Raw genomic sequence first — 54,247 nt, 5'->3', positions numbered from 1 at the left:
TATGGAGGGGGGAGGGGGTGGTGGTGGTGGAGATGGAGGGGGGAGGGGGAGGGGGGAGGGGGGGGAATGGTGGTGGAGATCGAGGGGAGGGGGAAGGGGGGGGGGGATGGTGGTGGAGATGGAGGGGGGAAGGGGGGTGGTGGAGATGAAGGGGGGAGGGGAAGGGAGGGGGGGGGGAATGGTGGTGGAGATGGAGGGGGGAGGGGGAGGGGGAGGTGGAGATGGAGGGGGGAGGGGGAAGGGGGGGGCCGGGGGGATGGTGGTGGAGATAGAGGGGGGAAGGGGGAAGAGGGTGGTGGAGATGGAGGGGGGAGGGGGGTGGTGGAAATGGAGGGGGGAGGGGGAGGGGGTGGTGAAAATGGAAGGGGAAAAAAAAAAAGAGAGAAGAAATAAAAACTTGACAGATGAAAATCGAAAGGGAGAGAGAGGTGGTCACCTGAACGCTCTCCAAGTCTTTCTTGATGTAACAGGATTGTTGAGGAACAATGGACGGTGGGTGGATGGCTGGGTTATCGCTGCGAGATGGGCTCGAAGTTACGTACAATGTGAAGATAGGAGTAAGGTGGTGGTCGATGGAGAGGGAGGAGTGTCTTGCGTAGGGCTCGGAATGAAGAAGAGAATGGAGGCAAAAAGTGAAAGATGAAGAATGAGGGGGTGGAGTTGGTTTTTATAGGATTTGAGTTTAGGTTTAGGGTTTAGGTTTAGGGTTTAACCCTAAACTCTTCCCGAGCCATAACTTTTAGTGGATAGCTTGGTTTGCTTTTCTGAAAAAAGGTAAAATGATTGAAATCGCAAGCTCTACAGATTTGTGTCCACTACCTAGCCTGATTGTTTATCAAGTGGCTTCTATTTAAGAAATAAAGAAAATTTCTTAAGGTAGTAACCCAAGGTTGATTATTGGGGTTGATATGTTTGGCTAGAAATGGAAAAAAAAATTTACTCTCTTTGCCCTTGAGTGTTATTTTCGTGAAATGCAAAGTTCAACTTTGTTTTCTACACATACCTGCGTATGTTTACTCTTACTTGAGATGCTAGTCTCCCCGATAGCGGTGCCAAATGTTGAGTGGTAAGTATACTCGCCTGTCACGTGGGTGACTCTGGTTTGTTCCTCGGCAACGGCACCAAATGTTGAGTGGTAAGTATACCTACCTATCACGCGGGTGACCCGGGTTCATCGATTCCCAACAGCGATGCCAAATGTTGGTTCTTTCGTACTGCTTTCGTAGGAAGAGCTGGGTTCTCTCAGTATGTAGGGTTCAGAGGCTTTTTGTCACCTACAGATATATTGGGGTTGTCGTTATAGTATACATGTAGCTTAGGACCTCGAGTCATGTTCCGGTAAGAGACATAGGCTTAAGTGTGATAAGCAAACAAAGTGCATGCATGTGTAAAAGGAACGTGTATCATCATGATTGAGGTAATGAAGGCTTTCGCCTTCATTGGGGGTTGTAGGGTTTAGGAGGAGTTTAAGGGTTAAAAGGAGGCTCTAGGGTTAGAAGGAGGTTCCAAGGGTTCAGAAGGAGGTTCCAGGGTTAGAAGGAGGTTCCAGGGTTTAGAAGGAGTTCCAGGGTTTAGAAGGAGTTGCAGGGTTTATAAGGAGGTTCTAGGGTTAGAATGAGGATCTAAGGTTCAGGGTAGAGTACATGGTGGAGAACTCGTCTCCCTCATAGATCATGGAGTTTTAAGGGTTGAGGAACAAAGGGTTTAGGGGGAGCATAGGAGTGGGAGAGGAAGAAGGTGTAAGAGCATGGGGGAAAGAAGAGAGAGGAGGGAGGAGGAGGAGGGAGGAGGACGAGAGAGGAGGAGGGGGAGGAGGGAGGGAGGAGGAGGAGGGAGGAGGACGAGAGAGGAGGAGGAGGAGGAGGGAGGAGAAGGAGGAGGAGGGAGGAGGAGGAGGAAGGAGCAGGAGGGAGGAGGAGAGGGAGAGGGTGGGTTGCAAGGTTGGAGGAGAGGGGAGGAGGAGTTGCAAGGTTAGGACATGCTTTTGGACGTGGAGTGCAAGGAAGCATGGACACTTGAGACAAATGCTTGGAATACCAAAGTAGACTCAACATAATGCCCCAAAGAGTGTGGGCTTCACTCCATTATGGGGTATTTATACAAGTTGGAGAGCTTCTCTCTCTACATGTAGGAATTGTAACACAAAGTTGTAACACATTCTCTTTCTACATGTAGAAGTTGTAACACAAAGTTGTAACATGTTCGCTTTCTACATGTAGAAGTTGTAACACAAAGTTGTAACACATTCTCTTTCTACATGTAGAAGTAGTATGTAGAAGTTGTAACACAAAGTTGTATCACAAAGTTGTAACACAAAGTTGTATCACAAAGTTGTAACACAAAGTTGTAACACATTCTCTTTCTACATGTAGAAGTCGTATGTAGAAGTTGTAACACAAAGTTGTATCACAAAGTTGTAACACATTCTCTTTCTACATAAGTTCATGTTGGCACAGAGTCAACATACTCCCGGATCCATTTTATTACCCGTCCTTGGGTTATGGCTGATTGCGAGCACGTACCTGGGTTGCCATGCTTTTAGTCCAGTGGCTGTGAAACTTGTGTCATGCCAGTGGATCCTGCTGTAAAGCCTTAGCACCATACAATTTTTGCGCAGTTTCCAGGTAGCCTGTATCCACCATTTGCTCCAACAGAGATATGTGGCATACCTCTAAGAAGATCACTCTTTGATAGAGTCGGCTTGTAATCTGAGCATCAACCCTTTCATTGGGATTAAAGTTGAGTGGAGGCAAATGGGAATCAAGGTTACATGGGACCTCCAGAATGAATTCCAATGTTTTACAGAATATAGCACTTTGGCGAAGGAAGCGATCAATGTTTCCGCGCATTATTTGTTCATGCTGCTGAAGTGCTCGGACCATTGTGCCTTGGATATTCCATTCTACGCCAGAGTACGGTTCGATCATTGGCCAATTAATGACTCGATCTTCAACCAAAGTGTGTATGTTGGCTTCACATTTTTTATGCCGTGGAACTGCATAGAACTTGGGATGGGTTCTGAGATGTGGAGGTGCCCGTAAGTACTCCTTTAAGAAGATTACATCAAAGAGCTTGGGACGGCACCAATTAGGTTGTGGATCCAACTTGCTAATCCAACCTTCACTAATTTTACGCTGACGAAGGTTCGTAGGAAAGTTCCATCCACCTCGAGTTTTCATATCAAGATATTTGCTCCAAAATTCCTTGATGGGGTTACTGGGAAGTGGTATCTCATCAAAATCATACCCATCATTGGAACTTGGCATGGGCGTACGAATTGGATTATCCGAATCCTGATATTCAAAATCAAATACTGTGTCATTTTTTGCTGATGGAAGCACCAGAAGTGTCGGAGGTGATGACGGGGCAAGGAGAGAATCGGGGGACATTGGGGAGAAATATGGCAGAGTGATAGTGGTGGAAGGGGGAGCAGAGGGGAGGGGGGGAAGAACTGGGCAAATGGTTTGAGTAGCTTGGTAATCCTCAAGGGTAGGATTAGCAAGGGAGGGGAAAAAGCTAGGTGTGAGGGGCTTGTAAGTTTGTGAGTGTTGGCTTAGTTGAAAATGGTGAGAGGCATGAGCAAAGAGATGATGGAGGGAATAGATGTTAGGATGGAGCTCGGGGAAGGTTAAGAGGGTGGTAGCAGCAAGGGTAAGTGAGGTTATGATGTTGGTTGAAAGAGTAGTTAGATATGGGAAGTTGGATGTGAGATAGGCCTTGTCATCTTCCGACACTTCTTTTTGCTGGTGCGATGGGATAATCAATTGCATGGGTGGGATGTCAGTTATGTCGTGCTATGCAAATAATAGCGATGGCCTTTGTAGCAATGGCAACAAACCTGCAATAACCCTGAGGGGAGGACTACCCATGAGGCAGACATATGCAATGAAAGCATCCGTCCTGAGTGTTATAAACCCGGCATGTGTAGACAGGTAGAAGATATTTTTCTCATCTTTAGACAAGTCTTGGCAAATTATGCGCAGGGTTTTAGTCCCGATGGAACGTTCCCAGGTGATTGTTGGATGAGCAAATATGATCCTGATTTGGAGTTGCTTCCATTGGATAAGCACGCATGCGTTGAGGTGATCTTCCACTTGTAGAGCAGCCACAAGCTCTTGGTACACCACTGTTGTGCATTGTAGTGGGGCATCATTGGTGTTGTTCTCCAATGCCTCATTGTTGTGCACTAGCAATTGGAGTTCAAGCTTGGAGATGATTATTTTTTGGGAGTGCATCTCATTCATTTTTTCTTTGTATTGATGGTAGATGGTTGTGTATGCCTCCTTAAGCTTTCTCATTTGCAAGGTGACCTTTGTCGGTTGAGGAATGTCTTAAGTGGTATGGGACCATTGGTCCAAGACTTGTGCTTGTGAAGTGCTAGCCTCTTGAACACTAGCAAGTTGGTCTTTTAAGATTCTGCATTCCCTTGTAAGCTCATCAATGCTGAAGGCAGGTACTGCCAAAGATTGTTTCATGTCTACAAGCTTGTCTTTATAATCCTGGAGCTCTTCTTCTTTGTGAATTAGAGTGAGTCGAGCTTGTGCCACTACCTTCGTCTGTTGTGCATGTGCAAATGTCAAGGAGTTATGGTAGGTCTGTAGGATTGTCATTGCTTCTACTGCTACAGTCAGCTATGTTTGACTTTGGTGGAGGTTGGAGGTCACATCCCTTACTGCCTTCTCTTGAGCTTGGAGAGCTTGGTTCATGCACACTTCTTCTACCTCCTCATCTATCTGTGCCCGAAGTGGCTTGACCTCTATGGCGATTTCCTAGAATTGGTCTTCGATTTGTGATGTAGTCTGCCTTTCCAATTCTCTTGCATATTCTTCCTTGGCCAAGCTAGTGAATAGTTCTGACATTTGGATCATTTGGCTAGCTTGATGTTGGAGAATAATAGATGGTGATGAGGTCTGGTGATATTGTTGATACAAGTGGTGCCCATGTAGCCATCCCGATGATTCTATAGTACTTGGGGGAGGTTGTTCCAATGGCATTTCAGACCCTTGTGTACAATAGTCATACTGTTGATCTAGCACTAGCTCCCCTTGTGGCTCATCGACTGGCATGGCGTCGATGGGCGAGTGCTGATGTACTCTCAGGCTCTGGTGCCGATCTTTCCTCAAGTTCGGGTGCCGATCTTGTCTCGAGCTTTGGTTAGTGCTGTTGGTGGAGACTTATTGGTTGCAGTTGTGCACCGAGCTGTAGCATCTCATGGGGCAATTCCGCAATCCCGACCTCCAAAATAGGTACTTCTGCTAAGGCATCTCCACTTATCAATGTGATAGTTAGAGAAGTTGGTGACGGCTCCCATACTGGTGAGAAGGGTATGTCTAACTCCTCAATTGGTTTTGGTGACTGGGGCAGAGACATTTCTGTTTCTTGTAGTTCTTTTTTGATGATTATAGCCAATAAGTGTGGAATTTTACATTTTTGGCCTAAAGAACCATCGAGTTTCTTGGTAAAGAAGATGACAAAGTGTTGGACCCAGTCTTGTTTTAGCTTCCTACTTAGCAAAACAAATGTGTGGAGTATAAGGGAGCGATCTTTGTCATACTTAATTCCCAAGATTGTGGATAGGAATTGTGCTGCTTCCTTGAGGCGATGGTCAAGGATTGTGCGAAGCAATATGCCATCTCTATGGATCAGTGTGCCCTTGGTGAGGAGAGACTGTACTTTGATAAACTTTTCATCAGTAGACCGTTTAGGGTATTTGCCACCTTGTTTTGGCAGTGAGAAAGCCCTTTGAATGACTATACTGTTGAGAATAATGTTGAGTGGGCTCTGCTGTACAATGATTGTACCGTACTTGCCATCCTTTGCATTGCTAGAGTAGTAAGAATGGAGAAAGTCCTTGATGTAGGTGGTCAAGGAAGGACTGTCCTCCAAGGATTTGAGGCTCTCATGCAAACTGCCTAGACCCCATTGCTCTAAGTAAGATGTTGCTTCCTGGGAAAGAGCGTAAGTCGATGTGGATGGCCAGACAAGTTCCAGTGATTGGGCCTTGTCAATGGCTATGTAGGCCGGTTGTGACTGGGGTGGCATTTGTTCTGCTTGGTCAAGCACTGAATCTTCTTTGGAGCTATCGCTTTGGACCACGAATGCCTGTGGTCTCTGTGGTTGAGAGGATGTAGATGGATGCGAACTCTGAAGGGGGTCCTGTGGTTAAGGCGGTGGGCTCTTTCTATGCATCCTCTTTAGTGGCGGCATCTTTTTTGAACTTGCATCCATGTGCATGTAGTGTACCATTGATCATTAGATTGATTGGCATGCCGGTATGACCTTTCTGTGTGTGTGTGTGAGAGAGAGATCTTTTTTTATACATGCTTTGAGAGTGTGGAATGAAAGTGTGTGGTACAATTATTCATGCAATCATCTATGTGTGTAAGCAAAAGCGTGTGAGTGCATGTGACCTAGTAGCTAGGTAGGGAATCATCTTTCCTACTGCTTTCGTAGAAAGAGCTGGGTTTTCTCAGTATGTAGGGTTCCAAGGCTTTTTGTTACCTATAGATATAGTGGGGTTGTCGGTTGTAGTATATGTGTAGCAGCTTAGGACCTCGAGTCGTGTTCCAGTGAGAGACGTAGGCTTAAGTGTTGTAAGCAAACAAAGTGCATGCATGTGTAAAAGGAACGTGTATCATCATGATTGAGGTAATGAAGGCTTTTGCCTTCATTGGGGGTTGTAGGGTTTAGGAGGGGTTTAAGGGTTAGAAGGAGGTTCTAGGGTTAGAAGGAGGTTCCAGGGTTTAGAAGGAGGTTCCAGGGTTAGAAGGTGGTTCCAAGGTTTAGAAGGAGTTCCAGGGTTTAGAAGGAGGTTCCAAGGTTTAGAAGGAGTCCAGGGTTAGAAGGAGGATCCAAGGTTCAGAAGGAGGTTCCAGGGTATAAGGAGGTTCTAGGGTTTAGAAGGAGTTCCAAGGTTTAGAAGGAAGTTCTAGGGTTTAGAAGGAGTCCAGGGTTAGAAGGAGGCTCCAAGGTTTAGGGTAGAGTACATGGTGGAGAACTCGTCTCCCTCATAGATCATGGAGTTTAAGGGATGAGGAACAAAGGGTTTAGGGGGAGCATAGGAGTGGGAGAGAAAGAAGTTGTAAGAGCATGGGGGAAAGAAGAGAGAGGAGGGAGGAGGAGGAGGGAGAGGATGGGTTGCAAGGTTGGAGGAGAGGGGAGGACAAAGTTGTAACACATTCTCTTTCTACATGTAGAAGTTGTAACACAAAGTTATAACACATTCTCTTTCTACATGTAGAAGTCGTATGTAGAAGTTGTAACACAAAGTTGTAACACAAAGTTATATCACAAAGTTGTATCACAAAGTTGTAACACAAAGTTGTATCACATTCTCTTTCTACATGTAGAAGTCGTATGTAGAAGTTGTAACACAAAGTTGTATCACAAAGTTGTAACACATTCTCTTTCTACATAAGTTCATGTTGGACAGAGTCAACAAGGACAGATTGGCCAATTGAGCTCATGGAGTTTTCATGGCATGTCCGAGCCATATGGGAAAGGACATAGTTTGGATTCTCTTCCCTTTGAAAGAAATAGGATGCCACATTGAGAATGATGTCAAGAACGAGATGGCAAGACTTATTGAGAAGGCCCCTTGGAAAACAATATCTCAATTAAATATTGAAAAAAAAAGGGGCATGCACATTGTTGGCTACATCACTGTCAACACAGACTCTCTATCTAAATACAAGGCCGACATCAAGAAAACACCATTCCTCATGAACTTAGACATTGTCTTCTTCCAAGAACAAGGATGAGAAACCCACATCCCCTCTTGCTAGCACAATTTTGAGCCATACAAAATTACTCCCACTCTTGACAATGTACGCTACTGGCTGAAAGGATAAGAGCAAACGAAGTTGCTACATACATAGAACAAGGAATTGAAATCGCTACGATCAACAAAAACCTAGAAGATAAAAAATTTACTATTTTCAACATATATAGACCTCCCTCCATGAAATACAATATGTTCATCGACTACCTTCACAACATAGTTGTAAGGACGATGAAAAAAGATAGTGCAACAATACTATCGGGCCATTTCAACATAGACATGTGCAAAAGCACACTGGAATTAATGAATCTACAATCTATGATGAACACCTTCAATCTAGAATTAAAAATCAAAGAGCCCACCATTGTGTATGTCTCCCAATTGGACCACATTTGGAGCAACCTACTGATCACCAACACAGTATAAGGAACATTGTGTATGGCTCCCAGTTGGACCACATTTGGAGCAACCTACTGAACACCAACATAGTATTAGGAACATCCTTCGCTTACGGGAGTGGCCACTCCTTGGCATACATTTACACTTACTAGGCATACTGACAAGACTTAGACTACACTTTGCACGGCCTTAGTGGGTTCCCCACCTTGTCAATTTCAATTTCAATGTAACACCCCAAAAAAAAAGAAGATGCACCTATCTTACAATAGCAGTAAGGTTGGAGGGAAAGGGTCTAGGCAGCCCTTTCCCAATCATGAAGGCGACAACCAGCCTTTTTTCAATGGCTTCCCAATGAGAAAGAGTGACCAAGGCCCTTGCTTGGTCATCGAGGGCTGAAGGAGGGGGATTTACCAAGATGTGGTGAGTTTTCTTACAAGGAGGCAGTGGCATGACAATGAGCGACACGTGGTGGGAGGATCAACATGGGCATAGAGGCAACAGGTAGAGGTGGTGGGCCATTCACAGACAAGCAACCAGATTCGGCAGCACTATAGTCCCCAAGGACATCTAGCCCCACAGGTTGTTAACAAGCCATAATGAGGCAAAATTGTATAGTGTGCAGTTGCTGATGGCAGACTATGGGTAGATTGACTGCATTGACCCCATTGGTCTAGAATCCAAACTACCCATCATGAGGCCCATGCCACACATTGCCATGTCATCAAGTCATGCCACCACATCATAGGTCTCGTGTATGTCCTCTATCCATCCCGCTATGAATTATTGTTAGTTGGCGCAACATGTTGTATGGTAACATGTCACAATTCGATGGATGTACCTTACGATTTTTACTTTTTTGGTGATCCCTTTATCCTTAGTTTGAATTAGAAGGTCCTTCGATCGGACAGTGGAGATATAATTTCTATGACCGAGGCCTGGTGATGCAAATGAAATGTTCCTTATATCATACTGTAAAGCACACTACTATTCTTCAAAGCATATTCATAAGCACAAGGAATGTTTGAAAGCACAATCTGAAACTGTATATATAAGCACATGAGGAATGCTTCAAAGCACAATAGAAAGCACTTAAAAGCACATGAGGAATTCCAAAAGTTATTTGGTCCCCAATGGATTTATGTTGGCTTTTTTGCTAATCAAGCCCAATGACCCCTTTTCATGCATAAGTATTTTGGTTAAGCTAACCCTGTTAAAAATGTTTTAGACTACCTTCATTGTATTTAAGATTCATTTAAGATTTAATGAGAGGTTAAGGCTTTTTAATTGTATGAGAGTGGGTTCCATCCCATGGTCCTCCTACATTTATTGCCTTGCCCCTCGTTCACCACTCTCCTCCTCCCCTTTTCATCCATCTTCCTCTCCCATATGTATTTTACTTTCAGTTGCTTTTTTCTCTCCCAATTTACTCATATGGTCTTTCCCTTTTACATGTTATAAGAAGACTATACTTTATTGCCAATTTTTGCTACTTTCTAATTCTTTAATACGTGAACTTAATGGTTGTGCCACATTATTTATAAAGTGCTATGCCAATCCTTGACTTGGACAAAGATTGTGATGTTTTTCACTTTGTAATATACTTGGAGAAAATAGTTTGCTTTTTGTAGTCCATCTAGCTTTGAATCTCAACTTGTTGTCCTGATTAAACTTAAGTTCATAGAGAATACCTTATTCTCACCCAAGATGGCATCCTTCCAGTAATTGTTGCATTTTTGCATAAGTTAAATTCTATAGACACTCCTACCTACCATTAAGCATAACCAAATAATGTTCCTAGTACCTCCCTTGGCAACTTTACACCTGTATATAAAAGTGACTTATGCTAACAAACCACTCATGGATAGAGAAGACATTTGAAATTCAAAAAGCAAATGTTTGCTACAACCTTTCAAATTGATGTTGCTAGATCATCAATGAGTCATGAGTATCCCACAAAGTTAGACACTTTTAAGATAGCATATTGGAGCTCTAAGTTCTCTAAATGGCCCATGAACGTCATTTTGTGATCTTGAGTGCAAACCAATGCACTACTCTCTAGTTTAGAGGTGTATTGTTGAGCCACACATACTCAACTTTCAAGAGTCTATCTAAATGAAGACTCTTGCATTTTATTAAACCTAAATTTATCTTGGTCTTAGAGATTGTAATAGCTAACAGGTAGCTATTGGGTCTACATGTCCATGTAGCAAGCATCACCTATTATACTAAACTATGGCAACTTCTATTTATATCTGCAAAAGGTTTTCCATACCAATTCAATGCATCAAATGTTTGTATCTAAACCAACGTCCATGAAGGCTTTGGTTGTCCTTCCATCTAGAATGGCTTGCAACTTGTATTAGATTCTTGGGAATATTTGATCATAAGAGGAAAATGTTAGAAGAAGCATCTTACCATGCAAAGCCCTTGCCATTTACTAAGATCTTTCCCCTTTCTTTCACTATGAACAATTGGATCATATTAGCATAGGGTGCCTTGTTGGTCATTAGCATGAAGGTCCATTATGTTGCATAGAGGTGATTAAAGAACTTTTTGTTTTGGCCTCTAATTGAATTATGTATGTTCCTACTGGGGACAAGCCGTAATCACCTTCCTAGAGAGAGAAAATAGACCTAGGAGAGAGAGTATGAAGTCTCACGTATAAATACTCCATAATACCCTATGAATAGTGAGAACCCACATTCTTTGGGTATACTCTTTAGACATTATGTTCAACTCGCTCTTTCTGTACTTGTGCTCTCTTCCCAAGTGTCCATGCTCCCTTGCAACCTCAATTGTACGCAAGCATCATCTAACATTGCAACCTATCCCTCAACCCTACAATTATCAGCCTCCTACGCTCAATCTTTGCAAACTTACTACTCTCTTCTCTTGCAATCTAGAAATTTGTCCAAGTGAAATATATTTATCTTTTTTCCACAAAGAGAGCTTACTTGAAAGGTGGGATTGGTCCCTACAACTCCCTTAACAAATTGTGATCACCAAATTGCATGTTTTCTGTAACTTTTTTTAGAAGGTTTTGTGTTAATACTTCACTTAGACAAAGGTTGTGATATTAGTAATCAGCTAAACTATAACTAGAGATAATAGCTTGGTTTATTTTACTCCATATAGCAGATAGCCCAGTTATACTTAGGTTTTAAGAGAAATCCTTAGTCTCTCCCAAAATGGCATTCTTCTAGTAAATGTCACATCGTTGCATACGTCTGATTCTATAGACACTATTTTGACATACCCTAGGTACCACCAAGTGTAACAAAGTATTGTGCCTAGTATGAACACTTGACATAAATGCAACCAAACGTTGAAACTTGAAAAAAAAGTGCTTACAACATTCTATACGACATCTAACTTTCTTTCTTCTATGATCATCAATGCATTTGTAATGTTAGCAAAGTTCTAAAGAGAGAGATAGATCCCATGTGGTTCGATACCTTCCATTTCGTTTGTTTATTCCCATGCTTTTGCCTCACAAATAAAAGAAACCAATGCAAAATAGGAATGAGTCTAAAGGGAATCCTTGCATAATTGAATGCTTGAGATCTAATAACAATAGTAACTGCTACATTGAGTAAGAGAATTTGAAAAGCATCGTCAACAATGGTAAAGGGCCAAAATGCAATTGTGTACCTTCAATATGCAATCCTAATGGATGTGGTCATAGGCCTTCTTTAGATACATGTTGAGCCACACTTACTCCCCCTTTTGTGATCTAGCATAATCCAGATTTGAGCAAGCCTATGCTATTCTAGACTCGCCATATTATGTAATATCCATTAAACTCAAACCACTAGGGATTCCGCAAACACTATGTATGCAATACTCAACATGGTAAGAGGCCACCCATCCCAAACTCTTAGTTTGTCATGTACAAATTTAACTAACAATATTAGCATCCTTTAAAAGCATATTATAGTGTATGTCTATTAAATTAACTCCCAAAAGCCCCCATAAGAGACAAGAATTTGGTAGGTACTCCATTTAGACTTGGTAAAACTTTTTAAGTGCCTCCAAAAACTTGTTTACATTGAAAGGAATGTCTAAGCAACTATTTCCATCAAATACACCATCAAACCTTATGCTTTCTTTATGTTGCCAATTAGCCTTGATACTTTAAGTTCTATTGTAGTCATGCATTAGGGCTCTAGACTCTTTTGAGGTCTTTGTTGCAAATTTGCTTCATGTTACCATGCTCAACTTCCTCTCCCCTTCCTCCTTAGTGTTTGATGATGTGTCTAGCATTCTTATCCCTTAGTGGGAATATATGTTATCATTGAGCAATCCATAAGAATGATTGAAGGTAGTTTCAAATCACAAGCGTACTTACAATCGCATGCAATCCACAAGAATGATTGAGCAATCCATAAGAATGATTGAAGCCAGTTTCAAATTAAGCATACTTACAATCGCATGCAACCATGTCATTGCTATTTGCGAGATGATCATGTTCAAATCAATAGTAAATTGCATTGTACAATCATAAAAAAGAAATAATGTATTCATTATATTTAGGATATGCTAGTTAGAGTCATCATTTTTGACAGTTAGTCTTTGCGAACTGCCATTCAAATAAGCAAGAAGATGATCGTGTTCACATTGTTAATAAATCTCTTGAACATTAATAAAAAGCCATTTGTTATTCATTGAGTATTCATTATTGGGATATTACAAGTAGTGCTATGATTTTTCTATTCATAAAAGGCAATTTGTAATCAATATCTTTGTGTATGTGGTTTTTTATTGGATCTATCCTCCTTTTAACTCTTCTCACAATTGAATTGGCAAAGTTGACCAATCTATGATTAGAAGCCACTTAAAAGATTTTTTAAATAATTGTTAATGGTTCTGTGTGTGTTTTAACATCTTTAAGCACTTTTAACATTACATTTTGAGGTATGTATGTTTGATATAAAACAGCTTCTTTTAAGAATTGTCCACAACGCCTAAATCCCAGCCTAGTGAGCATGAACCCATGTTTTATTGGGGTGGGACTCCCTCCCAAAATTTGGCAAGTTTCCTATCCCTACACCTTCTTTTTGGACATTTTTCAATTTATAAACCCCCCCCCCCCCCCCTCTCCTATATACTTGATAATGAGCTCTGAGGTGGTAATACCTCTTGACCTAGAGCTAGAGCAGGATAAGCATTTTCCTGATGACAAAGGAGAGGAGAAGGGGTTGACGAAGCCAATGCCCCAATTCTTGAATGGGAGATAGGGAGTAAGGGTTGCATTCATTTCTCCCTTCGACCTTGTTAGCAAGCATTGCAAATTTTTTGATGTCAGTATGGCTATCCTTTACTATAGTTGGCCACCAATACCCAACCAACAAAACCTTCGAGCTGTCAATTGGCCCATAAAATGCCCTCCATAGCTTGAGTCATAAAATTCTTCCAAGATGAGGGGAATCTCATAGGAGGCAGCATATCTTCTGAGACTCCATCTCGACCTTTTTGGTAAAGGTACCGTAAAGGTGCAATACAACTTGTGTACCATTCCACTATTTGTTGGTTCCAAATACATCCACATCAAGTAGCAGGGTTTCTTTACTACTATCATCGCCCCCTCTAGCTTTGCTTGATTCATCTTGGGTTTCCAAACCATCACCCCCTCTAGCTTTGCTTGATTCATCTTTGGTTTCCATACCATCGTCATCGCCAATCACCCAGCAATCTAGGGCTGATTGCAATCAAGGGGTTTGCATCATTAGTTCATTTTATGATCCACTTTGATAGCTGGTCCAATGGTTTCACTTTGTTGAGCATGAGGCAAAATGCCTCATTTTCTACAAAAATCACCATTGTTTCTCAAGATATATTAGTGAAGCTTCTCAACAACATACATTAAGGACAAAACTAGCTTCTCAACTCTAACATACAGAGTTTCAGACGGAATCCATTTTCAGCTACATAAAACTATCGGTTGATGTAGTCTATCATTGTGCAACTGCAGATAGGCAGCATGCTATTGTGTAGGTCCTATGAGCCGACAAGACGTAAAAGTCCAAGCCATAGTTGGGGGTACAAAGATGGGATCCTTTTCTAAGATATGCCTCATCTCTTCAATGGCTATCCCTACTCATCATTCCATTCAAATGCGTAGTCGTTCTCAAGAGGCAAGGTTCAAGCTATGTAGTCAAGGATAAACATCGAGTAGTAGCTTACTCTACCTAGGAAGGTGTTGAGGGGCCAAAAGCCATTAGATTCATTGACTTTATCTGGATCCATAGTGATCCCCCTCGTAGCTTATAAGATGCCCCGATTGTTTAAGCTATGTAGTCAAGGATAAATATCGAGTAGTAGCTTACTCTACCTAGGAAGGTGTTGAGGGGCCAAAAGCCATTAGATTCATTGGACTTCATCTAGATCCACAGTGATCCCCCTCGTAGCTTATAAGATGCCCCGATAGTACCCCGTTAGGCATTCTGAACATGCATTTCTTTGGATTCAAGGCAATGAAGTGTGTCTAGAAATCCAAAAAGATAGGTATGGAGGTGCCTAAAGTTGGGTCGTCGATGAAGACCTTAAGATTCTCCAAGAGGAGGTTCCTTAAACAAATCACGATGCATGAATATGTGCTAGAAGCATTTCAAAGTCCAAATGGCATGACGTGACTCGCAAAGACTCTAAATATTGACATGAAGATGGGCTTCAGTTTATCCTCGGAGTTTATCCTCAGGTGTCACTACAATCTGGTTATGCCCAACAAAGAAGCATAGCTGTACAACTCCTCCCTCAATTTTTGGTCAAAGATCTAGTCTGTGAAAGACACTAGATATGAATTAAAAATGTTGTCTTGTTTAGCGCCAAGTAGAGTACGTTGACTGGGAGTTCTATGGATATTTTCTTGAGCACTATGACCATCAAAGAGAACCATTCTGATATCATTATGCGGAAGAATAGGCTAGCTTCACACAGTTTTTAAATTTCTATGTAGCAGTTTTCTTGTACTTTATCCGCTAGCCGCCTACATGGTTGCCGAACTAGATTGGCATTTGGCCTTAAGGGAATGTCATGCCCCACCTTTGAAAGATGGATTCCCTTGACCACATGGTTGCTAGACTAGATTGGCATTTGATATGAAGGGAATCTCATGCTCCACCTTTGAAAGATCAATTCTCTTTGTGTCCAAATAAGACCATGCAAAAACATCAATGGATCTAGTGCACAGGACTATGATCTAACTTTGATGCTCGAGTCCAGCCCAAATTTGACATGAATCTTCTTGGGGTCTTCATCTGTCTTGAGACTTGTCATCCAAACGTCCGAAACGAGGAGCTTTGGTTCTTTTTCTTTCGATATATTAAAGATCATAACATCCTTTTTCTCTTGAAAAATCTATTAGACGACATCGAGTCCAAAACCAATGGAGGACATCTTAGAGTCCTCGTCTCCCTCTTCTATTGACTTTGAACTAGATTAGCAAACTCTGCCAGACTCTAGCAGGATAAGCATTTAGGACAATTTGGTCTTTATCGCTTCCTAGCATGGGATTTCGGGTGGAGCATCCACCCGACCAAATAATCAATGGCCTTCCAAAGGAGGATTGTGTATTAAGCTTGTCGTCCTTCCATACGAAGCACATGGAAATCATTTAAGATCTGAATAGCTTTGACCTCGACCAATAACTAATAAAGAATGCCTTTGGAAGTGCAACGTTGATTGTTTCCCATCCTCTATGCTTGGAAAACTTGATCAGATAGCTTCAACCCAAGCTTTTCAAACATCTCAAGGTTCATCACATTGATAGCTGAGTCAACATCTACAATCACATCTTTATCCCTGGACTCTAGATGTTAATATGTGGGCAATTCTATTCAGCTGTCATTAGAGTGATGGTGGGCCAAGCAAGGTGGAATACAAGTCCCAATCCTTTGGTTCATGCCTCGGAACAAACTTCGCAATATTTGCAAATGTATGGGGACAACATCATAACTTGTAGTAGAGTCATGGACACTAGGACTTGAGCCAGGCCATCAATTACATGGCCGAAAATTCGCGAGTGTTCCCTCTCATATTAGTACTTTGGTGTCTTGTGAGAAGGCAAGGCCCGATTCTAAGTTAAGGGGACTTGCCCCTAAATGTTCTTCCCTTTCATTCAAAACTAGAGGAGCCCATCCAAGGCTACTTGTTGAGTTTGAGATATTGGGATATAATAATGGGCACAGGGCCCCATCGAGTGTGTTGGCCACTAGTTCCAAGCTTGGAGACCAAACTATCAAAGCCAAGCATTTGATGTGGCTTCCAAAGGTAAGCATTGAGGTGGATTGTGCTTTCTCTGTTATGGACCCTACATTTGGATTAGGTATAATCAGAAGTGTAGGATCCGCGAAAACTACTTACCCTTTCCTTTTTAAATTGAGTGGGTTAGGATGTATACCTCAAACCCTCAGTCAAGTGCTATGGGTTCATAGGCCATGATACAATTACGGCCACATTCCAGGTTGATAGGACGTTCTCAGACTTCTCGTTGCCTTTCTATGTCAAGTGAACCTCTTCAAATTATAAATTGCATGAGGTACAGCGTTTATGGCCCCTTACCTACTTCTTTGTATTTAAACCCTTTCTAGGTTCACTCGAATTACTGGAGCATAGTGTATACTTGTGCATAGCATACAATGTGTCCTACTCACTAAGTGTATACTTGTGCAAAGCATACCGTCCGTCTCTCTCTCTCTCTCACGCACGTGCCCTTAGTCTTTGACGGTGTATGATGGCATCTCCGGATTTTAGGTTAGCATCTTGATCTTCATGAATTTTGAGATCGCAAACTCTAGTGACATGTTAGCACACATGCATCTTGATTTACATGTCATCACTCTCGGATGGTTGACTCCATCTTAAGACCTGACTCTTAGGACTCAGATATCAGACTCCACATCAGCACCTAGACTCTGGTAGGACACCTGGATACTAGACTTTATGTCAGCAATCTAAATCCTTGATCCTGAGTTTCATTTCGGATACCGAATCTCGCATCATCTTTCTGGATCCTTTACGAGCTTCAATATCAAGATCATCCCAGATTCTTTCTCAGATTGATTATTCTTGGATCATTTCCTGGATCCTTTCTCAGCTCAATATCAAAATCAATCCCAGATTCTTTCCTGGATTGCATATTCTAGACAGGCTTCCATTTCGAATCCTGGTATTTTCAATTTTTGGACTTCTGAATTTTCGGATACTCTTTCCAGATCCCCATGCTCTGGATCCTCTTTTCAGACCTTTCTTTCTAGATACTCACTTTTCAAACCTTTCTAGATACTCACTTTTTGGGCATAGTCCCGACACGCTTCTTCCATTCTCGGATGTGCTTCCAGTTTCCATTCCGGACGCATAATTTCCAGATTCTAGTTTCCATTCCAGGCACTTCGCGATCTCCACCAGTCTCCATTCTCGACCAGTTTGAATTCTGGCAAAGTCCGTCTCATTTTTTGGATCTCAAACCCGGAACACTTCTAATTCCAGAATCCTTGGATTCTCTTTTTTGAACCATGCATTTCATGCAGTCCATGCAGCTTCTACATAGTTCATTCAAACTCTGGCATAAATTATTGCACTAGTCCATCTCTGAATAGTTTCTTCAAACTCTGGCATAAATTATTGCACTAGTCCATCTCTGAATAGTTTCTTCATCAAGCTCCAACACGCTACGACACCTATGTGCAACATTCTTCAAGTTCATCTAGCACTTCAAGATTCGCGCTTCAGGTTTCCTTCTAATTCTCAATCCCGGCTGTTCTAGTTCTCAATCCAAAATTTCTAACCTCTGTCACTCAATTTTAGACTGTCTTTTAGGTTAAATATCTTGTCAATGTTCCAACCTGTGCTCTCTGCTCCTACTGTTTTTTAGCTCCTATTTCAAAACAGGTTCATTTTGAAGCAGTATTTCAAGTGCTTTATCCTAAGTGATTACAGATACAGAGGGAGTTCTTTCCCTTCGTAGATCACTCAATTTATTACAGCCATAGAGCTGATTTCATTACTTGTTTTTATCCCTCCAGACTGTGTTTTCCAAAGTTATGTGAATAAGGACAGCAGTCCATCTGCTAGTGTGTCAAAGCATGATGAAGTCATCTAACAAGAAGTTGGATGATAACACTTTGAACCTGGAAATTCAAGGATGAGCTGTTGTACCATTGACAATGCTCCATAGATTTTTGAGAGCAAGCATGTTCTCAATCTGTTTACCATGGTTGTAAGACACGTTAAGACACGACACGTTAGACATGCTTCAGACACGAGTGTCTAAAGTGTCTTAAAGATAAGACACGTAAGACACGCCATTGTGGTTATAATAATAAATATTTAATTAATATATGTATAAGTATACAAATGTACAACTTGCTAGCATAGCTAGCTGCTAGATTCTAGAAGTACAATAAGCTACACTTAAATAATGCAAGAAGAAACAATGCACTTGTACAATGTAGTTAAGAGTCAAGACTCGTCACTCAAGACTTAAAAGTTAAAGTTAAGACTCACGACTGAAGAGCTCACAAGTTTTGAGTACTTAAAAGTTTAAACTGACAATTGAATCTTGTCACATGTGACATGAATGAAAACTGCATCTCGATACACATAATTGAAAGGAAGCTTTCGACTCTCAAGACTCAAATCTCTGAAGATTCATCCTAATCTGAATCTATGAGGTCATTGCTACTGCTAGATCCAAAGTCACCTTCAATGATAGCATGGCTAAGTCAAACTCAATGTGTGTTGTTACTCCCCACCCACAAAAAAAAAAAAAAAACGCAAGAGTGTCTAAAGGTGTCTTAAGGTAAGACACGTGTCTTAAGTGTCTTATCATAAGACACGAGTGTCTTAACAACCATGCTGTTTACATGATCAAGATGAACATCAGTTATCCCATCATCAAAGAAAAAACAAATACGGTTACAGCCTGGAATACACTCAGATTCTCCTCCTTGAGAACGGTTCAATATAGCCAAGAAAGGCTCCTCAGAATCTAGTCCAGATTGATCGGTCAGGCTGAAGAATCTTACAAATCAACTTGAAGCTATAGATCACAAAGTGGACATCAGAGTGTGAATAGTTTGTCACTATAATAGTGACCACGCAGAATGCTCCTATTTTTGAAATCATGTCAGAGATATTGTTGTAGGAACAAATTCATAGGGGAAATTCATATGATGCTAAAGGGCATGAGTAGGCCTTCTTAGCACGAGGGCATGCCCCATGCCAAGCTTTTTTAGCAGGGCTACCGTCAACCCATGCATTTTGACTGACATAAATCATCTTCAAATAACAAACGATAGTTTTACGGGAAGAAAATTCAGCCAACAAAATAGGCAGCAGATCTTCCAATGCATAAGCACTAGAGGCAGAGGCAATGCCAACAGAAGCAACCAACTTTCCAGAATTTCAGCAACATGAATATATAAGTAGAAATTCAACTAGAAAAGTTTAGTAGAGATAGCAAGTCATATGACATCACATGATGAGCGACTTTCTTCTCTGCTACCACACAACAATCCTCTCTGCAAAGGTCTGGCTATTGGGTCTATCCCCACTCAGAGTAGACAAAGACATGAGAAAGTCATTAATAACGTTATCCACATTCCAGATCTGACTCAAATTTTATTGTCAGTTGGACGGATGGTGGACAATGACTATGATATATTAATAGCTCAACAGAAGGTGTATTTATTGGCAAAGATAAAATTGGTCACAAGCTTGTTGCTAGAGACGTTAAGGTGGGACTCTATTTATTATGCCTAGAGATTTACTTGCTGACCAAGCCAACAATGCAGCTTAGGCACATTTTATGGCACAAGATATTTGGGCATTAAATTACAACTATCTTGCCTTCATGAATTGGAACAATGTAATCAGTTCTGTGAGTAATGCTATTTGGGCAAACAATATTGACTTCCTTTTTCCAACTTCTGAATCTTGGACTACACGTGCTTCAATTGGTGCATATAGCTATTTGAGGCAAAGCCTCACTTCAGTCATTTGGGAGAAAACGGTACTAATATTATGCTCATGGGAGGATTTCTCTAAAAAAATATTTCTAGACTTTCAAAGCCTTTGTTGAAAAGCCAATAGGTGAGCACATGAAGACATTAAATGTGACAATGGTGGTGAGTACAAGTCTCACCTACTCAACAACTTTTGCAAGCACCCTGGGATTAGAAGAGAATTTACCTGCAGATATGCCAGCCAACAAAATGGTGCCATTGATAGAGCATGTGCCACAGTTTTCTGTCTCATGAAGACGTCTCCAACTGCTGCTTCATGGAATATTATGCTTGAGAAAGAAAAAAAGAAAGAAAGTCTATTAATGTCCACAGGAGACCAACAGGTCTATGGGACAGCAAAAAAACCGTCTAGTACAACTGCTTTAGGGAGGGCACATGGCAGCTCCCAGGGAGTGCAAAAGCAACCCCAATTATTTAGAATACCTACATCATAGTCTGAAAAAGTAATCAGCCATACATCAGTTTAAGACTAAGAGTCTTTTGGTTTTGATTTAAACTCTTTAATTAGTGCTATGCCTTCACGATAAACTGCCCATTTTCCATCCTTCCTAGCAGCCCTGACTTTAGCTAATTCTGTTGCCTTGTTCTTCAATTGAGCTCGTGTAAGTTCCTTAGCTATCCATATCTTGGTCCCTTTCAACTCGTAAGATTGTCGAAGAAGCTTGATCCATAAATCTCGCGACTTAAGTGTAAGAATAGCATGTCCTTTGGAGCGCCGGATATTAGTTGCCCTGTCGTCATCATCATCATCATCAACCTTCCATTCAATATTAGGCATGGCTGCTTTGACATGTGCTAAAGTCTCATTGAAAGAGTCATCATCTTTGAACCATCCTTCAGGAAGCCCCCCCACTCTAATCTTCAATGCATTATCAAGACTAGCTTCGTGTTCTTTGATCTCTTCTTGGATATCAGTCTTGTTTGCCTTTGTGTCAAAGTCCTCAATCACTTCTTTCTTGATTGATTGTACTTCAGTATGGACCATATCTTTGACTGTAGAGACTAGCTGAGGAGTAGGAGGAGAATTCTTACATGAGTCCACAACCTCAGCAATTACTGCCTGCTTACCAGGTCCCTCTAGAGCTTGAAGTCAAGCTTTTACAATATTCTGACTACTTGCTACAAATAATAAATCTGTTCATGTTGTCCAATGATAGGTCATTTGGACCCTTCTTGCTGGTAATTGCGTGCATACGGAGAGGGTGTCATGGCTGCAACTGTGGAGTACCGAGTCCTGATAGTTGAGGTTGACGCAGTTAAGGGGGATTTGGAGGAGAGGGTAGGCCAATCCATATTGGCTATTTCTTAGAACTCCCTAGCTGAACCTAGTGGGCTGGGAGTTTAGCCCAACTCGGGTTTAGAAACCCTAGGAGCTTGCTGCGAGAAAGTACGGGCAGGTACGATGGATTGGTATGGGATGTACGGAAAGGGTACAGAGAACTGTACGGGGCTGTACGACGAGTTGTATGGGACTGTACGAAGAGTGTGCGGCGAGCTGTACGGAGGGGTTACACACAGAGAGAGAGAGAGAGAGAGAGAGAGAGAGAGAGAGGCGGAGAGGCTGAGCGGGTGAGGGGGGGCTGAGGCTGAGAGGCTGAGCGGAGGGGAGGCGGAGCGGGTAAGGGAGGGGTGAGCGGAGGGGAGGTGGAGCGGGTGAGGCAGAGAGGCTGAGCGGAGGGGAGGCTGAGCGGAGTTTGGAGCTGAGAGGGAGTTTAGAAATAAAAACCCCATAATTTCTCATCTCAAGATTTTGGTTCTCTTGCTTGTGATCATGTTTAGTTGACGGTAAAGCAAGATGCCAAGTCTTAAAAATGTGTTCTCATCGGCTGAGTGAGGAAAGCAAAGCATACAAATTATGGGACTTTGCTATAAGGTACTTTCTTCTTTCCAAAGATGTTATAGTTGATGAGAACAAAGGCTACTATGATCAACCTCCTGTTGTAGCTGTGCCTACTCCACTGCCCGTGGAGACTTTCAGAAGTGTGTCTCTTATGACACAACAGCTAGCAATGACTAGTCCACAGTTACTCAATGGACAGTTCATCCAACTCCAGTGATCACACCATCCCCAGAAAGGAGAGGCTATCACGTAGGCAGTAGGTAGGCAGATATTCTGCAGAGAGCTCTTGCACATCACAAAAGATCAGCCTGTGACTGTGACCTGATAGGTGGACTTGAATGGGAATCGGCCATTGGATGAGAATATCTGGCAATCATGGACAAGCATATATGGACACCTGAGGAGTTGCCTCAAGGAAAACATAGAATAGGTTGTAAATGGGTTTACAAGGTCAATTCATCTACATGTGATCATTATTATACTAGGTACAAGGCCAGACTTGTTGCTAAAGGTTACTCTCAAGAGTACAGTACAGATTACGAGAAGACATTTACTTCCATTGCCAAATGAAACAATAAGGACTGTTGTTGCCAATTTCAGCTGCCCACCTATCAATTCCTCAATGGGTAACTAAATGAGGTTATTTATATGGATTAGCCTAAGAGGTATGGAGTTCTAGGATTACAGAAACTAAAAATGTAGATTGATGAAGTCTCTCTATGGTTTGAAGTATGGCAGCATGGTTTCCAAAATTGACCTACAGATCCATCTCTCTACATCCTTCAAACTAAAAGGAGTATTGCAGTAATTATCATCTATGTGGATGATTTACTGATGACAGGTTCATGTGGATAGTTGCTTGCTGATGTTAAAGCAAAGTTGACATCCCCACCGACGTTATCAGCACCCAACGCTGGGTGCAGACCATAGTATAAACATATGCTCCCAAACATACAAATCCATACACCCACACAGTTGAGGATCCATCTATACAAAGGTCTTCGCACTGAGTTTCTGTCTGCACTCTAGAGGTGAAGGGTAGACTCGGCCGTGACAGAGGCTAGGACTAACGGAAAAGGCTAATCAAAAAGTAGTCTGTAAGGGACTGAAGGGGGAAGAAGAGCAAGAGTGAGAGAGTGAGAGAGAGAGAAGACTCCAGGTGTGTGGGTGTGAAGTGATGAGCCACACCACAAACTCATTTGTTTTATTAGGATTAGGTTTGCCCTATGACTGTCTTAAGACAGTCATAGGTGTCCTATCTTTAATGAAGGGTTGGCAATGTGCCTTTACCCCAACAACCTCCCACCTAAAGGCCAATGTGCCTAAAGGGGAGAAAAGAATAAAAATTACAGCAATATACAGTTACTGTATACAAGACCATAAAATAAGAATGGTCTCATCCTAATCCCATGATGTGGCAGCAATGTGCAAACCGCTCTGTAGGCAAGCTCTTAGTGAGCAAATCTGCTATCATCAGTATGCACTTTCACAAGCTCAAGTCGCTTGTCTTCCAGTACCTCCCTGATGAAATGATATTTCACTTCTATGTGCTTGGTCTTCTGATGAAAGACCGGATTCTTTGCCAACATGATAGCACTCTGACTATCACAATGCAAAACTGGCATATCTCCTGTAATGCCCAAATCTCCCACCAGCCGAGTAAGCCATATTGCTTCCTTGCAGGCCTCAGTGGCTGCAACATATTCAGCTTCAGTGGTTGACAGTGCAACGCATTTCTGCAACCGAGACACCCATGATATAGCACCTCCTGCAAATGTGAAAATATAACCGGTAGTAGACTTCCGGTTATCTGCATTCCCTGCATAGTCTGAATCTGTAAAACCATGCACCAATGCATCCTGCCTACCATAGCATATGCACAAGTCTTTGGTACCCTTGAGATACCTCAAGACACCTTTCACTGCTTCCCAGTGCCGCTTGCCTGGATTTGCCATATACCTGCTGATGACTCCCACCGCAAAAGCAATATCCGGACGAGTGGCAACCATGGCATACATCAAAGATCCAACTGTAGATGCATACGGAACCTTGGCCATTTTAGCCTTATCATCTGATCTGGGGCTGTCCTTACTGCTGAGTTTTAAATGTGGAGGCAACGGGGTACTGATAGACTTCCCCCCCTCCATTTTAAACCTCTGCAGTACTTTGTCAATATACTCCTTTTGTGACAGAAACAAAAGTCCCTTGGACCTGTCACGAGTAATCCGCATGCCAAGAATATGATTTGCATCACCCAAGTCTTTCATGTCAAAAGACTTATGCAGTTGTTTCTTCAAAGCACTAATCTCATGCTGAGATTTACTGGCAATAAGCATGTCATCCACATATAGAATGAGTAGCATCAAACTGCCATCCTTTGCCCGTTTGGTGTACAAGCAATGATCGGTCTCACACCGATGATACCCTTGGGACTGCATGAAGGCATCAAACTTCTTGTACCATTCCCTTGGCGCCTGCTTGAGTCCATACAAGCTCCTCTTGAGCTTACACACAAGAGCTGTTCTTTCCCTTTAACAGCATATCCCTCTGGCTGACTCATATAGATCTCATCATGGAGATCTCCGTGAAGAAAGGCTGTCTTCACATCCATCTGACATAAATCCATGTCGTCATGAGCAACAAGAGCCAACACTGCTCTCAAAGTAGTCATCTTGACTACAGGGGAAAAGATCTCATCAAAGTCAATGCCCTTCTCCTGCTTAAATCCCTTGGCAACCAATCTGGCCTTATACCTAGGTAAAGCATTTGAATCCACTTTGACTTTGTAAACCCACTTGCATGGCAAAACCTTTCTGCCTGCAGGTAACTGCACCAAGTCCCATGTATCATTCTGAAGTAGGGAGTCCATTTCTGACTGCATGGCTTTCTCCCACTTCTTTTTCTCCGTTCTTCCCATAGCTTCCTTGAAGCTGGAAGGTTCACCACAATCTGTCAGCATGATAAAATCAGCCACATTATTGGCTCCTGGAACAAACTTGGCAGGAGGCCGTTGTACACGGGTGCTCCTCCTAACAAAATGTTCCGGATTAGGCTGCTGTCCAGCCTGTTCTTCATGCATGACGGGTGGCTGTACCACCATATCTGGCTGTTCTACAGCCCCATCTGCTGACACATCCAGTGGTGCATCATTGGCAAAATTATCTGGCTGATCTTCAGCCTGTATACCCTCTTGAACAGGGTTATCTGCAGCAGGCTGCTGCTGCATATAAATGGGCATTCTTTGCTGTCCTACATCATCATAAATAACCCTCCTGTATTCCACAGGTTGCACGGGTTCCTTGTGTACACTATCCTCTTTAAAGATGACATCATTGCTGCGTATAATCTTCCGTTTAACGGGATCCCATAACCTATACCCCATTTCACCTTCGTCACCATAACCCATAAAGATGCATCTGATAGACTTTGGATCCAGTTTGGTGCGCAGTTCTTTGCGTACATGAGCAAAGCACTCGCAGCCAAATACACGTAAGTGCTTATATGAAGGTGGCTTGCCAGACCACACCTCCTCTGGCACTTTCAACTCCAAAGCCTTGTTTGGCGACCTGTTAATAATGTGAACTGCTGTTTGCACGGCTTCTGCCCAAAAGCCATGGGGTAATGCAGCATAAGACAACATACATCGAACCTTCTCCTGAATAGTTCGATTCATCCGCTCACTTGCACCATTTTGAGATGCATTATGAGGGGCTGTGAGTTCCTGTTTAATGCCCTTAGCTTGGCAAAACTGCACAAAAGCATGTGACACATACTCACCCCCATTATTGGATCTGAGGCATTTCAGCCTACGACCTGTCCGATTCTCAACCTGAGCGACAAACTTCTTGAAAGCATCTAAGGCATCTCCCTTATGCTTCAAGAAATAGACCCACACTTTGCGTGTGGCATCATCAATGAAAGTAATAAAATATTTTGCACCCCCTAGTGATAACTGTGGCATCTCACACAAATCAGTGTGCACTAGATCAAGTGGTGCTCTATTCTGGGGAGTTCTCCTCTTATGAGGAGTCACAGAATGCTTGCCAAATATACAATGATCACAAGTAGGCAAATCTGAAAAAGAAAGAGGCGGCAGATAACCCAAACGTGACAGTTCTTGCATTCCTTTAACAGACATGTGTCCCAACCGGCTATGCCACAATGAAACCTTTGGCAGCTCGGTTATGGCAACAACATGATTACCCACACTGGAAACATAAAGAGGGTACAAGGTATCACTCTTAAAACCCTCAGCCACTACAGTCTGGCCATCAGTAATCACCCATTTGGAATCCCCAAATGTGGTGTTGTAACCACTGTCATCCAATAAGCCAGTGCTAATCAGATTTTTCTTGATTTGCGGCACATGGCGGACACCATCAAGCATGAATATGCGTCCATCAGGAAATACTATCTGTATACTGCCAATCCCTGCAATCTGACATGCATAGTTGTTCCCAAGATGAACAACTCCATAAGTCCCTGTGTAGGAAGTAAACCACTCCCTATGAGGAGTAACATGAAAAGAGGCACCTGAATCCAAGAGCCAGGTGTGCATGTCGTGACCATCAATAACCAAGGCATGTGCTATTACAGCAGAAGAGCATAAAACATCATGTATGTCACTGTCACTGTCCTCTGCTGCAACATTCACTGCATCCAAATCATCTGCCTTGGCCTTGCCTTTGCCTTTGCTTGCATTTCCTGCATCCTTTGTTTCAGCCTTCTTGGCTTTCTGATCCCGTATGAACTTGAAGCACTTAGACTTCACATGTCCCTTCTTGCCACAATAAAAGCATTCAATATCCTTTTTACCATGGGACTGACTTCGGAATTTGGACTTACTAGCAGATCTCCCCTTCTGCTGAGTCCTGCCTCTATCCTGTACCTGCAAAGCATTTGAAGACTTGCTGCCCGCATTATTCTTCCTGCTCATCTCCTCCATAAGGAGAGAGCTCTCTACATCAGCATATATAAGAGTGACATTTGAATTAGACAGGGTGGTCTTGAAAGTGTCCCAACTCTCAGGGAGGGTACACAACAAGAAAGTAGCCTTGAACTCCTCATCAAGATTCAACCCCTGTGCAATCAGTTATGTAAAGATGGCATTGAACTCACTCAAGTGTGAGGTCATAGCTGTACCTTCCTTCATGCGAAGATCAACCAGCTTCTTCAGCCAATAAACCTTACTGGCTGAGCTCTTTTGGGCATACAATTCTTCTAGTCTTTGCCATAGACCATAAGAGGTCTTTTCAGCCTGAACATTGAACACAAGAGTGTCTGAAATAGTGAGCATGATAGCTGCCCTTGCGGACAAATCAAGCTCTTCCCAGTCATCAGCTGCCATGTCAGAGGGCTTAACACCCTTCACCCTTATGGGCTTAGCAATCTTCTTTAACAGAAGTACATTCAAGCACTGTTCTGCCCATAATGCATAGTTGTGTGCTCCTTCCAGTTTCTTTATGTTCAGAATCGAAGAATCACTTCCCCCTGATGCCATATCAGATAAGGAAAGTACCTGACTCCCTGGAAGTAAAAAGGACTGAATAAAAAATTCTGATTTCTCAGAAAAAACCTGCTCTATTCAAGAGCCAGAAGCACTCTCAATGGTGCTGTTTTTACTGTCAGGAAAATCTGTAGCAAAACAGTAAATGACCCTGCAAATACTGTACCTTCTGACACACTGTACCGTGCTCAAAGAGGCATAAAAACAGTAATTTCAGACTGCTGCAGCTGCTCAACAAGTGCTTAACAGTGCATAATCATCTGACAAAGCACAAACACTGCTGTAAACACTGCTGTACTGACTGTACTGATCACTTCTCCCACCTCAGATGAGGTATTGCACTGAGTTAAATTGCATAAACCACTTGGCAAACACCCAAGAAAAAAAATGACACTTCAGCCTGTCACAGAACCTGCAACAGAAAATGGGATAAATCCCAAGCAATCACCCTTATACCAAGGGGAGAAAATGCATGTGAAGATCTCTGTCGGTAACCCAAGTGCTATCAAACAAAGTCTGGGCAAAAGCCCCTTGATCTGACACCTGAATCAAGTGGAGAACACCTCAACACTGAGGTAGCATGCAATATGAAAATCTCTCTGACAAAATCATCCACCAGTGTAATGCATATACTGCCCTGTGTAGAAATGACATACACAGATCCCAACGTACAAACACTCAATGAGGAACCTTTTGAGCACTGTCAACGATGGACAGTTAGGGACCGAGTAAACTCGATGCGCCCTGGCCAAGCGTGGCTCAACTGAGGTTCTCTGAGTGTGGCACAAGAAATGTGACCTGCAAGAAAATGTCACCTCGACACTGCGGAAATCAAGACAAATGTGCTCTCTCTGGCACCACACTGCCTCAAGGCATACAATGCATCACCTTCCGGGCAAAAGCCCTATGATCTGCTCACCTGTAAACTGAGATTCAAACCCAGTAAAAGCATATGTCCTCTCGCAAAATCAAGGCATTACCTTCCCAGAACAAAATAGCTGTGCAATCAACCACACACTGTGGTTCTCTTCACCTCAAGCACGAGATGAATGAAAGTACTTGCTGTACTGTCAGGATAACACAGTTTTGTGAACTGAAAAAAGACCCTGAATCAAGAGGAATGAAGAGCAAAATGCGCTTTCACCTCTCTTTCTTCCCCAAACAAAGAAAATGTACTCCTGCTGCAAAAGTAGGAAGCAGCTCCCTGTACCTGCGCTGTGGAGATCCGTACAGATGTACGGCTCCTGTACGGAATCCCAGAAGAGGGAAAACTGTCGAAAAAGTGTGGCGGCGTTGTCCGTACGGTTGTACGGCAGTCCGTACGACTGTACGGTAGTCCGTACGGCTGCCCTTGGAGTAGACTGCGCGACGCCTCGAGAGGCTTAGCAGCTAGTAGCAGCTGATGGCTGCTGGCTTGATGCGGCGCCTCGAGCTGCAGCTAGCAGCTGCTATGCAAAAAAGGCCCGCACCCGCCCGCGCCCGCTAGATGACCGTGCCCGCGCCCGCTCGATGACCGCGCCCGCACCCGCTCGATGACCGCGCCCGCACCCGCTCTGCTCCCGTGTCCTCGCCACAGCCCGCGACCGCACCCGCGACGATCCCGTGCCCACGCGCCCTGATCAGATCCGTACGAAGTCCGTCCGTACGGCTGTACGGACATCGTACATCCGTACGGCACTGTGTTACTGCGTTGTACGGAGGGGGGTGGGTAGGCTGGTCAGGGGTAGAAGGCTCTTGTTGGCTCTGATACCAGTTGTAAGGGACTGAAGGGGGAAGAAGAGCTCTTGTTGGCTCTGATACCAGTTGTAAGGGACTGAAGGGGGAAGAAGAGCAAGAGTGAGAGAGTGAGAGAGAGAGAAGACTCCAGGTGTGTGGGTGTGAAGTGATGAGCCACACCACAAACTCATTTGTTTTATTAGGATTAGGTTTGCCCTATGACTGTCTTAAGACAGTCATAGGTGTCCTATCTTTAATGAAGGGTTGGCAATGTGCCTTTACCCCAACATAGTCCACATTCTTTTCATGCTAGAACTGCTTGTGTAGACTATAGAATTTTACTTCAGTCTCTCCCAAACGAGCATCTGTGCGAAAAAATGCTTAGACAATCTAGCAGATAGGGTAATGCGACACTAAAGATCGAAAGAATTTATCACAATATCGGCAAGCCGCAACATAGGCGAAACACTTCACAAGGTGGAATTTGCATGCCTGCTAATATGGCGGGAACATATATCTAGATGAATCCAAGAACATGCCCAAGGTCGTCCTCTAAAAACAGAACACATAGTGAAGTTTCAATCTCATGGTAGTCTCTGGATTGAAGCACACCTATTTGGATATAAGTCGCAAAGGCACTCGTCTTCCATATGTCTGAGTGTATCTTCAGATTCTCTAGCTGAAGTCTTGCAAAGGCCTCTCCCTCAAGCAGAGATCATCTAAGTCGATCTTGGTTCTTCTTGCAATTGTCACGTCCTTAGCCCTGATACCATATTAGAGCTTAACTTTGAATGGGGCTTGCTTTCTAAGCCAAGCCCAAACCACACCATGCAGCCAAAAATATAAGACCCCACAATCTCACATTGATCTAGATCCTGTTCAGTGTGTATGCACACAAGCATAGGTTAACCATGCATAAATCTGGATGATAGACAACGAGATATGCCACCAAAACGTAAATAAATATGGACCAAAGCTGAGTTCTTTACAACCTACACCATCTGGACAGCAGTGTGCTACTCAAATGGTGCCTGATCTCTGTAGTCCAGGTGCTGTCAAACCTCCTGCTGTGTGCCTCATATCGAGGTCTTCAGTGGCTTTGGGAAGAGCCCCAAAATACTTCTTCCAGACCCTTGCAGTACCCTGTGTTATGCTCCTTGGATGAGCTCTACACATGTACTAGGACTGTGCCTGACTGCACACAATGCCCAAATGTTCTCTGCAAGTGCGTACGAATGCACTCTACAATGCCTGAACTGTTGTTCCGCAGGAGGCCCCTTATATAGAGGGCTGAATGCCCTTTGAGCTGGCTGACTGGCTTTTCTGCAAGCCAGACTGGTCTGTCAGGGTGCCTGAATATATGGCCAAACCTACTGCATACTGGCCAACCTGGTTGACTGGCTGACCTGTTATGGCCACTGCCAATGGGGACTACAAAACCCTCCATACCTGGCTCATTTCTGCCCATATGATGGGCTTGCTGTGGCCCCATATGCCGCTCCAAAGAGGCCTCGTATTGTCTGACCCATGTGTGGCCCAATGGATGGCCAGCAACATGGTAGTCCCAAGGACTAATCTGCCCAAAAGGGTGAATTTTCCTTTTTCTTTCATAATACAGACAACAATATATCACCACTCTGTAGATGGATTTCATCTCCTACAATGAAAACATGTACCTAATGTTCTATCTCAATATATCCATTGGCTGGTTTCTTCCAGCCATTTGCGCGTCTTCTCAGCTCTTCTACTTTCTCAGCATCCTCCTGCATGCCAGAATGAGAGTAGATACTTGACATGAGCACATATCCAGCTGCATCTCCACAATCCATTGTGACAACATGATCAAAGCAACGTCTTCCTACATCTAAATTGGTGTGTTTTTTGCATGAACTAAGCAAAGATGTCAAACCTACAACATTAGCTTGGAATGGGATAGTTTCAAGCAAGTCTTCTGCCTCATACAGCAATCCTGCATGTCCAAGAACGTCAAGCATAGAATTAAAATGTTCTAATCTGGGCGCAATACCATACTCATCTCTCATTGATTTAAAATGTGAACATCCCATGTCAACAAGACCCCCATGGGTGCAGGCCGAAAGCAGACATAGAAATGTCACATCATCTGGCTTGAAGCCTGCTTGTTGCATGCCTTCGAAAGATTGGTAGGCCAACAAATAGTCACTGTGTTCTGCATATCCTGTAATCAATGTGCTCCACGTCACAATGTTTCGCTCAGGCAATCTTGCAAATACCATGCGAGCATCCTCAAGGCTCCCACATTTGGCATACATGTTGATCAGAGTGCTACCAACAATTACATTTGGCTCACACCCACAGTAAATGATTTGGCCATGAATCTGTCTGCCCTGCTCTAAGGCTGCTACCCTGGAGCATGCTTTCAAAGTGCAAACTACTGTGACTAAGTTTGGCTCCAGTCCTTCCTGTTGCATTTGCTTGAAAAGCTTGAGAGCTTCCTGACCATGGTCATGCTGAGTGTACCCAGCAATCATTGTATTCCATATCACGACCGTTCTCCTTTGCAGTCTGCCAAAAACCATGCATGCATCATCAAGGCTTCCACATTTTGAGTACATGCCAATGAGGGTGCTACCTAGAAATGCATCTGCTTCCCACCCTTCTTGAATGATCTGGCAATGGATCTGTCTGCCCTGATCTAGGTCCGCAGTGCTTGAACATGCTTTCAGGATGCAAACAAATGTGACCGAGTCTGGTTCTACATCCTGTTCTAGCATCTGTTGAAAAAGTTGGAGAGCCTTGTGACCATGCTTATGCTGGGCATAAGCTCCAATCAAGACACTCCAGGTCATAACATCCTGCTTTGGTATTGTGTCAAAGACCCTATGTGCATCCTCAAGGATCCCGTACTTGGCATACATGTCAATAAGAGCATTGCCAACAAATCCATCCAATTCAAAACCATTCTGAAGTATGTGGCTATGAATTTGTCTACCCTGTTCTAAGGAGACAGTACTTGAGCATACTTTCAAGATGCAGCCAAATGTGACCGCATCTGGTTGCATGCCCTCCTCTTGCATTTCCTTAAAAAGTTGGAGAACTTCCTCATTGAGCTCATGCTGGCTATACCCTGTGACCAACGCATTCCAAGTCACAATGTTCCGTTCTGGCAATCTCTGAAACAGTGTGTGTGCATCCTTCATACTCCAACACTTGGCATACATATCAATGAGGGTGCTACCAACAAAAACATTTGACTCTAGCCCACTTTTGATAATGTCAGCATGAATTCGCTGACCATGCTTGAGGGATGCTATGCTGGAACAAGCTTTAAGGATGCCGATATATATGACCAAGTCTGGCTCTATGCAGTCTTGTTGCATTCTCTCAAAAACCTGAATAGCTTGCAGGCCATGATCATGCTGGGTATACCCTGCAATCAGCGCACTGCATGCCACCACATCATGCTCTGGCATCCTGTCAAACATTATGCATGCACCCTCAAGGTACCCACATTTCACATACATGTCAACAAGGGCGTTGCTAATCCATATATCTGACTGAAAGCCTTTCTCAATTATGTGAGCGTGAATATGCTGACCCGGCTCTAAAGCTGCTATACTAGAACATGCTGTCACAATGCAAACAAATGTGACTTCATCTGGATACATGCCCTCCTGCTGCATCTCCTTAAAAAGTTGAAGAGCCTTCTGACCATGGTTAAGCTGCGAATATCCTTTGATTAGAGCACTCCATATCACAACATTTCGATTGGGCAACCTGTCAAACACTGCACGTGCATCCTCAAGACTCCCACATTTACTGTACATGTCAATAAGCGTGCTGCCAATATATACATCGGATTCAAACCCACTCTCAATGATGTCCCCATGGATGCTCTTGCCCTGCTTTAAAGTAGAACATGCCTTCAAGACTGCAACGAAAACATGTCCATCTGGTCCCACTGTTAGATTTTGCATTTGATGATACATCTTGATAGCTCGCTCATTCTGTCCAGCTCTGGCATGTGCTGAAATGATTGCACTCCATGAAAACACATTTGGTTTACACAATTTGCTAAATACTAGTTTTGCTTCTGACAGTCTACCAAACAGAGTAAACATGCGGATCAGGTAGCTCGCTACAAACGTATCAGACTCGAATCCACATCTCACAATCAGGAAATGCACTTTCCTTCCTCCTGCCAGATCCTTTTCCTTCATGCATCTCTGCAGAAGGCGAACTAACACATCAGCGTAAACACCAAATCCTCTTTCCCCGGTACGTTTCTCAGCCGGTTCCTTCTCATATAATTTACTGAGAGCTCCAAAAACACAGAAAAGCCAAAAGAACCATCATTCCCTGGCCCCCTTCGTAATATAGATATGAATATTGACCAATACAGTCACAATGCACTACAAATCGAGGCATAAGTAGCAAAGGATTCATTCGTGACAACTCCTGAAAGCGAAGCGGCAGCTCCACAGCAAGTGCCACAGTGATAAAAGCGCCTATTAGAATTTTCAAAACCTTAAATTCACCTGGGGCTATCTGTACTGAGAACTCCATAGAGCTCTCTTGGATCGGTTACAAACGCTGTTGATTTTCCACGATCGTAATAATTCGCTCGTTCCCTTGAAGATGCATCTAGTTCCACACAAGGGGGGCTCCACCAACAACTAACCCGCAAGACCCTCCTAGTAACACGATGCACAAATACTTTGTATCCAGAGCTTCCCTGTGACAACCAACGAGATTCTGACCATCAGGACAAAAGGCAATTCTGTGGTACTGCACATAAATCTTGCGGTGCAGTCCATTAAATGTTACCCCAACGCAGAGACGTCTAAGTGGAAAAGAAACAATGGGGTAACATGCTTCTGAAGCGTTAAATACAAACATTTACCTTCATGTGCTCGATGTCACAACATAGCGATGACGCTGGGAAAAGTTTACGCCAATGCTCGAGTCTAGCAGGTAAGTGATCTGCATGTCACGAGATTCAAAGTTTCATGCTCCTCTCCTCATCTCAGAAAGTGAAAGAAAATTCTTGAAGAGTGTCACCTTCCGTGCTGTGCAAGCTCCAGGTCATGACGAAGCACGCGGAGTATGTGTGTACGGTGTGGCAAAAGGATGGAGGAAGCTGCTGACGAGCGAGGGGGAAAACGCAGGGCCTCCCAAGCGAGGGTGAGGTGGTAGGGATGAGCGAGAAAGCGTTCATAGCTACAGAGTTCTTTCTGTGATGGCACTAAGAAGGCGTGACAAAATGAGCATGCACCAATTTCTTCAAAGGAGATGTTTGCTGCAGGATGCTCGGGATGCTCTGTGCGAGGTTTTTCATCCAAATGCTCATCAAACAAACAATAAGTTCATTATAGATGAACAAGATGCGTCACCAGCCAGCTGCCTCCACTTGGCATCCCACACCCAGACCCCTACCAAGTTGTTTGAACCCAGTCTGAGGCCCACTTCTTTTAACGATGGGCGCGCATCTCGTTGCACACACCCCTCCCAGTGATCAGATTCCACGCGCTCCGCCCCATTGTGGCGGTTTCTTTGAATTCGTTAGGCGGTGTGTAGAGGGGGTGCCCATGGGTGGACACTCAATTTTTTTAAGACCACGATGGGCAATTGGGCACCGCCCATTCCAGACTACCCAAGACTCTTTTTGGGTGCCCACACGTTGGACTCGACATGGGCACCTTTGGCGGTGTGTAAACACACACCTTTACACTTGAAACCCCTCCTCGCTGGAAAGACTAAGGCTATTGACCATCCATGAAAAGAGGCATTACAGACAACAATTCAACCATACTCATGTCTTACATAAGGAAAGCTGCCCTCATCAAGACTAGACAAACCAATAAAAACTTTTGACTAGCTACAATGGCCAATAATCTTCTACTTTAAGCCACCATCCGTACCTAAGCAATAAATGATGGGAGAAGAAGTCCGCCTTGTTTGAACCCACACAACGGCAACAATCCTTCCAAAAGCAAAGATTGGTTGCCTTAATGCAGGTAGCTTGCCTTGATGGTGAGCTTGCATGCATCAATAGCCACTAGACAACCACCTTAGAGCACTTCCCTGCATACACTTGCAGCATCAAAGTAGCCCTACCAATAAGTTTTGGCACGGTCCCCACAAGTTACTAGTGCTGCTTGTCTAGCATTGCAGCGCCATCCCAAAGCTCCCACTTTTCTCATTTCTAGCCCAATAATCAATTGCGATAATATTTTCTCATATTTTTGGCCAATGAAGATGGACAAGAGGGTCTTCATCAATTATTTCGCTTGACTTCAAGCACAATTCCTCACTCCATTGAATCTCATAGACCCTAGCAGGGATGCAAATAAGCTTAAAGTTATGGCCAGGCTTAGCAATGGCATTGCCCAGCCATCCCCACGAGCAAACAAGCGTCATGGGGAGGCCCTCTTAGCATCCTAGTTAACAAATGATATACTTAAACTTGAAGTGCTCCAAGAGAGAGCTTCACTACCAGACAACAAAAGGATAAAAGTGGAGGTAGTAGACCTTGGAGATCAAACTCTGATTCCGGCTCTTCTGCCAATTGAGACCTAGACTAGTTAGCAGAGAGCAAGAGATTTGGGATTGAAAAACTACTCTAAAGGGGTACAAACATGCAAAGAATTGAAATGATAACATCTTCAAGTGATCATCCTCCTATTCTAGAAACCATCGAATAGATGGTTACCAATCCCAAGTCTCGATATGCCTCTACCAACAAAAATATATCCAATACAAACATAACAATAGAAACAACTCCCCGTAATAAAACTAAGTGAAGCTACCAAACAATCAATTCTTAAGACCATAAAATAAAATAAATTTGGCAATGTGACTTTCTTGAGAGCTAGCTTTTCTGTAGCTAATAATACCCAACTTGATGTCATTCATAACTCTATGTCTATAGTAGCCATGTTCCCTCATTCAGCAACTATCCAACAAAACAAGTTCAATACTAAATACTAAAAGCTTCATCACCTCCATCAAAGAAGATCTCTTATGATTAGACCTCATCACTATCCCTACGACCCTAACCAAGTCAATTATAGAAACACCCAATCGCATTATCCAAATTAGCTACCCAAATCCCTCTTAAGCTCCATATAGGTAAGATTCCTACTTATGGGGAATCCTAGTAAGTATAACTTTTCCCTATAATTTGTGGATGTGATTGGTTATTAGGAACTAGAGCATTGTGTGACTTCAATTACAATTGCCTTAGACTCCCTAGCACATAAACCTAACAGAAACACATTGCAATTGTCAAGAAATTGATTTCTAGATTTTCCATATTTGATCTTAAACCGAAAAGAAAAAAATGTGGATGCAGTCAAACTTAATTGAAACTTCTTAGACTTAATGTGTCGTCACGTGGAAGAGAAACCAAATTAAAATTGTATGTGTCAAACTAAATTGATATTTCTTGGATTTTAGGTATCAAATTCTGGAATAATAATTGGTCTTTGGAAAAAAAAAAGCACTGCACGACTTTCTAATCCAACCAATAAGAAAACTTTGTCGAAATTCTTGGGCTTGGCAACATTTTCTTCAAATTTGTAAGAAATTATGCTAATGTCACAACACCTCGTGAAGAAAGACAGTGTTGAAAGGACACATCTTGTCCATGAAATCCCAATTGTTGAAAAGCTACAGAAGTCATCATGCATTTACAAGCACACACAGTCATCCTACGAGCACAATACCAATAACACTAGTGACATCAGTATAAACATGGAATCACCCACAATACCGAACATCTAGCATGGCAAAACACAAGCTAGTCAGGCGTCCCCAACTAACCACACAAAGTATCCACTAGGACCCCCGCCACGTCCAGTGCGCTCCTATGGAGTACTTTGCCATAGTCACACTCGACTAAAATAATAATGTCCAAAGCAAGATAAATCATAAATATAATTTCTGTAACATCCCTCTTGCTTGGATTGCAACTAACCTCAGTTGCGTGTTTGATTATAGGAACTAAGGAGGTCTGGAAAAGTTCGAAAGAAGTGCTTAGGCATCCACTAAGCATCTTCTCTTGGATGGTTCTTAAATTTGAGCAAGTATTTAGTATAGACATTTCCTTTTCAGGTCGAGGTCTGTTGATGATCAACAATGCATTCGGGTTCTAGAATTTCTTCTTCAACTGAATTTGTTAAAGTTTGTCTACAAAGAAAATTGGGGCATTTCACTTTGTGCCATGAAGGTGAGCATGACGTTCTAAAATGGCCATACCACAGCCAACATTTTTTCCTCAGTGGGTTTCAATTGGAGAGAGTGCCTAGCTTATGAAATAGATTGGGCTTGAGTGCACCACTAGAGTAACAGTGCACCAATACTAGAATCTCAAGCATTTGCCTATACAATCCGAAAATATATATTGCACATGAACCCTCTACTTAGGTGGTGCAATTTAAGAGGAATGTTAAGATAGTGTGTGCAGTGCTGCATCAACCTCCTTTGGTGATTCCATTATAGCCTCCATCATGCAGATCTTTTGCGACCCCTCCACCGCCACCTCCACAGAAGGAGATACTGAAAACCAGATACTGGCTTTGTCAAAGGTAAGCTTCCTACAATGAAAGTCCACAACAGAATGTTGAATGAAACTACGAAATGGCTATGTTCATGCATGGTAGTAGGATGTATTCACGGTCCTCAACCACTTGCTTTGTTCCTAGAAGCGATGGGTAAGGAACTTCTGGTCTTGAAAAGGATTGAACGTCACTAGTGTTCGCTTTCTGAGGAACGGATACATTGTTTTCCTTTTTGAAAAGCTTGAAATGGCTTCAAAAGTAGTGTAGAAGGGCTCATGGACCATTAGGAGTCAGTAGTTGTCTGTCTAGATGTGGGAGTCTACCTTCAACCACTCACCTCCGCCCTCCAAAGCACCAATTTGGGTAGAATTCCCTGATTCCCACTCTCCGTCTTCCCTCAAGTTGAAGTGTTGCGCGCACCCCTAGGATAGTTCCTAACCTTGGAAACAGAAAGGTTCATTAGTCCGAGAGGAAACCCCCAAGCTCTGCATCTTGATGGACCTAGCTACAGATCCACCGAATGCCATCCGAGTTCTAGATGGGGATGAGATCCAAAAAGTCTTCTACAAAAACATCCCCAACTCCTGTTTCCTCTGTGGCATGGGAGGACACTTCATTAAAAATTTCCGAGCTAGAAATAATCGTAGGAAAGAAATTCTTGAGACACCCATGGCTCGCCTACAGGGGTGAGCAGGTAGAAGAAGAAGACCCCACAGTCGACCCCAAAACCAAGAGCAATGGGAAAGATAAAGGGCAGTGGAGAGTGGTCAGGAAATATCAACAAGTAGAGTAGGGAGATGCGAGAGAGACAAATGATGAAAACCATAGAGATATCTCATAGGATGAAGAATTTGTAGAAAACACGTAGGACTTCGAAGCCCAACTAGAATGAGAAGAACACGAAGCTCTGGACAAACACAACCCTCCCTTTACTCTAGTGAAAGGTAGAAAAACCCTCCAGGCCAAAAGACAAAGTCTTCACTTAGTCCCAGTGAATGATAAGCCCAAGGAGCCAGGAGAAACAGAAAGAAAGAAAGAAAGAAATTTTATTAAAGGTCCACGGAAGGCCATACATGGCCTATGGGACACAAAATTATCCGAAAGGAAAATACATCATCAACGATGCGCCAACTAGGTGGCCTCATCGTAATATCGCTAAGATGCCAAAAATGGCTACAAAAATCCTAGATACAAAATGAAATGAAATAGAGTACCAAAATTGCCTAGATACAAAATGTAAAATATGAAATATGAGGAACATCGTCTTCCCTAAGGGGTCTGTGATCCAAAGAAATGATGGAAGTCATGGCCATCGACCATGCCTCCTGCCAGAGAGAGAGAGAGAGAGAGAGAGAGAGAGAGAGAGAGAGAGAGAGAGAAGAGAGAAGAGAAGGCTATCAAGAGGCTTTCAACCTAGTGCCACAGGTGAATTTAAGAAGAAAAGAAACAAAAGTAATACCCAATGATACAAAAACAAGACCTTTTCACCTTAGTCTTAATGTCCAAGGTTTCTCAAATGATCTTAGACTAGTGATTCTCAAAACATAAATCAGAAGCAGCAGTCTAAACCTTGATTTATAGCACTTCAGGAAGTAAATATTGGGGGCTCAAAGCTAAGATGGCAACTTAGACAGGTTGACGACGAAAGGGAATGGTACTGCACTGATCATGAAGAAGGTAGAGGGGGGGCAATGCTGGGAGTTGCCAAGCATCTCTCCCAGGCGGTAGGAGGGATCCTAACTACCTTTTGCCAAAATGGAATAAGGGTTGACTTCACGCATCCCAACCTAGAGTGTCAACCATACTCAATCTACGCACCCAACTCTAGTAGGGAAAGAGCACTTATGTGGGAAGGTAAAACCCTGAAAGGCAACACCATCTTACTGGGGGACTTCAATATGGTACAAAGCAAAAGAGATAGATGGAACGGACTAGGCCATGTTCTAAGAGGAAGTGAGTTGATAGCTTGGAATTATCTCAAAGATCAAGCCCTCTTAGTTGATGCCTCAGAGGACACATATTTCACTTGGACCCATAATCAAATAGGTCAAAACCATAGAAAAGCCTGCCTAGACAGAGCCTACTGTTCTAGAAGACTTCTGGATGATGCTCTTTGCCATATGGCTAGAACTCTCATGTCCCTCCCTTTCTCTGACCACAAGCCGATATTATTTTCACTAGAAAAGGGAGAAGGGAGGAGATTCCACTCCTAGTTCAAAGCCAACCCTTTTTTCTTTCAACTACCCTACATATAGATCAAGATGGTAAGAATCTGACAAATGGCTTTTGAAGGAACAACTAGCTCCATAGACAAATGGTGAGAGCCACGAGCTTCTTGAAAGCAATCAAACAAGGAGCTGACAAAGCCAAGTGAGAGAGGAGACAAGTCCTAGAAGACAGGATTAAGACACTAGAGAATGACTGCTCACCTCAAGGGCAAGAGCAACTATGAACAAACTGAGGACTGAGGCAGAAATCGAAGCGAGATGAGTAAGGATAAACACAAGAGACTAGTGGTCAAGAAAAACCAACAGGGCCAATGAAACAATGTACAAGAGTCTCTGAAAGAAGCACGCCAATGAGTCCCTAGATGCGAGCTGGGAGAAACCGAGATCTTTTCAATCAAAAAACTCAAAGCAAGAGATCGCTATAGATAGACGAGAATCAAGCAGGTCTCCCCTTTTGACCGCCATTACCTAGACAGAGACCTTACCCTCGAGGAGCTGAAAGAAGCAACTAATGTGATGGCTAAAGGGAAAACTCCGAGAGAGGATGGCCTCCCAGTTGAGTTCTACCAAGTCTTATGGGACATTGTGGGCCTGCACCTTCTAGATCTCTGCCAAGAGTCAAAAGAAAAAGGCTCTCTAGATCCGAGAATCAATACAGGTATGATAATGTTTATACCGAAGGGAGGCCCCAAAGAAGGGATAAAAAACGGGTGGCCTCTGACCATGTTGAACACCAGTACAAGATCTTAGCCAAAGCTCTAGCTAGTAGGCTAAAAAAAAAGATGAAGTGGTGGATAAGGGAAGAACAGAAAGGATTCATCGAAACACATCTTGGAACCTATCCTAACGCTTCAGGAAGGATTAGAATTGGCCAAGGAAACCCAACAAGATATCTGCTTTCTCAAGGTAGATTTTGACAAAGCCTACGATAGGATGGAATGGGGCTTCAACCTCTCTTCACTCCAGGATATGGGAGTAAGGCCCGAGTACATTTCTTGCGTTGAGCTCCTTCTCTCTCAAGCCAGAGGTAAGATTGAAATTAACGGCAAGAGATCTATTAGAAAAGGCTGCCCTCTAGCTCCCCTCCTCTTCGCTATTGCAACGGACTCATAGGGATGGCTCATCCATGACGACAAGGTTGATAGCAATTCCCTGAAAGAAATTCAAGCTGAAGAGGATAGGCAGATCATTTGTCAACAATTTGCGGATGACACCAACCTCACTCTACACAACAACGACCTATCAGTTAATGAAGCCTTAGAATGTCTACACTTTTTTTGCCTAGCCTTAGGCTCCAAAATTAACCATGAGAAAATAGGTACACATGGCACCAAGAACCCTCCTCCCTAACTTCTCCTAGAAAAAGGCTACAAAGTCATAAAGGATGGAGAGATCTTCAGACTACTTGGTATCCCGATGGGCTTTAGATGCTCGATAAATGATCGATGGGACTGGGTAATAGACAAAGTCAAGGATAAACTTAACATGTGGCAAGGACTTCAGCCAACTCTAGCAAGAAGGAAGTTTGTGCTTAATCACTATATCTATCCCTCTATCCTTTACTTCATCCCCTGTTGGAGCCCAACTAAGAAGAGTTTGGGAAAAAGTAACACTTTCTTCCGCTCCTTCCTTTGGAAGGGGGACACTGACCACCACCACAAGATGGCCAAGGTCAAATGGCAAGTGTGCACACTACCTAAGGAGGTAGGAGGATTGGGGATAGTGAACGTAGAAAGATCAATGGCAAGGTTTATGAACCAATGGTGGATAATCAAGGCAGTGCTAGACCCTGACCCAATCTGGGCAGCTCTAATCATACACAATTCAAAGAAAGTCAGGCTCAAGAGATGCAAACACTGGAAGCAGATTCCCTTTGAGGTGGCACTTCTGGGTAGTGAAATGTGTTTAGCCAAGGGCTCAGAACTGTGGAAGGGAATGTTTCAAGCCTAGGAGTCAACACGTCCTTACATCAAGTGGAAGGGGTTTTCAAGAAAAACGGGCACCTTTTGCAGTCAAGATTCAATTTGGTTCCCGATAATCTAGCCGAAGGCTCAGATAAGACGACTTGAAAGGAGCCCTCAAGCTCAACAAGAAGGGAATACAAACGTGGGGAGACTTATGGAACTGAGAGTAGGGCAAATGGTTGGAAGATGAAAATATGATGACTAAATTCTGTCTCAACAGATTTGATCTGAGGCTAATTCATGAGAGACAGGGGCTCTCATCAAGAGAAGGCCTATCGTGGATGGGAGGCCACCTCAGACCGTCCCTGAGGGAACTCAGATGGGCCGGACAAAACCAATTAACATAGATCCCAATTTGGGTAGAAGGTCAAGAAGAAATACTAAAGACACTCAACCTCAAATGGCATAGGAGAGATTCTTGGGGGATGTGGGTGAAGAGATTTGAAAAAGTATGGGACAAAAAAACATCTATGAGAAGCAATCCTGCTGGCTTTGGCTAATCCTACACAAAGGAGTCTGGTCAGCTAAAAGATCTCGTAGGATCGAACACGGTGACAGAATCTGCAATCGATGTAGAAGCGCCCAGGAGGACATTCTGCACCTATTCCTCAATTGTAGACTGTCTTGAACATTTTCAACTCAAATCTGTCACACCTAACTATCGCTAAACTATGCTTATCTCCTCCTAGGAGACATTCCTAACAGAGCTCTACCAAACTGGAACACCTTCCGAGCCTCGACACTTTGGGCAATTTCTTTTTCCCAGTGTGTATAGGTTTTAAATAATAAAGTTATTGATGCTACTAATATCTTCTTAAATTCATGTGTGCAACCAGGAGTGCAGTGACATTCTTCAAAAGATCCTCAAAGCTCAGACACAGATATAGGCATTCACGTAGAAAGAAGATGATCTTGCCCATGAAGAAAACAACCTGCTGGAGCAGATACGACTGCTTGCGGAGGAGGAAGCAAACGAAAGAGAACATCCTTAAAACCAAGAGAATGAAAGCCCGACCCCTTTGCAGACCACTAATCCTCCTCCTATTTCTCCTGACCCTATATCTATACCTGCTAGTGCACCTAAAGAGAGAGCAGTGATGCAAAGGGTCATATATGCACAAGCATAGAAAAGTTGTCCCCCTGCTGAACTGCAGAAAGCTCTGCCAAGCCTACCTTCATACAAAAGACCGGTGTTTAGCACGGACCCACCGACGAGTGTATCAACTAAAGTGCACAATGAAATCATGTCAAGGGAGAAATTCATGCAGACCCTTCAAAGAGAAGCTAGAGAAGCGCCAGGGAATGCCTAGAAATGACAATGTCCATGTCCTTACCTTCACATTCCAGACATAGTTGTCATCAAGGTGGTATCCCACATGGTCTCAAATGACAAAGCTAACTAAAATACCTCCCAGATCACTAGACAAACTCTTAGATCTCAGTAAGGCCTCTCCCCATCTGCCCATGTAGGGGAAGGAGTTTTGTTGTTTTTCTTGATGTAAAAAACTTGTACATCTTCTTGAATTTATAATATAAACCCGCATTTTTACCCCCCCAAAAAAAAAAGAATTACAATTCAATGAGGTATTCTATCCTCACTCTAGATCTTTTCCTCGCTTTGTTGTTGAATACAATGAAGGAAAGTATGAATGCCTTTGAGTTTTTTACTGAGGAGAGCACTAATTCCTTTGAAAATAAAATTATTGAATATAATGAAGATATTAATGCCTTTGAACTTTTTTTGGATACAATGAGGGGAATTATTAATTTCTTTGAATCTTTTCTAATCCTATTGATAAGAGCAAATAAATAGCTTCTAAATGAAACCTCCTAGAAACAATTATCAAGGTTGCTTTAGGAACATGTAACATAGTGCATGGACCATTCAAAGGATTTTATTAGAAATGTAAATTAGCACTATTACATTCGACAAATGGCCTTAGCACAATTACATTGGACAAATGGCCTTAGGAATGTCAAATTGCATTAACAATCTTTTTGGATTTATTATCTTTAGTCACATCAATAGACCCTAATCCCAGCATACATATAAATAGTCACATTAACAATCTTTTTGGATTTATTATCTTAGTCACATCAATAGACCATAATCGCAGCATACATATCTTTAAGAATAAGATGTCATGATGACGTAAATCATTCCATTTCAAAACAAGCTAAGAAAATCTTTGTCCCATCAATAATTAGGTTTCTATGTAAGGCCATTGTCGGCATCTTTCTTTAATCTTTTATGATCTTTCCAAAGGTGAGCAAGGATGATACATGTATATTAATGGAAATGGGAACCAAAAGGGAATCAATCCCTAATTCCCAACATTTTTTGCTTGCATATTGAGGAAAAAGCATAAAAAATATATAAAAGGTTTGGTATAAGATAACTTCATTATTTTTTAATACTTTAGCCTTGAGTTAAAATAGGAATAGCATATAAGTATTAGCAGTGGTGATAACCTCTTGTTGGGAGTTCTCTTGATAATGAGAACCAAGTGAGAAATTGGTTATGTCATTTAAAATCAAGGTCTATTTTCATCAAAATTTGACCTATCTCTAGATGAATAGCATGCAATGTGTAGCAAATCATCTTATATGTCAACGCTAATATGAGAATCTATCAAAGTAGAAAGAAAGAGTGGGATAGAGAGATAAATGCACACACTAACACTGATAGATATGCACTTATAGTATTAAGAAAGACGATGCGAACATATGTGTACTCCTAGTAGGATTTTCACCATCATACATTATTCCATGTGGAATAATATTTTAGGGTATTAGTAGCACTTCTATCTTATTGAAATATTGTATATGACGTAATAATGATTTTGAGATAATGTTCGTCAACTTCCCTCAAGATCAACATCAAGAAGTTGTCCTCCCCTCAAGATGATGAAATTAGGGGTCAAACAAGTCTAACCATTCTAGTATATGACCATTACTACTCATTACTTGGCATACTGATAATGTTCTTCCTATAAGTTAGGCCAAGGTCTTGTAAATGTTTTTAGAAAATCTCTATTCCAAGTGGGTACCAACTTTTGGGTGACATGTAGGCTTTTCGTCAACCCAATGTACCTTGTGATTGATGTAGGTACAACTCTTCATCTAGTAGCTCATTCAAGAATGTGTTCTTTTCATCTACTTTATACATTGTATTAACAATAATTCCAAAATATAATGGAATCCATTTTTACAAGAAGTCTCCTTTACTATTGTGGAAAACCTTTTGTAACAAGTTTGGCATTGTATCTTTCAATACTCCTGTCCAGATTGTAATTGACTTTATAAACCCATTTTTGTGATAGCCTTTTCTTGTTTGGAAAGTCACATAATTTCCATGTGTTGTTCTTATAGAATGTATTTGTTTTTGCCTCAATCATGTTGGTAACATCTTCAACATATCGTTGGTACTATCTATCGATGTTTTCACCCTTCTGTTTAGTAGATTATGCATCTCATTTAGAATTGCTTCAACACTGTTGGATAGTGCCAAATTCTTTCTTTATGCTTCTATAATCTGTTAGAACATATTTAGTTATGCAAACGATCGTATGATAGCATGGTCTTTACACAGGTTTAGAGATGCTAATGCTAATGACATGAACTCTAATCTCTCTCAATTTACCATCTTAATTCGTTTACTTGCCTCACTCACACCATGGCTTTAAAATTCTTCAAATTTATCAAACACACATGAATTTAAGAAATTAACTATACAATATATATTATGCTCATATCTCAACATCATGTAATAGAGTGAACCATTAATACTTTTATTAGAGCATATCTCCATACATTAGAATGTATCAAGTCAGAATTCTTCTTGATATGTGATGCTCACTTCATGATTTTCTAACTGCTTGTAATTGTTGCCATATTTCTCTTAGTTGTTCTACCTTTATAAGGATTCGATGCTGAAATTGCACGACTTTTTTTTCCATAGTATCATTTGGGTCCTTCAACCCTTAGGAAACTTGATTGCAAATCATTCAATAATGGCATGTATTTGTAAAAATATATAGTTTGTTTAGGTTCTAATAGCCTTCACCTAACGCAATGAGAAGTACCTATACTAATTCTTCTAGCTTCCTGGTCTCTCTTTTTATTGCAAGTCATGTGTCAATATCTTTGATTCTCAAGCAAACATGACCTATCTCATTGCTTGGTTAGAAATTTTGATTTATTTGATTTCTCACTAGTAGGCTTTGTGCTCTTTGTTAGCACTGGCTCTCCTAGAGACACTGCTTTAGGATTGAGTTGAGTGGGAGTTTTGTGATTATTCTTAGTTTTTTAGGAAATTTTATTAGAAATTTCTAAAATTCTTGAGCTCTTTCAACTTTTAACTTGTGTGTGGCTATTGGCTTTTCATTAGCTTGTGTGTGCTTTTTACCCCCCCCAACATGGCTATAAATCAATTCGGGGGCTCCACTCTCCCTCCATGCTTGAGCTCTCCCTTGAACGATTGCCTTTTGGCTTCCTCCAACTACAAGTCTTTAAGTCATTTCAAGCTTTCCGATCGCTCATCCAGGTCTCGCGTGTTTGTTTGTGAGCAAGGCGCTAAAGCCAATTCGCCTTTTGCTATCCAAAAAGCCATTTGCCAGAAAAGGAAGCTTGCCTGTTTTAAAAAATCCGTTTTCCTATTGAAAGGGCTTCATGCTAACCAAACGGACTTCATGCTTGCCTAACGGGCTTTATGCCTACCGGTGAAGAGATTGTCATCTACTGGATCTGTTTACAAAAATAGAGCAAAAAAAACCTCAAAAAGATGACATCAAAACTTTGCAAGTATCATTCGTAAAACTTTCAAGGAAAAATAACGTCGATTTACCTTCCAATTTTAATTTTTAGTTTTTTTAATGAAGAAAGCAGTGGCTTTGAAGTCAATGTGAGAGCATGCAAATAACTATAGAACCTTGGCAAATCCTAATGGATCTTGCAAGTCCTCAAAGCGTTTATTTTTTATTATTTCTTACTAAATAATCGATAGTGTCTAAAGACCCATAAAACCCACAAGTTGGAGCCAAGAGCTTTCGTGCATACATGCACCCTTGTTTGTAAAGGCTTGCAAACAGATTCCACAATTTCTTTCAATGTTTTTGAAACTCTTCTTGGGCAAGTCTTGGCACTCTTAGTGATAATATCGTTTGCAAGCAAAGGATGCTAACATGAAGCACATCACATTTTGGAATGTATCATGCCAAGAGATTCTTCTTTATTGGCACCCTTAGAGGCCCATATGAATATCGGAAAGTACCTAAACTCATCATGTATAAGCAAACAAATAGTACATTTTTTGCCTTTGAGGTTATAGGCCCTACAAAAATTCCCCCATGCATAGCAAGGACTAGCTCCAGATGGTAAACATGAATCATTATTTAAAATTATTCTCTCTCCAAATGGTAAACGTGAATCATTATTCTCTTACACATGCTTACATACCCACACCATCCACACATGAGCATTCATTTACGAAGTGTACAAAATTTGGAGGTGTCTAGGTATTGTTATACAGGAAAAATGATTCTCACATCCATGCAAGCACCATTTAAGGTTTATCGACGCATTATCTCCTCCATGCAAAACAATGTCAATAACTTTCTGCTCCCATGTCAAATCTGAGTCTTTTGTTTAGTTAATCATTAATCTTTACAAGAACATACTCCATCTATGAAATTATGTATACAATAAGAGTCCTTTACGATGATCTGTCACATCTCAATCCTGGAAATTACCTTGGTAGCCATGTGGCAGTCAGCACACATCCGAAGATTCTTTGCTACACGGACAGTTGTGCCTTTTGGAGTACATATAAGCCCCAATGCTATCGCCAATTTTTCACAATGTCCACATAAAGAATCTTCCTTGTGGTCATTTGATAATGAATTTGAAGACTGCAACCGTGGCTCATAACCTTCCTTCCCCATTTGTGCACTTAACACCTTCAGCTTAGCATAAATATCATCACTTCGCGGGTGGGTTTTGTCTCCCACAATAAATTCATGCACGTGGTCATCAATTTCACATCCATGCAAGCACCATTTAAGGTTTATCTTAGATCGATCGACGCATTATCTCCTCCATGCAAAACAATGTCAATAACTTTCTGCTCCCATGTCAAATCTGAGTCTTTTGTTTAGTTAATCATTAATCTTTACAAGAACATACTCCATCTATAAAATTATGTATACAATAAGAGTCCTTTACAATGATCTGTCGCATCTCAATCCTGGAAATTACCTTGGTAGCCATGTGGCAGTCAGCACACATCCGAAGATTCTTTGCTACACGGACAGTTGTGCCTTTTGGAGTACATATAAGCCCCAATGCTATCGCCAATTTTTCACAATGTCCACATAAAGAATCTTCCTTGTGGTCATTTGATAATGAATTTGAAGACTGCAACCAAGGCTCATAACCTTCCTTCCCCATTTGTGCACTTAACACCTTCAGCTTAGCATAAATATCATCACTTCGCGGGTGGGTTTTGTCTCCCACAATAAATTCATGCACGTGGTCATCAATTTCGATATAAGCCTTTGCTGGCTTTTTCCATAGGTTTGCTCGTCTTCTAAGGTCTTCTACTTTCTCAACTTCCTCTTGCATGCCATTATGCGCAAATATGTTTGACACCAGGGTATATGCAGCAGAATTTCCACAATCCATATTGGAAATCCGATGAAAGCAACGCTTTCCTAGTTCTACGTTCACATTAGTTCTGCATGAACTCAGCAAGGATATCCACCCCAGAATGTTAGTTTGAAAAGGAATAGCTTCAAGTAAGTCTTCTGCCTCACGCAGGCATCCACCACGGCCAAGAAGGTCAACCATTGAGTTATAATGGTCAAGTCTTGGTGTGAGGCCATGGTCTTCTTGCATTGACCTTAAGTGGAGACAACCTTCATTTACTAAACCTTCATGGCTGCATGCCGAAAGAAGGCATAGATATGTGACATCATCCGGCTTCAAACCTGCTTGCTGCATCTCTAAAAAATACCGCAAGGCCAGTGGATAATTGTTATGCTGGGCATAGCAAGTGATCAAGGCACTCCAGGTTACAACATTTCGTAAAGGTAACCTGTGAAAAACAATTGGAGCATCCTCTAGACTCCCACATTTTCCATATGTGTCAATAAGCGTGCTGCCCACATACATTTCTGATTCAAGCCCAGTTTCAATGATATGAGCATGCATCTTCCTGCCCTTCTCTAAGGCTGCAATGCTAGAGCAGGCTTTCAAAATCGTAACAAGTGTTACTGGGTCTGGCTCAATGCCCTCCTGTTGCATTTGCTCGAATAGCTGGAAAGCTTCCTGACCATGCTCATGTTGAGCATACCCTGCAATCAATGCACTCCATGCAACAACATCGCGGTTGGGCAATCTGTCAAATACAATGCGTGCATCCTCCAGGCTACCACATTTGGTATACATGTCAATGAGTGCAGTGCCAACAAAAACATTTGAGCTGGTCCCAGTTTCAGTGATTAGGGTATGGACGCGCTTGCCCTGCTTTAGGCTTGCAGTGCCGGAACATGCTTTCAAGACGCAAACAAATGTGACTGAATCAGCCTCCAGGCCATCCTCTCGCATTTGCTCAAAAAAAAGAAGCGCCTCCTGAGCATGCTCATGCTGGGTATACCCTGCAATCAATGCACTCCAAGTCACGACACTTCTCACAGGTAATCTTTCAAACACCATGCGTGCATCCACAAGCTTCCCACATTTACCATACATATCAACAATGGCGCTGCCAACAACAACGTTTGACTCAAGTCCATTCTCAATAATGTTTGCATGGATCTCCCTGCCCTTCTCTATGGCTTCACTATTGGAGCATGCTTTCAGGATGCAAAGAAATGTGACCATGTCTGCCTCAATGATTCCTTGCTGCATTTGCTTGAAAAGCTGAAATACTTCTTGACCATTCTCCAGCTGGGCATAACCTGTCATCATGGCATTCCATGTCACAACATTTCGCTTTGGCAATCTATCAAAAACCATGTGTGCATCCTTAAGGCTCCCACAATTGCCATACATGTCAATAAGGGAGCTTCCAATTACTACATCAGAATCAAAACCACTTTCAACAATGTGAGCATGAATCTGCCTGCCCTGCTCTAAAGCACCCATATTGCAGCATGCTTTCAAGATGCAAAGAAATGTAACTTGATCTGGTGTCATTCCTTCCTCTTGCATTTGCTGGAAAAGTCTAAGAGCCTGCCAGACATTCTTTTGTTGGGCATACCCCGCAATCAATACGCTCCATGTAACAATGTTGCGCTTAGCCAGTCTGTCAAACACGATTCCTGCCTCGTTGAGGCTCCCACATTTGACATACATGTCTAGAAGGCTGCTACCAACATATACATCTGACTCAAACCCACTTTCAACTATGTGTACATGTACAGACTTGCCCTGCTCCAAAGCTAGTATGCTGGAACATGCTTTTATGACCGCAACAAACACGTGACCATCCGGGTCCACATGTGCCTTGTGCATTTTGTGATACAGGCTAATAGCTTCCTCATTCTGTCCAAGCTTACCATGTGCAGAAATCACTGCAGTCCAGGAGAACAAATCTGGTTCCAACAGTTTGCCGAACACTTGATTTACTTCCACCAAGCTCTCAAACAAAGAAAACATGCGAATCAGAAGACTCCCCAAAAAGGTGTTTGAGTCTAATTCACTTCGTACAATAAGACGGTATGCTTCCCTTCCTGCTGCCAGGTTGTTCTCAAAAATGCATCGCCGAAGAAGGCAAGTAAAGATGTTGGGTGAAATATGAATTCCTTGCAAGTCCCTACATTTCACAGCCTCGAGGGACTGACACAGTGGTTGCTCGTTACAAAAACTCTTGAAATCTCTGGATGGCATGGAGAAGGAAAAAGGGAAGCCATCCCCTGCAACCCTGTAAAATCGATGCAAAATTAGAGCAACCAAAATAGCTCGCTCTGAAAGAACCGTTCAGCATGTTTAGCACCCAACTTTGACCAAGATTTTATCAGAAAATGCTTATACCAGAGGCTTCATGGAACACCTGTAATCAATTACACTTGAGGCTCCCGTTATAAGTTACAGCTCACATTTCATGCTCAGAATTGTTGTTGCTCTCGGGAATGGCTGGCTATTGCTACATCTAAGAAAGATACTACTAATAGACAATGCCCTCTTCTTTACAAATACAAAAAGATGCCAATTTGGAGATTGACAAGCAAAGTACCTCCGTGAAATAGAAATGATCTACAGACAAAAGCATGTTGCTACAGGAGATACAGCTATCCCACATGTCAATCCCAAGTGTCATGCCTTCGTGTGGGTCTTAAGTGTTGGGAAGAGCTTAAGCTAATCATGAAGCCCTATCCTCATTTTATTGAGGACAAGGAGCATCAAGTGTAACGGTTGCAAATATTCCGCTAAGCCTCCCATTCAGATAATCACCAGTAGGCATTTTCGAAGACAAGCTTTGTTAGAAGCCTAATGCTAATTGCTGTGCTTTAAACGCTTCAGCCTTTCTGACAAAAGTTCACCTGCTTGCCTACCATTGTGAGGGCTCGAGACCTATGAAAAAATTCCGCCTTGACTCATGCGTTTCGGTCATCTGATCTGCATGGCAGAACGAGACATCATCATATACTCTCAAGGGCAGAAGCCACTTGTACCGTTTTAATACGCTCGTTATCTTAATGTAACGGTGCTTTAGCTTACTGGTACTGTAAACCTCAATGAAAGTGCAATAATAATTTTCGACTCACAGGCCGAAGGCTCACCTTCCGTCCTGCCAACCACTTTTTCCACGTAACCCAACGTGCACCTTGCATGCGGCAACCGCTTGCTGCTCAAGAACAACTTCAGCTTTCCACGCTGTACGAAACAATCCTCAACGTTTCGGGGGCTTCCAATGGGGGGTCCCCGAGGATCCTTGCCGAGAAATTGCGAGGAACCCAACATCGGACCCGGGCTTCCTGCGATGATCTGCTGCTGATGAATGGGGTAGATTGACATGGAAGTCCACCTTCATTGCGTGATGAACTTCTGAGTGCAGGCAAAGTACAACATGGGTGCGTGAGGCCTGTGAAACAGAATGGGGTTAAAGGTTTAGCATATTAATTTTGCTTTGATGTTTTATCCAGCGAAAACAAAGGTGGCCATCTGGGCCCCCCACCCATGAGGGAAGGACGTGAGGTCCTCCTCCACCAACGCGTGTCCGGTGTCGGATGAATCCTCCTAGCTGCACCGGGTGGAACCTGCTTTGCAAGTCTCCGAACAAAAAACGGGATATCTGAGCCCCGACTGTATATTGAGCCCCGGCTCATGGAAATGAATCCTCCTAGTTGCACCACATGGAACCTGTCTCTGTCAGGAGAGAATTAGCATCTAATAGGACAGAAAACTAGATATCTCCGTCCAACGATGGAATGCCTCACCAGCACTCGAAACAAAACTTGGTTGGAAGCTTAGAAACCCATGGAGTTGAGCTAGTGATGCAATACAAGGCGAGAGGGGTTCACACGACAGTATGAAGACATAGGGCCATGAAAATACCAGGCTAGTAACGCTCTCGCAGCACTAGTAGTCGACGCGGGGAAGTGCTCTCAGAGGCCGTTCCCCCTCTCTCCCCTCTCAACATGCCTCGCCGCTTGTGCATGGTGTTGTTTGCACGAAGGCATCGTAGTCATCCTTGTCCCCACACCAACATGAAAACCGGTTCACAACCCAATGTGGAATGTGCATACGAATTTCTACATCGTGGTATGGTGACTCAATGATTGCCATATCGCCCTCCTCTTGAGAACGAGTACCCCCGAACATCCCCAGACCATCTTCCTGAAGATGGCATCTCAAGGAAGCGGTCCCAAATCGACTAGTATGGCGATGGCTCCCATTTAATGCCCGTCCCACCTAAAGTTGATGTAGGGGAGGTATGGGGGCGGCCTCTTAGGAGGTTATCCTAAATTTGTCACCTCTCGCCATTTCTTGGTTGAAATAGTCGAGCAATGGCTCTTTCCAACTCTCAAGGCTGATAGGAATTTGTCGAATGGGGAGGCTACACATGGCACAAGTGCGATGGTGGGCATGAATGTGCCACAAAAACGATGGTGCTTTAGATGTGTGCTGCAGGTACCAAATCGTCGGCAACATTGTAGTAGTCAAGTGATAGCGGTGCAACGGCAAGCAAGCGCCATGCACTACGTGCAGCATGCCACCTCAAGGACTATAGTGCAAGGTCTATGACTAGTCAATGGCATATTTCTCATGCTGCTTGCCACTTCTGCTTTAAAGTTCAATGATGATGGCGACTGCCTCATCTTCCTCATATAGGAATGTGGGTCAAGATTGCACCTCACACGATTGTTGACCTTGAACAATTCTTGATTTCAATGGATACGTGTGATTGAGTGGTCTATCCATTATGCAAAGGTACTATTTCTAGTATCACTATGGAAAAAAATATGTGCAAAAAAATGGCCTAAATTTTACAAAATTATAAACAACACAATACATGGTTTGCTAACTTTATCAAAGGAATTGAAAATTTGGGCGATTTCTTGGTACAATGTATTCAAAAGAAGATGAACTTTAGGAGATTCCCACATAACCAAAAAGTGTACATGCATTGTCTCACTCTACAAGTGCATCCTCATCTGTATCAACACCTACAATTTCATCATCATCAAGTTCACTGTCATCATTTAATGAGATGACTGAGAAGTAGATGATCCATGCTCTTCCACACTATCAATAAGAACATTATCTTTGTCCTTAAGAAGACCTAGCGCCCCTTCCATTTGCAACCGTGTGAGTCTAGAGGAGTAGGGTACAACAAGATGTGTTGCATAGGCCAATGTAGGTGTTGGTACAGATGAGGATGCAATTGTAGAGTGAGACAATGCATGTACACTTTTATATCTCACTCTACAAGTTCATCATCATTTGATTTTATCTACATTTTCTATTGTCTTCTTCCTTAGGTGTCCACATTTGTAAGTTGAAAATCATAAACAAGTATGTCTACTTCTCGAAGATCAAGAACATTCATTTGTGGCTGGTTTTTGGTGCCCCTTCTTGCCCTTTTCCAAATTGGACATGAAACTATTTCAAGAGCATATTTCCCTTTCAATGGACTAGTGTGCATAGTCCTATGCACAATTATGGAAGTCACCTACCCTTAGATAGACTTTTGAATTTCTACCAAATTAGCAATCCAAAATGGATGTCCAAGAGGGTCCTCTCGAGCT

General features: G+C 42.5%; 2 protein-coding genes across 6 annotated transcripts; both read right to left on the bottom strand.

Moving 5' to 3' along the window:
* Positions 1 to 29,681: 29,681 nt before the first annotated feature.
* On the bottom strand, positions 29,682 to 34,766 carry LOC147904502 (pentatricopeptide repeat-containing protein At4g13650-like). Of its 2 annotated transcripts, XM_087386899.1 has the most exons (4): positions 34,305 to 34,766; positions 34,147 to 34,226; positions 33,782 to 33,978; positions 29,682 to 33,557 (listed from the first exon to the last, which is right to left on the bottom strand). In XM_087386899.1, the coding sequence occupies exons 1-4, from the start codon at positions 34,459 to 34,461 to the stop codon at positions 30,941 to 30,943; spliced, it is 3,051 nt and encodes a 1,016-aa protein (XP_087243025.1). In that variant the 5' UTR covers positions 34,462 to 34,766; the 3' UTR covers positions 29,682 to 30,940. The 2 variants fall into 2 exon arrangements, with proteins under 2 accessions (XP_087243025.1, XP_087243034.1); XM_087386908.1 differs by lacking the exons at positions 34,147 to 34,226; positions 34,305 to 34,766 and having other exon boundaries at positions 29,682 to 33,469; positions 33,782 to 33,900.
* A 13,272-nt stretch (positions 34,767 to 48,038) lies between these two features.
* On the bottom strand, positions 48,039 to 52,088 carry LOC147904501 (putative pentatricopeptide repeat-containing protein At3g15130). 4 transcript variants are annotated; one of them, XM_087386860.1, is made up of 3 exons: positions 51,764 to 52,088; positions 51,551 to 51,614; positions 48,039 to 50,919 (listed from the first exon to the last, which is right to left on the bottom strand). In XM_087386860.1, the coding sequence occupies exons 1-3, from the start codon at positions 52,011 to 52,013 to the stop codon at positions 48,159 to 48,161; spliced, it is 3,075 nt and encodes a 1,024-aa protein (XP_087242986.1). In that variant the 5' UTR covers positions 52,014 to 52,088; the 3' UTR covers positions 48,039 to 48,158. The 4 variants fall into 4 exon arrangements, with proteins under 4 accessions (XP_087242986.1, XP_087242994.1, XP_087243004.1 ...); XM_087386868.1 differs by having other exon boundaries at positions 51,779 to 52,088; XM_087386878.1 differs by having other exon boundaries at positions 51,232 to 51,614; positions 51,779 to 51,827.
* Between the last annotated feature and the right edge of the window lie 2,159 nt (positions 52,089 to 54,247).

The sequence above is a fragment of the Dipteris shenzhenensis genome, chromosome 2, assembly GCF_047967505.1.
Source record: "Dipteris shenzhenensis isolate YYH24624 ecotype China chromosome 2, Dip_SZ_1.0, whole genome shotgun sequence".
Taxonomy (NCBI): Eukaryota; Viridiplantae; Streptophyta; class Polypodiopsida; order Gleicheniales; family Dipteridaceae; genus Dipteris; species Dipteris shenzhenensis.
Note: the sequence above shows the minus strand (reverse complement) of the source record. Positions and strands in the feature narration are given on the sequence as shown.

What these genes read in the sequence shown, in the direction of transcription:
- LOC147904502 (XM_087386899.1), bottom strand. Translation starts at nt 34,461, where the DNA reads ATGAACGCTTTCTCGCTCATCCCTACCACCTCACCCTCGCTTGGGAGG. An exon ending in GAGCTTGCACAGCACGGAAG is followed by an intron (nt 34,227 to 34,304) that starts GTGACACTCTTC and finishes CGTGACATGCAG; the next exon opens with ATCACTTACCTGCTAGACTC. An exon ending in CTCAGTACAGATAGCCCCAG is followed by an intron (nt 33,558 to 33,781) that starts GTGAATTTAAGG and finishes TGGAGCTCTCAG; the next exon opens with TAAATTATATGAGAAGGAAC.
- LOC147904501 (XM_087386860.1), bottom strand. Translation starts at nt 52,013, where the DNA reads ATGTCAATCTACCCCATTCATCAGCAGCAGATCATCGCAGGAAGCCCG. An exon ending in GGAAGGTGAGCCTTCGGCCT is followed by an intron (nt 51,615 to 51,763) that starts GTGAGTCGAAAA and finishes TCTGCCATGCAG; the next exon opens with ATCAGATGACCGAAACGCAT. An exon ending in GGTCTCGAGCCCTCACAATG is followed by an intron (nt 50,920 to 51,550) that starts GTAGGCAAGCAG and finishes TCGATTTTACAG; the next exon opens with GGTTGCAGGGGATGGCTTCC.